Raw genomic sequence first — 72,089 nt, forward strand, 5'->3', positions numbered from 1 at the left:
CTGAGTCTTGAAGCCATTACACTCAGAATATGGCATTTTTATTAAATATATTGACTGTGGAAAAGGGACCATTTCAGGGGCCTCAACTTGTTTTTTTCCTGATATCATAGCTCTTATTCCACTAGTCCTGGAAGCAATGTGAAGGAACTGCCTACTACTAAGGTTATCCATCCCAATTATGTTAATAAGGCCCTGAGAAAATGATCACTGGACCAACCATAAGGTACGGGTGGGCCAAGACTCTATACTTAGGTCGAGGCTCCCTTCCACACACCACGTCTTAACAGAAGGCCATGATGGGACCCATCCACCGCTACGTACTCAGTGTAGGGGAGAAGATGACATATGTTCTTAAAATATATTTTTATCTATTTAGATGTCTGTATTTTTATTTAATAATTTAGAATTTAATTTTTTTATTTGTATTTAGAGCTCAAGGAGCCACAACTGAACCTGATAAAAAGATAAGAAGATGATGTATCACCTTGACTTTGAACTGGGTGTAGTGAATGGATGGAATTCGAGATTATCCTCCTTAAGGAATAGATATATTCTTTCTGAGGGAAGAAGATTGAAACATATATTGTGATGAGAAGAGAAGATTCTGGGATCTAGTCCTATTGCTAGATGAGCATCAATTCCATTTTGTCTTCTTGAGCACACAGGAAGATTATGTCTACCAACATCCCTTTGTGTTAGGTTGAGGCCACCAGGTTAGGTTCTAACTAATGAGATATACATCATTTCCTGGCCTTGGCATTAAACATCACATGATCCTCTCCCCTCTCTTTTTTAGTCAGTGTTACAGCATGGAAGGAGCTGAAGTTCTTGTCACAATGTGGACAATGATATCAGGAGTAAATAAACTTTTATATGTTAAGCCATTGACATTTGGGGGAGTATATTTGTTGTAACAGTTAACATTATGTGAATATAAGATCTTTTTTGGAGTATCTCTATTCATTACTTGGTTGGCCAAAGTCACTTGTCTAATACTTTTTTCAAGGAAATTTAACTGAAAGTATATTACTTGTTTACTGTCATATTTTTAAATGTTTATCTGTGCTTATGTTTAAATAATAGTTTTGTTAGATATGGTTTGCATAAATAAGCAAAAACATAGTTTTGTTTATTTACACTTTCTTTCCCCGAGAACTTCACAGGCAATACTAAACTCCATTCCGGCATTTAATGTCACTCTGGAGAAGTCTGGGGCTGATTTGAATTTTTACGCTTCTGGGTGAGTTGATCTTTCTTTTAGCTATAGGCAGAGACAATGTTTTTCTCATTCTTTATCATTCTGTGTCTATTTTTAAAGACAATGTGCTCTTTCAAACTATAGATTTAATTCTTCTTCCTTTATCTTGGAAGAATTTTAAAATTTATTTTATTTTTAATTTTGTATTTGACATATAATAATTGTACATATTTATGGGGTATATAGTGATATTTCATATAATATATAGTGATCAGATCAGGGTAATTATTCTATCATCTCAGACATTTATCATTTCTTTGAGAACATTCAGTATCATCTCAAACATTTATCATTTCTTTGTTTTGAGAACATTCAGTATTCAGGAGGAATTTTTTTATAGTTATATTCTTTCAGTAGGCAGGATTCTAAAAATAATTCCAAATATTCCACACTTTAAGCTCTGTAATATGTGATAATGATAAATTATCTTTCCTGTGATTATGTTTTATTGTAAGGCACAGTTGATCTTACAATAAGTAGCTTATATGGGTGGACCAAATCCAATCTCTCGAGCCCTTTTAAAAGCAGAGAGTCTTCTCCAATCGATGGCTGAACACAAAGTCAGGGAGAATAGAAGCATAAGAATTTGGTAGATGGTTGCTGGCTTTGGGGGCAGACAGGCCACATGGCAAGGAACAGAATGCAGGCAACCTCTGAACATTATCAGTGGCCTACAGCTAGCAGCAGAAAACAAGGACAGCAGACCTACAACTCAACAAATGGAATTTAACCAACAATCTGAATCAGCTTAGAAGGTGATTCTTCTCCAAATCCTTCAGATGAGAGCACAGTTGGTCAACTCTCATTTCAGACTGCTGAAACCCTAATCAGAGAGCCCAGCTGAACCACACTGGATTTCTTTCTTCTTCTCCTTCTCCTTCTCTTTCTCCTTCTCCTTCTCCTTTCCCTTCTCCTTCTCCTTCCCCTTCTCCTTCTCCTTCCCCTTCCCCTTCTCCTTCCCCTTCTTCCCCTTCTTGCTGCTGCTGCTTCTCCTTCTGCTCCTCCTCCTCCTCCTCCTCCTCCTTCTTCTTCTTCTCCTTCTCCTTCTTCGCTTTTATTTTAGATACAGGGGTACGTGTGCATAGTACACAACAGGTAGTTTTTCAATCCATGTTCTCTTCCTTCTCTCCCTTCTCTAGTGCCACAGAATCCATTGTTCCCATGTTTATGTCCATGTGTGCTCAGTGTTTAGCTCCCACTTATAAGTGAGAACATACAGTATTTGGTTTTCTGTCCTGTGTTAGTTCGCTGAGGATTACGGCCTCTATCTCCATCCATGTTGCTGCGAAGCCTGGATTTCTAAACTGCAGAAACTGTAAGATAATAGATGAGTCTTGTTTTGAGTTGCTAAATTTGTGGAGTTTGTTATTATATAGCAATAGAAAATAAATACAATATTAAAATATTTCTTCTATTTTTTATTCTCTTCTTCAAAGCCACCTATTTTCTTCATGTCCTGAATTTTCTTTGTGCTCAGTATATTTCTATTTTTAATCCTTTTTTCATTACCACTTCATCTTGAATAATTTTCTCCATCCCATCCTCCACATACTTTACTGCGTTTTCAGCAGTGCCTAGTTTCAGCAGTGCTACTTACAAAATGGTCTTTATAACTAGAATGGTATGTTTTGTTCTCCTCCTTCAAATATGAATTATAGTTCTTTCTATTTATCTCCTTTGGTCATCATTATATCTTTTCTATGGGCCCAGATTTCTACTCTGAAATCACACTTGTAAAAGATTTATATTTGTTTTTTTAAGTCAAGGCAATATGTTTGGTCTCAATTTTTATACACTCCTTAGTAACATTTTTCAAGTGAATGTTCTTTGACTGTTATTTGTTTTCCCTGTTCCTTTCTTTATTTTTACTTGTAGTATTTTTGTATAGATCCTGTGCTTTTATCTTGTTTATATCATTTTTGAAAGATAATACTTCTCCATGGACCAGCAATTTGGAAGTGATCTGTACAGTGGGAGAGATCGAGTTACGGTTCCAGGCCAGCAAAACTTCTCCCTGGTACAACATGAGCTTTCTTAGAATAAAGGCTTGTGCATGTAAGTGAATTGTTTTCATTTTTAAATCTCCTTATCAAATATAGTTTGTCTATAAGGGCTCCTACTAACTCAGATTCCCTCTTTCACTCTACCTTAACTAAAAATTTCTTGCAAAGATAGAATGAGGTTTCCTCACCAAGTCCACTGCATCATCTCTCCCAAAGAGGATGGAAGCGCTGACCAACAGCCTATATACACTGTTTTTATTTTTCCAAATAAGCGACTTTTTCTTTTTTCTTTAAAGTTGTACCTCCTGCTTTGTAGAGCTATTCTCAACTGGTTTGTTTTAGATCTGTATATTTCTGCATGTTTTATAGACATTTTTCTAAGCCCTCTTCAATCTTAACTTTATTAGACACATATTATAAGCCAAGCCTAGAAATTGTGTGCATGAGTGGAAGGAAGTTTTGACCAGATGTGCAAATGTAAGGTTATTGGAGTTTTGTGGGATTTGGTTTGTTGTTTGCTTGTTTGCATTTTTTTTCAGGCCAGAGATGCAGGGGATGGTCAAAGAAAACAATATTTTTAAGATACTAAAATGCAAGATGGCCGAATAGGAACAGCTCCAGTCTACAGCTCCCAGTGTGAGCGACGCAGAAGACGGGTGATTTCTGCATTTCCAATAGAGGTACCAGGTTCAGCTCACTGGGGCTTGTCAGACTGTGGGCACAGGACAGTGGGTGCAGCCCACTGAGCATGAGCCGAAGAAGGGCAAGGCATTGCCTCACCCAGGAAGTGCAAGGGGTCAGGGAATTCCCTTTCCTAGCCAAGGGAAGCTGTGACAGACAGCACCTGGAAAATCAGTTCACTCTCACCCTAATACTGCACTTTTCCAATGGTCTTAGCAAATGGCACACCAGGAGATTATATCCCATGCATGGCTTGGAGGTTCTCATGCCCATGGACCCTCGCTCGTTGCTAGCACAGCAGTTGGAGAGCCAACTGCAGGGTGGCAGCGAGGCTGGGGGAGGGGTGCCCACAATTGCTGAGGCTTGAGTAGGTAAACAAAGCTGCCGGGAAGCTCGAACTGGGTGGAACCCACCACAGCTCAAGGAGGCCTGCCTGCCTCTGTAGACTCCACCTCTGGAAGCAGGGCATAGCTGAACAAAAGGCAGCAGAAACCTCTGCAGACTTAAATGTCCCTGTCTGACAGCTTTGAAGAGAGTAGTGGTTTTCCCAGCATGGAGTTTGAGATCTGAAAACGATCAGACTGCCTCCTCAAGTGGGTCCCTGACCCCTGGGTAGCCTAACTGGGAGGCACCCCCCAGTAGGGGCAGACTGACACCTCACATGGTTGGGTACCCCTCTGAGACGAAGCTTCCAGAGGAATGATCAGGCAGCAACATTTGCTATTCGGCAATATTTGCTGTTCTGCAGCCTCCGCTGCTGATACCCAGGGAAACAGGGTCTGCAGTGGACCTATAGCAAACTCCAACAGGCCTGCAGCTAAGGGTCCTGACTGTTAGAAGGAAAACTAACAAACAGAAAGGACATCCACACCAAAACCCCATCTGTATGTCACCATCATCAAAGACCAAAGGTAGATAAAACCACAAAGATGAGGAAAAAACAGAGCAGAAAAGCGAAAATTCTAAAAATCAGAGCACCTCTCCCCCTCCAAAGGAACACAGCTCATCTCCAGCAACGAAACAAAGATGGACGGAGAATGACTTTGACAAGTTGAGAGAAGAAGGCTTCAGACAATCAAACTTCTTCGAGCTAAAGGAGGAAGTTCAAACCCATTGCAAAGAAGCTAAAAACCTTGAAAAAAGATTAGATGAATGGCTAACTAGAATAACCAGTTTAGAGAAGTCCTTAAATGACCTGATGGAGCTGAAAACCATAGCACGAGAACTACATGACAACTGCACAAGCCATTCGATCAACTGGAACAAAGAGTATCAGTGATTGAAGATCAAATGAATAAAATGAAGTGAGAAGAGAAGTTTAGAGAAAAAAGAGTAAAAAGAAATGAACAAAGCATCCAACAAATATGGGACCACGTGAAAAGACCAAATCTATGTCTGATTGGTATAGCTGAAAGTCATGGGGAGAATGGAACCAAGTTGGAAAACACTCTGCAGGATATTATCCAGGAGAACTTCCCCAAGGCAGGCCAACATTCAAATACAGGAAATACAGAGAACATCACAAGATACTCCTCAAGAAGAGCAACTCCAAGACACATAATTGTCACATTCACCAAAGTTGAAATGAAGGAAAAAATGTTAAGGGCAGCCAGAGAGAAAGTTCGGGTTACCCACAAAGGGAAGCCCATCAGACTAACAGTGGATCTCTTGGCAGAAACTCTACAAGCCAGAAGAGAGTGGGGGCCAATATTCAACATTCTTAAAGAAAAGAATTTTCAACACAGAATTTCATATCCAGCCAAACTAAGCTTCATAAGTGAAGGAGAAATAAATTCCTTTACAGACAAGCAAATGCTGAGAGATTTTATCACCACCAGACCTGCCTTACAAGAGCTCCTGAAGGAAGCACTAAACATGGAAAGGAAAAACTGGTACCAGCCACTGCAAAACCATGCCAAATTGTAAAGACACTTGATGCTAGGAAGAAACTGCATCAACTAATGAGCAAAATAACCACCTAACATCATAATGACAGGCTCAAATTCACACATAACAATATTGACATTAAATGTAAATGGGCTAAATGCTCCAATTAAAAGACACACTCTGGCAAATTGGATAAAGAGTCAAGACCCATCAGTGTGCTGTATTCAGGAAACCCATCTCACGTGCAGAGACACACATAGACTCAGAATAAAGGGATGGAGGAAGCTCTACCAAGCAAATGGAAAACAAAAAAAGGCAGGCATTGCAATCCTAGTCTCTGATAAAACAGACTTTAAACCAAGAAAGATTAAAAGAGACAAAGAAGGCCATTGCATAACGGTAAAGGGATCAATTCAACATGAAGAGCTAACTATTCTAAATGTATATGTACCCAATACAGGAGCACCTAGATTCACAAAGCAAGTTCTTAGAGACCTACAAAGAGACTTAGACTCCCACACAATAATAATGGGAGACTTTAACACCCCACTGTCAACATTAGACTGATCAATGAGACAGAAAGTTAACAAGGATATGCAGGAATAGAACTCAGCTCTACACCAAGCAGACCTAACAGATATCTATGGAAATCTCCACCCCAAATCAATAGAATATACCTTCTTCTCAGCATCACATTACACTTATTCCAAAATTGACCACGTAGTTGGAAGTAAAGCACTCCTCACCAAGTGTAAAACAACAGAAATTATAACAAAATGTCTCTCCGACCATAGTGCAATCAAACTAGAACTCAGGATTAAGAAACTAAATCAAAACTGCTCAACTACATGGAAACCGAACAACCTGCTCCTGAGTGACAACTGGATACATAACGAAATGAAGGCAAAAATAAAGATGTTCTTCGAAACCAATGAGAACAAACACACAACATACCAGAATCTCTGGGACACATTTAAAGCAGTGTATAGGGGGAAATTTATAGAACTAAATGCCCATAAGAGAAAGCAGGAAAGATCTAAAATAGACATCCTAACATCACAATTAAAAGAACTAGAGAAGCAAGAGCAAACACATTCAAAAGCTAGCAGAAGGCAAGAAATAACTAAGGTCAGAGCAGAACTGAAAGAGATAGAGACACAAAAAACCCTTCAAAAACCAATGAATCTAGGAGCTGGTTTTTTGAAAAGACCACCAAAATTGATAGACCGCTAGCAAGACTAATAAAGAAGAAAAGAGAGAAGACTCAAATAGACCCAATAAAAAATGATAAAGGGGATATCACCACTGATCCCACAGAAATAGAAACTACCATCAGAGAATACTATAAACACCTTTATGCAAATAAACTAGAAAATCTAGAAGAAATGGATAAATTCCTGGACACATAAACCCTCCCAAGACTAAAACAGGAAGAAGTTGAATCCCTGAATAGACCAATAACAGGCTCTGAAATTGAGGCAATAATTAATAGCTTACCAACCAAAAAGAGTCCAGGACCAGATGGATTCACAGCCGAATTCTACCAGAGGAACAAGCAGGAGCTGGTACCATTCCTTCTGAAACTATTCCAATCAATAGAAAAAGAGGGAATCCTCCCTAACTCAATTTATGAGGCCAGCATCATCCTGATACCAAAGCCTGGCAGAGACACAACCAAAAAAGACAATTTTAGACCAATGTCCCTGATGAAAATCAATGCAAAAATCCTCAATAAAATACTGGCAAACCAAATCCAGCAGCACATCAAAAAGCTTATCCACCATAATCAAGTGGGCTTCGTCCCTGGGATGCAAGGCTGGTTCAACATACACAAATCAATAAACGTAATCCAGCATATAAACAGAAGCAAACACAAAAACCACATGATTATCTCAATAGATGCAGAAAAGGCCTTTGAATAAATTCAGCAGCCCTTCATGCTACAAACTCTCAATAAATTAGGTATTGATGGGACATATCTCAAAATAAAAACAGCTATTTATGACAGACCCACAGCCAATATCATACTGAATGGGCAAAAACTGGAAGCATTCCCTTTGAAAACTGGCACAAGACAGGGATGCCCTCTCTCGCCACTCCTATTCAACAGTGTTGGAAGTTCTGGCAAGGGCAATGAGGCAGGAGAAAGAAAGAAATGGTATTCAATTAGGAAAAGAGGAAGTCAAATTTTCCCTGTTTGCAGATGACGTGATCGTATATTTAGAAAACCCCATTGTCTCAGCCCAAAATCTCCTTAAGCTGATAAGCAACTTCAGCAAAGTCTCAGGATACAAAATCAATATACAAAAATCACAAGCATTCTTATACACCAATAACAGACAAACAGAGAGCCAAATAATGAGTGAACTCCCATTCACAATTGCTTCAAAGAGAATAAAATACCTAGGAATCCAACTTACAAGGGACGTGAAGGACCTATTCAAGGAGAACTACAAAACACTGCTCACTGAAATAAAAGAGGACACAAACAAATGGAAGAACATTCCATGCTCATGTGTAGGAAGAATCAGTATCATGAAAATGGCCATACTGTCCAAGGTAACTTATAGATTCAATGCCATCCCCATCAAGCTACCAATGACTTTCCTCACAGAAAAAAACTACTTCAAAGTTCATACGGAACCAAAAAAGAGCCCACATTGCCAAGTCAATCCTAAGCCAAAAGAATAAAGCTGGAGGCATCATGCTACTGACTTCAAACTATACTACAAGGCTACAGTTAACAAAACAGCATGGTACTGGTATCAAAACAGAGATATAGACCAATGGAACAGAACAGAGCCCTCAGAAATAATACCACACATCTACAACCATCTGATCTTTGAAAAACCTGACAAAAACAAGAAATGGGGGAAGGATTCCCTATTTAATAAATGGTACTGGGAAAACTGGCTAGCCATATGTAGAAAGCTGAAACTGGATCCCTTCCTTACACCTCATACAAAAATTAATTTATGATGGATTAAAGACTTAAATGTTAGATCTAAAACCATAAACACCCTAGAAGAGAACCTAGGCAATACCATTCAGGACATAGGCATGGGCAAGGACTTCATGTCTAAAACACAAAAAGCAATGGCAACAAAAGCCAAAATTGACAAATGGGATCTAACTAAACTAAAGAGCTTCTGCACAGCAAAAGAAACTACCATCAGAGTGAACAGGCAACCTACAGAATGGGAGAAAATTTTTGCGATCTATTCATATGACAAAGGGCTTATATGCAGAATCTACAAATAACTCAAACAAATTTACAAGAAAACAAACAAACACCCCATCAGAAAGTGAACGAAGGATATGAACAGACAAGTGTCAAAAGAAGATATTTATGCAGCCAACAGACACATGAAAAAATGCTCATCATCACTGGCCATCAGAGAAATGCAAATCAAAACCACAATGAAATAGCATCTCATACCAGTTAGAATGGTGATCATTAAAAAGTCAGGAAACAACAGGTGCTGGAAAGGATGTGGAGAAATAGGAACGCTTTTACACTGTTGGTGGGAGTGTAAGTTAGTTCAACCATTGTGGAAGACAGTGTGGCGATTCCTCAAGGATCTAGAACTTGAAATACCATTTGACCCAGCCATCTCATTACTGGGTATATACCCAAAAGATTATAAATCATGCTGCTATAAAGACACATGCACATGTATGTTTACTGCGGCACTATTCACAATACCAAAGACTTGGAAACAACCCAAATGTCCATCAGTGATAAACTGGATTAAGAAAATGTGGCAGAGGGAGGAGCCAAGATGGCCAAAAAGGAAAAGCTCCAGTCTACAGCTCCCAGCATGAGCGATGCAGAAGACGGGTGATTTCTGCATTTCCATCTGAAGTACCGGGTTCATCTCACTAGGGAGTGCCAGACAGTGAGCACAGGTCAGTGGGTGCGCGCACCATGTGCAAGGGGAAGCAGGGCGAGGCACTGCCTCACTTGGGAAGCGCAAGGGGTCAGGGAGTTCCCTTTCTGAGTCAAAGAAAGGGGTGACGGACGGCACCTGGAAAATCAGGTCACTCCCACCCGAATACTGCGCTTTTCCGACGGGCTTAAAAAACAGTGCACCATGAGATTATATCCCGCACGTGGCTCGGACGGTCCTACGCCCACGGAGTCTCGCTGATTGCTAGCACAGCAGTCTGAGATCAAACTGCAAGGCGGCAGCGAGGCTGGGGGAGGGGTGCCCGCCATTGCCCAGGCTTGATTAGGTAAACAAAGCAGCTGGGAAGCTCGAACTGGGTGGAGCCCACCACAGCTCAAGGAGGCCTGCCTGCCTCTGTAGGCTCCACCTCTGGGGGCAGGGCACAGACAAACAAAAAGACAGCAGTAACCTCTGCAGACTTAAATGTCCCTGTCTGACAGCTTTGAAGAGAGTAGTGGTTCTCCCAGCACGCAGCTGGAGGTCTGAGAACGGGCAGACTGCCTCCTCAAGTGGGTCCCTGACCCCTGACCCCCCAGCAGCCTAACTGGAAGGCACCCCCCAGCAGGGGCACACTGACACCTCACACGGCAGGGTACTCCAACAGACCTGCAGCTGAGGGTCCTCTCTGTTAGAAGGAAAACGAACAAACTCAAAGGACATCCACACCAAAAACCCATCTGTACATCACCATCATCAAAGACCAAAAGTAGATAAAACCACAAAGATGTGGAAAAAACAGAACAGAAAAACTGGAAACTCTAAAAAGCAGAGTGCCTCTCCTCCTCCAAAGGAACGCAGTTCCTCACCAGCAACGGAACAAAGCTGGATGGAGAATGACTTTGACGAGCTGAGAGAAGAAGGCTTCAGACGATCAAATTACTCTGAGCTACAGGAGGACATTCAAACCAAAGGCAAAGAAGTTGAAAACTTTGAAAAAAATTTAGAAGAATGTACAACTAGAATAACCAATACAGAGAAGTGCTTAAAGGAGCTGATGGAGCTGAAAACCAAGGCTCGAGAACTACGTGAAGAATGCAGAAGCCTCAGGAGCCGATGCTATCAACTGGAAGAAAGGGTATCAGCGATGGAAGATGAAATGAATGAAATGAAGGGAGAAGGGAAGTTTAGAGAAAAAAGAATAAAAAGAAATGAGCAAAGCCTCCAAGAAATATGGGACTATGTGAAAAGACCAAATCTACATCTGATTGGTGTACCTGAAAGTGATGGGGAGAATGGAACCAAGTTGGAAAACACTCTGCAGGATATTATCCAGGAGAACTTCCCCATCTGGCAAGGCAGGCCAACGTTCAGATTCAGGAAATACAGAGAACACCACCAAGATACTCCTCAAGAAGAGCAACTCCAAGACACATAATTGTCACATTCACCAAAGTTGAAATGAAGGAAAAAATGTTAAGGGCAGCCAGAGAGAAAGTTCGGGTTACCCTCAAAGGGAAGCCCATCAGACTAACAGTGGATCTCTTGGCAGAAACCCTACAAGCCAGAAGAGAGTGGGGGCCAATATTCAACATTCTTAAAGAATTTTCAACCCAGAATTTCATATCCAGCCAAACTAAGCTTCATAAGTGAAGGAGAAATAAAATACTTTACAGACAAGCAAATGCTGAGAGATTTTGTCACCACCAGGCCTGCCTTACAAGAGCTCCTGAAGGAAGCGCTAAACATGCAAAGGAACAACCGGTACCAGCTGCTGCAAAATCATGCCAAAATGTAAAGACCATCGAGACTAGGAAGAAACTGCATCAACTAACGAGCAAAATAACCAGCTAACATCATAATGACAGGATCAAATTCAAAAATAACTATATTAACTTTAAATGTAAATGGACTAAATGCTCCAATTAAAAGACACAGACTGGCAAATTGGATAAAGAGTCAAGACCCATCAGTGTGCTGTATTCAGGAAACCCATCTCATGTGCAGAGACACACATAGGCTCAAAATAAAAGGATGGAGGAAGATCTACCAAGCCAATGGAAAACAAAAAAAGGCAGGGGTTGCAATCCTAGTCTCTGATAAAACAGACTTGAAACCAACCAAGATCAAAAGAGACAAAGAAGGCCATTACATAATGGTAAAGGGATCAATTCAACAAGAAGAGCTAACTATCCTAAATATATATACACCCAATACAGGAGCAACAAGATTCATAAAGCAAGTCCTGAGTGACCTACAAAGAGACTTAGACTCCCACACATTAATAATGGGAGACTTTAACACCCCACTGTCAACATTAGACAGATCAACGAGACAGAAATTTAACAAGGATACCCAGGAATTGAACTCAGCTCTGCACCAAGTGGACCTAATACATATCTACAGAACTCTCCACCCAAAATCAACAGAATATACATTTTTTTCAGCACCACACCACACCTATTCCAAAATTGACCACACAGTTGGAAGTAAAGCTCTCCTCAGCAAATGTAAAAGAACAGAAATTGTAACAAACTATCTCTCAGACCACAGTGCAATCAAACTAGAACTCAGGATTAAGAATCTCACTCAATACCACTCAACTACATGGAAACTGAACAACCTGCTCCTGAATGACTACTGGGTACATAACGAAATGAAGGCAGAAATAAGGATGTTCTTTGAAACCAACGAGAACAAAGACACAACATACCAGAATCTCTGGGACGCATTCAAAGCAGTGTGTAGAGGGAAATTTATAGCACTAAATGCCCACAAGAGAAAGCAGGAAAGATCCAAAATTGACACCCTAACATCACAATTAAAAGAACTAGAAAAGCAAGAGCAAACACATTCAAAAGCTAGCAGAAGGCAAGAAATAACTAAAATCAGAGCAGAACTGAAGGAAATAGAGACACAAAAAACCCTTCAAAAAATTAATGAATCCAGGAGCTGGTTTTTTGAAAGGATCAACAAAATTGATAGACCGCTAGCAAGACTAATAAAGAAAAAAAGAGAGAAGAATCAAATAGATGCGATAAAAAATGATAAAGGGGATATGACCACCGATCCCACAGAAATACAAACTACCATCAGAGAATACTACAAACACCTCTACGCAAATAAACTAGAAAATCTAGAAGAAATGGATAAATTCCTCGACACATACACTCTCCCAAGACTAAACCAGGAAGAAGTTGAATCTCTGAATAGACCAATAACAGGATCTGAAATTGTGGCAATAATCAACAGCTTACCAACCAAAAAGAGTCCAGGACCAGATGGATTCACAGCCGAATTCTACCAGAGGTACAAGCAGGAGCTGGTACCATTCCTTCTGAAACTATTCCAATCAATAGAAAAAGAGGGAATCCTCCCTAACTCATTTTATGAGGCCAGCATCATCCTGATACCAAAGCCAGGCAGAGACACAACCAAAAAAGAGAATTTTAGACCAATATCCTTGATGAACATTGATGCAAAACTCCTCAGTAAAATACTGGCAAACCAAATCCAGCAGCACATCAAAAAGCTTATCCACCATGATCAAGTGGGCTTCATCCCTGGGATGCAAGGCTGGTTCAATATATGCAAATCAATAAATGTAATCCAGCATATAAACAGAACCAAAGACAAAAACCACATGATTATCTCAATAGATGCAGAAAAGGCCTTTGACAAAATTCAACAACCCTTCATGCTAAAAACTCTCAATAAATTAGGTATTGATGGGACGTATCTCAAAATAATAAGAGCTATCTATGACAAACCCACAGCCAATATCATACTGAATGGGAAAAAACTGGAAGCATTCCCTTGGAAAACTGGCACAAGACAGGGATGCCCTCTCTCACCACTCCTATTCAACATAGTGTTGGAAGTTCTGGCCAGGGCAATCAGGCAGGAGAAGGAAATAAAGGGTATTCAACTAGGAAAAGAGGAAGTCAAATTGTCCTTGTTTGTGGACGACATGATTGCCTATCTAGAAAACCCCATTGTCTCAGCCCAAAATCTCCATCAGCTGATAAGCAACTTCAGCAAAGTCTCAGGATACAAAATCAATGTGCAAAAATCACAAGCATTCTTATGCACCAACAACAGACAGAGAGCCAAATCATGAGTGAACTCCCATTCACAATTGCTTCAAAGAGAATAAAATACTTAGGAATCCAGCTTACAAGGGATGTGAAGGACCTCTTCAAGGAGAACTACAAACCACTGCTCAATGAAATAAAAGAGGATACAAACAAATGGAAGAACATTCCATGCTCATGGGTAGGAAGAATCAATATCGTGAAAATGGCCATCCTGCCCAAGGTAATTTATAGATTCAATGCCATCCCCATCAAGCTACCAATGACTTTCTTCACAGAACTGGAAAAAACTATTGTAAGGTTCATATGGAACCAAAAAAGAGCCCACCTCGCCAAGTCAATCCTAAGCCAAAAGAACAAAGCTGGAGGCATCATGCTACCTGACTTCAAACTATACTACAATGCTACAGTAACCAAAACAGCATGGTACTGGTACCAAAACAGAGATATAGATCAATGGAACAGAACAGAGCCCTCAGAAATAACGCCGCATATCTACAACTATCTGATCTTTGACAAACCTGAGAAAAACAAGCAATGGGGCAGGGATTCCCTATTTAATAAATGGTGCTGGGAAAACTGGCTAGCCATATGTAGAAAGCTGAAACTGGATCCCTTCCTTACACCTTATACAAAAATCAATTCAAGATGGATTAAAGACTTAAACGTTAGACCTAAAACCATAAAATCCCTAGAAGAAAACCTAGACATTACCATTCAGGACATAGGCATGGGCAAGGACTTCATGTCTAAAACACCAAAAGCAATGGCAACAGAAGCCAAAATTGACAAATGGGATCTAATTAAACTAAAGAGCTTCTGCACAGCAAAAGAAACTACCATCAGAGTGAACAGGCAACCTAGAAAATGGGAGAAAATTTTCGCAACCTACTCATCTGACAAATGGCTAATATCCAGAATCTACAATGAACTCAAACAAATTTACAAGAAAAAAACAAACAACCCCATAAAAAGTAGGCAAAGGATATGAACAGACACTTCTCAAAAGAAGACATTTATGCAGCCAACAGACACATGAAAAAATGCTCATCATCACTGGCCATCAGAGAAATGCAAATCAAAACCACAATGAGATACCATCTCACACCAGTTAGAATGGCAATCATTAAAAAGTCAGGAAACAACAGGTGCTGGAGAGGATGTGGAGAAATAGGAACACTTTTACACTGTTGGTGGGACTGTAAACTAGTTCAACCATTGTGGAAGTCAGTGTGGCGATTCCTCAGGGATCTAGAACTAGAAATACCATTTGACCCAGCCATCCCATTCCTGGGTATATACCCAAAGGACTATAAATCATGCTGCTATAAAGACACATGCACACGTATGTTTATTGTGGCACTATTCACAATAGCAAAGACTTGGAACCAACCCAAATGTCCAACAATGATAGACTGGATTAAGAAAATGTGGCACATATACACCATGGAATACTATGCAGCCATAAAAAATGATGAGTTCATGTCCTTTGTAGGGACATGGATGAAATAGGAAATCGTCATTCTCAGTAAACTATTGCAAGAACAAAAAACCAAACACCGAATGTTCGCACTCATAGATGGGAATTGAACAATGGGAACACATGGACACTGGAAGGGGAACATCACACTCTGAGGACAGTTGTGGGGTGAGGGGAGGGGGAAGGGATAGCATTAGGAGATATACTTAATGCTAAATGACCAATTAATGGGTGCAGCACACCAGCATGGCACATGTATACATATGTAACTAACCTGTACATTGTGCACATGTACCCTAAAACTTAAAGTATAATAATAATAATAATAAATAAAATAAAAATTAAAAAAATAAAAAAAGAATATAAATGAGAATTTAAAAGAATTTCAAGAATGTACATAAAACCATCAGGATAATTATTCCAAATAACTTTATTATAGTCAGAATTTGTTGGCAAAAACTGCAGATGTTGTCTATTCTCATGACTGTTAGAATAATTGCCCTTGAATGTTAAAAATTCAGAAATACCAATAAAAAGAGATGGTAGAATTTTTATTACTTATTGAAATCACAAATAAACTCCAAATATTTTAGCCGATATTTCTTATCTCAACCAAACAATTGTTACTCTAAGAAAGAACCAAATAACTGGTTTCTTTCCCTCCCTGAATAAAGGTTTAAAAAAATCAATAGAAAGGGAAAATACCAAAACATGCAAAACTATATATATCCAAAAGTTGTATCATGTGTTTTATCATGTAAATGTGTTGTATCATTTGGCTAGAAGAAGAACCCAGAAACAAATTGGCCACAAGCAGAATTGCTATTAAAAACCTAAAGGTTTTGTATATCTTCACTATTTACTAAGTAAGATCTTCCCTTGGAAACTTTAGGAACAAAACAATTTTAACACCTCCAGTATTTGTCTTATTTACACAAAAGCAACCTCTGCACATTTTCTTCTAGTGGTCTTATTGATCCACTCACCAACAGTCACTATTTGAAAAGTCATTTTTATCTTTCCATCTTTTTTCATTTTGCTTTTTTTTAAATAACAGTTTAACTGTTTACTACAGGCTACCCAGATGTTCTTTAAACTCTATCAGCTCATTTTAGAATTATATCTTAAAATTCTTTTCTTTTTGTTGTTTTTTTTTCTCTAACCAAATAATCTTCTCTTTTTTTCCTCCTCTTGTTAGCTTTTTGTTTTGAATGAATACATCAGTAATAATCTCGTTCTCGTTTCATGAGCAGCAGAATTTATTGAATAATTCTTTGGGATACTTCCAATGTCTTCCAACAGCCTTAGAAATACTATTCGTTCTGCCACATCTGCTACAGTATGTTTTAATCACATTTTTAAATACCATGAGTGCAATGCAATGTACCTTATTAAGTTAGGGATAGTAAGAATTAGAGTAATGTGATGATTTATTTGAGCAGGATGAAGAGAGCTAAGGAAAAGGGAGTGAAGGGAAGAGAATAAGCAAGTGTGTATCAAATATGCAGATGAAGATTAACTCACTCTCTGTCCTCTAAGTGGTTCCTTTTAGATTATTTAAGAACTGAAATCAAAGGAGCCAGAAAAGCATAAACTCAGACCTGAATGAAAAGATACAGAAATTTCCAAAATAAGCCTATTCCTTGTTTAGGGAAGTGGCTCAATGACCTCACTCCTTCCTAGATGCCCTTTTAAATGTAACAGCAACAGAGTAATGGTAATAGAAAGACCATAAATGCTCTCTACTAGAGTGCTTTCCCTAAATAAATGCTGCTTCTCAAGGCTTGAGGCTGATTCTTGCCCCAGGAGAAGCATGCTCAGCAGCGGATGAGAGCTGCACAGAGCCTACTGGAACACTGAGCCTGTGGTGACTGCTGCCTTTAACCATGCACCAGGCACACCAGAGGTCCAGTCATATGCCAGAGCTGTGCCTCATTCTGCTATAAACATTCTCTGCAACCAACCCCTTGAAATTTCACCTCTCTCAGGACAACAGAAGTCACAGAATTTTTTTTCATGGATAAATTCATTAGAAACTTTTGGTTCACACTACACCATTAATTCCTGACTTACGTCGCCTTTTGCATTTTTCAAGCTTTTCATGTGCCTTTGTTGTCTTTATACAGGTTGGAAACTCCTCCAGATAAAGAACATGATTCATCTCTCATGGTGTTCTTGCACAGCTGTGCATATCATAGAACTCATTTGCTCAATATAGAGCTAAATCTGTTTTGGAATTTCAGTATCCTACCTTTGTCTCTAAATGCAGATTTTATTCACAAGATAGAACCAAGAAGTTGTCAGTAAAATGTCTTCTTCCTCGGATGAACTTTTTATGAAGGCAAGTCACGGTGCATCCCTTCCCTTTAAACTTTCTCTTTCCTTTCCTCCACCTCTTAAAAATGAGTTAAGAAATATGAGTAATACCTGTATTAATAGTTGAAGGCTTATATGCCCTCAGAACTCATTGAACTCTGCATAAAAATAGAAATTATTGATTTAGACCATTAATCACTGATCTGATAAATCAGTACAACTTTTCACAGGGTCCAGTAACTTCTGCAGTAGTGTAAGAAATAGAACATATTATTGGTTATGCTAGTAGAAAGAAAGAAATGAAAATTTTACCATTCTTGCATTAAATTTAAAAGACTTTCCATGGATTCTTGCTTTGTGCCATTTGACAGACTATCTGGTAATAATCAGATATTAACTGTGGTCTTTAAATCAACAGTCATTTATTGAGTGCCTTCTATGTTCCAAGCACTATGCTAAGTATGATAGGGAAAACAATTAGACATGGTTTTTCTCCCAAAGTGGACAAAAAGTGGAAAAACATAATAATGGAATTATTATAATTGAATGTGATCATCATTATATTGTAAATTAGGACGTACTAAGGAAAGACAAAGAAAGGGCATCCTTATCAAGGTGCAAAGTCATGGGAGTCTTCTTAGAAGAAGAGACTCTTGGCTTATAAATTTAGTAACAGGTGGATATCAGATACTGCCTTCGGAAGTCTTACTTTAAGTTAGAGGTTAAATGAAATGATCTCTATGGACCTCTTCTGATTTTTTGTCCTAGAAGATTCAAATACTTTTCAGACTAATGAAATTATTTAATTTTTAGGACAGATACAGCATAGATTAATAAATTATAACAAAATACATGAGTCTGCCTTGGTCACATAAATGTTATCTTTATCAGCCACCTGTAGTAAGAATTTAAAGAAAATTTGAAGTGAGAATCATGACAGTGAAGTTATCAACTATTTAAAAGGGCAGAATGGAACTAAACTCACATTAAAATGAGAAAACGATGCAGCCACTGGTACAACACAGGTTTCATCAGATGTCATCAGCTTACATATTTTAATGAGTCATGATAACAGTAACAAATCAGGTTTGACTGGGCTTTGTCATAAGTTGTTGCTATAGGTACTTTGAGTTTCTGAAAATTCCCACCACCCCGCTGCAAGTCCTCAGATTATTATATATGCTTATTGATCATAAAGTCCTTTCCTTTCAGATGTTGCTGCTGTTCCAACAGGCATTCCAACATCTGTCTTTAGACTGACTTCCCGTGGAGTCATTGTCCTTTTGGACAATGTATGTACGTATGACTTGTACCAAAGTTCTTTGTGGAGCACTGCAGCCACTCATATGAGCACCATGGTCTCTCACTCATTACTGATATGGCTCCCAGTATCTTACAGAGGATTCTGGCTATCCCTCCCAGGTTGAGTAACTAACAGAACAAACAAAAAATTTCAACGTTCTCCAAATAATGATAATAGGTTCCGTAGGCTATATAAGAATTACAATGTTATTTATGCTAGCATTGACATACAAAAAGAGAGAGAAGGAGAAAGAAGGAGAAAAAAAAGGTGTGCTCAACATCATTGATCATTAGATGAATGCAAATCAAAACTACAATGAGATATCGTCTTATCCAAAAGACAGGCAGTAACAAATGCTGGCAAGGATGTGGAGAAAAGGGAACCATTTGCACACTGTTGGTAGGAATATAAATTGGTACAACCATTATGAAGAACAGTTAGGAGGTTCCTCAAAAAATGAGAAATAGAGCTGCCATACAATCCTGAAATCCTACTGCTGGGTATATACCCCAAAGAAAGAAAATCAGGATGTCAAAGAGAAATCTGCACCCACATTTTTATTGCAGCACTACACACAATAGCCAAGATTTCAAAGCAACCTAAGTGCCCATCAACAGATGAGTGGATAAAGAAAATGTGGTACTTTTACGTAATAGAGTACTATCCAGCCATAAAAGAGAACAAGATTCTGTCATTTGCAATGACATGGATGAAGCTGGAGATCATTACATCAAGTGAAATAAGCCAGGCACAGAAAGACAAACATCACATGTTTTCATTTATTCGTGGGATCTAAAAATCAAAACAATTGAACTCATGAAGCTAGAGAATAGAAGTATGGTACCAGAGGCTGTGAAGGGTATTGTGGGGTGGAGGTGGGGTGGTTAATAGATACAAAAAAAATAATAGAAAGAATGAATAAGACCTTGTATCTGATAGCACAACAGGGTAACTATAATCAATAATAATTTAATTGTATATTTTAAAATAACTAAAAGACTATAACTGGATTTTTTGTAACACAAAGGATAAGTGCTTGAAGTGATAGATAAGCCATTTTCCATGATGTGATTATTATGCATTCCATGCCTGTATCAAAATATCTCAAGTATCCCATAAATATATACACTCACTATGTGCCCACAAAATTAAAATTTAAAACATTAAAAAAAGAAAAAAAAACTTTAAGAGAGAAAGAAAAAAAAGAATATGATGGATTTTCAAGAGAAAAATCAAACCTTGAGATGATCCCAATGTTAGAGCTATAAGACAAGCAGCTGTTACAACTATACTCAGTGAGGTAATGGAAAACTAATTAAAATCAATGAAAAGATAGGAACACAGCTGATAAATGGAGACTGAAAAACAGATAGGTGGAAATTATAAAACAAAAAAACTCATTAAAAAAGACTGACTGTATAGGCTCAACAACAGAAAGAAAATGACAGTGGGAAGAGTGAGTAAAATTGAAAATAAATAGAAATTATCCAATCTGAAGAATAGAGAAAAAGATTGAAAAAATAGACAAAGCCTATGGAATCTGTGGGAAAATATCAAAAGGCATAATTTAAATGTAAGTGGGATTTCATGTGAAAAGGAAAAAAAAATTGGGACAAGAAATGTACTTGAAAAAATCATGGTGAAATTGTCCCAGATATACTAAAAGGTATAGATGTACAGATTTAAGAAACTCAACAAATCCCAGATAGGATAGGCTGAAAGAAAATCACACATAAATACACTAGTCAAACTGCTAAAAACAAAAATAAAGAAAGGAATTTTGAAAAACTTAAAAGCAGGTAGAGAAAAATGAAACAATCCAAATGCCCCAGGATTTATTAATAGAAAACATGAGACCATAAGATAGTAAAACGTCTTTAAATTATAGAAAAAAAATGGTCAATTCATATTTCTGCATCTGTAAAATTATCTTTAAAATTAAATACATTTGCAGATTAAGTGAAATTAAAAGAACTTCTTACCAGTATAGTTACTATACAAAATATGCTAGAAGGTTTTCAGGATGAAAGAAAATGTTATCAGAGAAAAACTGGATTTCTAGGAATTGGAGGAAGAGCAACAGAAATGGTAAATAGTAGAGTGTTTTGCATTGAATTGTGCCCCCCAAAAGACATGTTGAAGTTCTTACCCCGGTACCTGTGAATGTGACATTATTTGGAAATAGAGTCTTTGCAGATGTATTTAAGATATAACTTAAGATGGGGCAGTGCTGAACTAGGGGAGAGAGGTCTTAATCTAATATTACTGGTGTCCTTTTAAGGAGAGAAAGGACACAGAGACAACATACGGAGAAGGGAGAATGCCATGGGAAGACACAGACACAACATGAAAGATGACCATGTGACAAAGGAGGCATTAAATGGTCTAGAAACTCAAATTAAAATGCAGAGAATGACAGAATAGATTTTTTTAAAGCAAGACACTACTATATAATACCTATGAGTGAAACAGTTTAAATGTAAAAACCCAGATAGTTGAAAGTAAATTTACAAAGTATAACATATTACTCAATCAGTAAGCATAAGAAGGCTGGAGTTACTATTTTAATATCATTAAAAAGTGACTTTGAGACAAAAAAGTTATCAAATATAAAAAGGGAATTTTTAATGGAAAGGGGACAATCAGAAAAAAATTATCAATATGTATGTAATTACAAATAATAGCTCAAATATATAAGGCATAAATTGATATAGTTTAAAAGGATACAGTACAATTCCAAGAACATAGTAGAAGATTTTAACAGCCCCTCTCAGAAATTAAAACAACAACAAAAACTCAAAAAAAGATTTAGAAGAACAATATTATCAAACACTTGATGTGATTGACATGTACAGAGAGATAAGCATTATTTTTATCAGCTTCCTTGAGAAGTTATATGACTTGTCCAAATTCACACAGCTTTTAAATAGCAGAGCTGGGAATCAAACCCAGAAATCCCAGCTTCAGAGTTTATATCCTAACTGCCTTATGTGGTGGTCCAGCTGTTAAACTGTCATGAATTCTAAAAATTCCCTGAAGAAAACGTTAGGCTTCAAAAAATATGTCAGAACGTTTTATACATATTTAGCATCATTAGTTGAATTCATTGAGGTATAATATAAAGGACACTGAAAAGATTATTCCTATCCTCAAAATATCAATAGATTCATTTCCTGATTCCTAGAAGCCATAATTAGAGAATAATTGTTTTGTCATAAAGTTTGATTATAGGGTAAGTGTTCTTGGGAGTGAGAAAACATTGATTTTATACTTTATTATAAAGAGTTCTATAAAACACCTCTTGAGTTCTGGTTCAATTAAGAATGTGAACAGCTATACACAGCCTTGATAGTAGGGTAGGTAACTGAAGTGGGTTAGGAAAGAGTGAGAATACCATTGTGTCGGAGAAAGGAAGAAAAAATTAGTTGAGATTGTCAGAGGACTTTTCTGACTCAAGATTTTATCCTAGAGCAAACTCTAAAGAAAATATTTTTTCTATTAAACATGACAAATTAAAATATAAACATTTTCTTCATCATATAAATTACAGTTTCATTGCTTGATGAAAACACTGGAAGCTAGATCTCAGCTACAGAAGCACCTCCATGGCAGGAGCCGCAAAGGTGCTTGGAATTATGACTAGAGTGGAAGCGCAAGTTGGTTTTGAACAATATTGCACCCCAGGTCCTGCCTTCAGCAAGTGATTTGTCCTCCGTAAATTTTAAAGAAGTGTTCAAGATGCAGGGAGCATTCACACAGCATTCACACATTAGCCAATCACAGTTTATCTAAGCTAACGTTTATTCAAATATTCAAAGCTCTTCCCAAGAATTAACTCACTCAGCATGCTCCACAATAACAGGAGGTGGCTAATCTTCCCACCCTACAAATAGAAAGATGGGGACTCTGACAGGCTACATGCTCCTGGCCAAAAACATGATGGGAAAAGTTTTCTGAAAATAAATACTACTTTTAAGAAACAAGTGGAAAGGTAGTTTAAAAAATTTGAAATAAGTTTGGGCTATTTAATAAGCCCCCTACAGCTCAATTCCCCATCTTTGCATTTTTTAACTTACTAAAAATTTAAAACAACTGAAAAAGCAGGTATGACAAAGTAAATAGAAGCAAGAGGCAACAGTGCAAAGTGAAAAGGAAGATGAGATTCAAACCTTTCTAGCATCCAGTGAAACAATCAGGTTAAAAACAAAAGCATATAAGAGAAAAATCTCAAAAATGTGCATGCCAATAGTGTAGTGTAATAGAAGAATAACAATAATAGGCATTTTTAACATTTTAAAAACTGATATATTGTAAGAACATTGTTCTGTCACAGAGCAGAAAAACTAAAAATAAAACTCTTCTCTATGCACACAAATATGTAAGGAGACTAAGAGCTAACAAATGAAAAATATCAGTGTTTCTATTTTAAAAAGAGAAAAGAAGGAAGGAAAAAATATATTTAAAAAGAAGAAAGATGTCATATTGGACCTCTGCCACCATCCCTCCTGAATTTACTTTCTAAAGCAAGAGTAGCAGATTGGTGAACTGGTAAGCCTCCTTTGATTCAAACCCCAACATCTTTGCCATTCCAATCATTTTTATTAAAATAAGTATTCTAGTGCTGCAAAGATCAACCATGTTTACTGCTTGCTAATAAAGCAATCAAGTTTACTAATTTTGATTGATATTCAAAGCTACCCTTTAACAAACCACAATTTTACAGCCATCTGTCTTATAATGTGACATCCCCCAAAGAGAGTGTTTCATTTCTAGCTGCAAGGGGGTATGCAGGACTGGTCACATGCTCCCAGGGTGTCCATCTATACACCATAAAGTAACAATTTTGTTCATGCATTTATCAAATATTTACTGAATGTACAGAATATGTCCAGGTTTGTATTTAAAACAATGAATAAGAAGCTATTCCTGTCTTTGAGGTGCTTACAGTCTAGTTTTTACAAGATCCCTAAGCAGACACTTCTAATTCTGTGATTGGTGCTATGAATACAGGTAAAGAGGAGGCTCAGGAGCTTGCAAGAGAGGCTTATAGAAATGACATCTGAGTAGAGACTTTGTGGATGAAGAGGTTTTAGCCAGGCAAGTTAGGGGGAAGACTGTCCCAGGCTTAACGAATGGCTTGTGTAATCCTAAGGGGAACAAGTGTAGTGCATAAAATGTAGACTTTTCTTTACTTGGCCAGTTAATTACAAACTCCAGCAACTATTTATATGGGAGCTGTATTAACAGGAGGGGGAAAGAAAAGACTGAAAAGTCAGAAAGGAAAAAAAGGCCTCAAGTTTAAAGCAATTCAAGTAATAAACAATGTGTATTAATTTGCATCTGTTTATGTTTGTTAAGCACACAGCCTAACTGACTGAATGCTCAATTTGTTGAATGAATGAAAGATCAATGCATAATTGCTTTGAGGCTGTTACCTTCACAACATTTTTTTTGGTTTTTAATTTTTTCAAATAAATGACATGAAAGCCCAATTTTTACCAATAGCACAAAGCAAGATGTTCAAAACTACTCCCAAAATATGTAGGAAAATAAGAAAGGCATATTTTCTCCCCAGTGACTTATAACCTGAAGGAGGAGGAGTTAAATTTAAGTCAGTTCCATTCAATATGCATTTGAGCATCCTGTATGCCTAGTAGCATACTGTTAGGCTCTTTGCAAATGCTTTATGATTAGTGTTTTCACTTGCAAATACTTATGTATATGAAATAACCCAAGGGAAATACATGAAACACGAAATAGTACAGACGGCAATGAAGTGCCGCAAATACAGATTCAGAAAATTCAGTACAGTGACATTGAAAAAGGAAGAAGTTGTTTTGGGCTGGTACCCTCAGGGCTGGCTATGCAGAGGACACAAGGTATCTTCCAGGTTCCAAAGGATGCATGAGATTGCTCCAAGCCTGAAGGAGGACTATACCCAAATATCAGATAAAGAACATGAGACTGAAAAGCCATGTTTAACTTTTCTTGGGATGCAGGTTGTGAAAGAAATCATGGAATAAAAGAACAAAACCAAAGAGATGTCAGTGCAATTATGGAAAGGGAGCTGAACTGAGTGAGATTGGGAAAATCTAGGTTTTACCTTCTGCATTGTCACTAATGCACTGCATGACCCTAGTCCCAGGACTTAACCACTGGGAGGGTCACAGTCTCCTCATCTGTAAGATAAAGACATAGGGCTAGATGAATGCGAAGGATTCCTTCCCATTTGAAAGACTGTGATTCTCTTATTCTCAGAACTAAATTTAATGCTCATCTGTGATAATCAATTTATACTAGGTTCCTCTGATTTACACTGATGCCTCAATGCCAAATTTATGCAGACTTGGCTGAAAAATATTTGGTAATCTTCTGAGCAGATTTCAGATAAATTTGAATATCCATCTCAATGGTTCTACAAAATGTAAGAAACTGCTGCTTCTTCAGACAACTGCTGCTGCTTCTAGCATCACCTTGTGCAAATCATGAAACAATCTACACTATCTTATTACTATCTGGTTATGTGTCTGCTTGTAGGTAGATTGTGAACTCTTTCATGGCAGTAACTGCGTTTTATGCATTTTTATGTCTTTACTATGTAAGCTTAGAGCTTGGCTTATGGTGATAATTAATCATCATATGATAATAATTAAAACATACCAAATATTTTGAGTTATCAATATGTTCCAAGTACTCTTTAAAGTATTGTTTCATTTAATCTTCCCTCAAATTCTGTAAGATAGATATTATAATTATTCCCACTTTACAGATGAGGAAAGTGGAGCATATACAGAGGTTAAGCAAACTTCCCAAGTTCACACAACTAATAAATCTGGCAAAGAGTACTCACACCCAAGGCCTCTGGCTCCAGAGCTTATGCTTTTAAGTACCTGGAGATGCTTGAGAGATCCTCATTGAATAAATAATGCAGCATATTTATTACAACTAAAGCACAGAGGGAAGGCATCAGGGATGGAAGAAGAAGTGGTAATGGGAGCAGGGAGGAAGAGTATGTCAGTGAGAGGAGAGTACTACAGATGAAGGTGTGGAGGAAAGGAACTACTCTGTTAGGGAAGAAGTAACAAGCAGTTCAGTATTGTTGGAGAAGATAGGAAGAAGGTTGTTGCTGGAGACAGTGGAAAAAATCATAACACAGAGAACCTATGCCTTGTGAGTACTCTGGGAAACCAGGAGCACTGACGGATCTGACAAGTGTAAGTAATCTCACGGAACAATGAGACAAAAACAGTTCAGAACAGTGCCCTTCTGAAAAATCCTGGCTATGCTGAAGTAGTAGCCCATGAAACTCCTTAAAGTCCCTCTATTGACTTTTTGTCTTTGCTATTTCTTTTGCTTGTAATATCCTTTTTCTTCCAGTGTTCCTTCCTCATTACTCCTGGGTTTTTCAAATGCAGCGGAAATGTCATTTTCTCTAAGAAATGTTCTTTCTCTCACTTTCCCCAGCATCTACCCTGCATGGCACCATGTTGTAACACTCATGACACTTCATTGTAGTCAACTCTTCACTTGCATTTTCAGTCTTTTCTCCCAGGCTGTGGATACTTTGAAAGTCCACATCACCCTTCATACTCTTCATCCTCTGTCTACCAGTTTCTGGAACAAGATAAAACTAAGTAATTTCTGTTTAATCAATCAGTTTTTAATTGGAATTATATTACAGTCATTTCATTCTGGTATTTGTATATATTCTTGGTATAATGCATTGAAAATAACCTAACTACATTATGTCTACCTCTTATAATACCAAAATGTCCACATAGTACAAAATTAAGTGCAAAGGTTAGCAACAATATAGCAAATGTATGCAACATCCTAATTCAATTTTACCAACTTAGCATAAAAGAAAATAGCCAATACTGCCCAATCTCTTCTTTCTCCTTTTCTAATAAAGGCTTATTTCCTGTCAATACACTGCAGCTTGTAAACCACCCTAATAAATAATAGAGCTTCCTTATTTTGTTAGTTCCCCATTGTACCAGTTTCTGGTCTTTCACCCAGTTCTCTCCACTCAGTCCGTGAGAAAAGTTTCTGAGGGCCTGAACGATCTCAGTGCATTTCCTACAGTCCTAGTGATATTCCTGTGCTTGTTCCAACCATTGATCCCAGTCACTGTTCGTTTGCTGTCCATCTCATTCTTCAAATGTTCAACAAATATTCACTGCTCAGAATGCCAGGCACTATGATGAGATATTAAGTGAACAAGATAGCCACAGACCCTACACTCCCAGGATGCACACCCCTCAGGGAAATCTTAGGTACTAAGACTGGCAAACCCAAGGTGCTACGAGAGCAGAGACAAGGGTACCAGCCCCATACTTAGTTGTCAGGGGAAGTTCTAGCATCTGGATGTTAAATTCAACTCAGCCAGGAAAAAGAAAGGAATGAGATGATGGGTGTGGAAAGAGAATGGAAACTAAGGCAACCAACACTTGAAGGTTCAAAGGTAGATAAGGGTTCCAAACTAAGAAACTGAGGTAGTTCCAGTAATTACATCCCAGATGCAGAGAATGGTGGAAACAGTGACCAGAGAGGGCACTCAAGAAGTAGCAGGGCCAAAACACACTGAGCTTTGGAACCAGATTAAAATGTTTGGCCTTCATCTTAAATGCAATCATAAGGAAAAGTTTAAACTGGGGAATGACAGTTCAATGTTTGTTTTAGAAAGATCACTCTTGCCCCCTTCTAGAGAAGGGTTTGGAGAGGAATGCAGTTGAGGCAGAGATGCCAGTGAAGAGGCTAGGTGGGGATGCAAATCAGAGATTATGATTCTCTATAGTTATGTGAATAAGGAAGGAACAAAGCAGATCAAAATGACAGATATCTAAGTGTAGAACACTGTGCTTAGTGAATGACTGGTAGCAAAGAGGGAGAGAGAGAGGCTGGGGATGATGTCATAGACCTCAAAACCTCTCCTGCCTGGTAACCTAAGTCCAGCATAAACATCACTCTGGGCCTCTAGAAACACCTCATATACTCCTCTCAATTATCATGTGACCTGAATTCCGTGGTTAACTAAAAGTATCTGCTTCTGTGTATATTGCTATTTCTAGCCTAACGAAATATGATGAAAATCATAAGTGGGTCTATTGGTTGGGTTTATTTCCTCTGTACTAGGTTGTCAAAACAAGTTCTCTGTGTGCTGGTCACTTCCTCTGAGAAGCCAGTCATGACTGCCGTAGCAGACCTAGGGCTTCCTCCAAGACTGTATAGCATCATACAAACCTCCATCATTATAATATTCCATAGCGTTATAACATGCAATTGTCCAAGTCTCCACTACATTGTGAGGTTTTAAGGAAGCATATTCTTTTTATCTTTACCTCTCCAGTGCTTACCAGTGCCAGAGAATATGGTACAAATTTCATATGTTGACTTAATGTATTATTTTAATTGTTTCACTATTACCCTTGCAATTTAGAAAGTCTCTTTTCCTGACATGATTAGGAACTCTGCCAAAGCAAATAGGTGTTCTGTGTTTTTTAAATCTATTAAGAATTTGCATTAATTTAAAATGAGAACAACAATCATGGGAAATAATTCTAAAATGTTTCCCCAGCTATTTATTCTGCATGTTGATGGGACAAATAACGTGAAGGGCAATAGGTATGAGCAGGTTATGGTTTCTTAATGTACCACACACCAATCAGATAGCTCCACAATGCAAGCCATTTATAATGTCCTTCGCTTTATATTCAGGCATTGACAATCAGAAACTGAAGCGAAACGCAATGATTCATTCAAAGTAGACCTGACATACAAACCTTTCTGAGGTGTGGATAATACATATTATGTGGATATACATAAATATCATAATTGTATGAGTTATTCGTTTTCTCTGTTGCTCAGTCATTCCTTGCTCTCTGCCATGAAAATGCCACTACAGTGTATTTGCCACAGTGGCCCCCAAAGCTTGAAAAAGTTAGGGGAGGGGGAAAGAGAACAACGAATAAAAACACGGTGGTGGCAGAATTCACATCTTCATGTCCTTTCCTGCCAGCCTGGCCTTCCATTTACGTCTGGGTGCTGGTTCTATCAAACTTCTGTCTTGTATCAATTTTTAGCAGCATGGATAATTTATTGCATCTAGGGTGATAGAAAACCAGCTTTATTCATCATTCAGCTTGCAAAAGATGTGTAGCTTCAGTCCCTTAATGGTGTCATTTTGGCTGAATGCTATTAACAGATTACCCGTGCCTAGGGCAGTGGAGCATGTGCAGCAGAAAGATAACCTTGTGTTCGTAATTTAATATTAACTGTTTTCTCCATAGTACCTCTTTCCAGTACATTAACAACAAACCAATATGGCCTTGTCCCCTGTGGTCATATTCTTCAGCAAAAAAAATGGATTACATGATAGCAAGTTCCTGAAGATTTACAATGAAGTATTACAAATCGCTCAACACTCGCTCTGCAGAAATGAAAAATAAACAGGCTTAGATTCAATCAGATTTAATTCCTCCAATGTAGCTTTACCGCACTTCAAAGGGTGCTCTTATTAATGTCTTGGTCAACAAATTTAACAGACATTTTTTTCTCCTTCTTATACGAAAGCCTCCAGTTGTGTTCAACATATAGTGAGATCAAGAAACTGTTTTATTTTATTTTATTTTTTTAGTGACTACTCTGTCACAGTTTGATATAAAAGTGTAAGCCATTTACAGAAAACTCTTTATGGAATTTTTATCCTATTCCATTCCCGGGAGCTAAATTTATATCCTGCATTAGCTATCATAGCACTAGAGTATTAGTCTTCTCCCTTTGCAAGCAGTTCAGGGCAGTCGGAGGCCCTATCACTCTCCACCACTCACATACACAGGCATTATGAGTTTATCTCATCTTCTGCAGCAAGTACCGGGCCCAATTCATTCCTTTAGGCTGCTTTACTAATAACCTATTCCTTATCAGGGCCTCTCCACCTCAGCTTGTGATCAAAGACCCAATTAATGGAATGGAGAAAGGTGAAGCATTCAAATAATGGAGACAGCTGTTTTTCTCTGTTAGAGAAAATCCATTTGTATTGTTATCGCACTCGCAAGTTCTGCAGCTCCTGTTTAATTCAGTCTTCCTCTATTTCTGCTGATGATAAAAAAAAAAGTCACAATGAACTCCGAAGAGAATGGCAGAAACATCACCGTGTTTCAACTCACTCTAGGAGTTATCAACTTGAAAGTGAAAACACAAGCAGATAAGAGGAGGAAATGTCCAACAAAGACCATATCAAAAAATTTTAAAATTTTTTCAAGCAGCATTCTCTATTCATCATTCTGAATTTTTTTGTTCAAGCTCTGTCTTATCCTGTATTGATCAGCTGTCTAACTCAGCAAAGCAGAAGCTGATAATATCTTGAGTTCCACATCAGTTGAAAAATAATTAAAGGCACAGAGTAATCATAATTGGTTGGTGGGGACATTTTTATGAACTTCATGCACTTATGGGTCCAGGAAACCTTATTAGAGCTCCAACTTTAAGTAGGATATTTCTCCACAAGTCACAACATTTTCCCCTAAACTGGTTATTAAACTATTTATTTCTTTTCCCCTTTAAACATTTTAAGAATGTCCTGCCCTCGATGCCATGCTTGCTTTACATACCTGAGCCCTAACATGAGAGGATTGTATGAGTGATTCTCAGACACAAAGTCTGATCATGTTAAGGCATCATTCCTCTGTAAAGAAATGTCACTTGTCTGTAAATGCTCTGTCCTTTCTGCCTGGTAATGGAGCAGGAAAGACCTCTTGGTTTTAGAATTAAGGCTATGCTGTCTATCTTCTCTCTTAATAAAAGCAGGTTAGATTCAAAGCTGGAAGAGAAACAAAGACAGTCTTTTGCTTTTACTTTGTGTAGAACATATTTCCTTGTAAGGGTCTAAATCCAGGATTGTTTTTGGTTTTGTCAAATAAAAAGAGAAACACGTACATTGTTTTTCTCCCCTCAGGAGAATTCCCTTGGAAAGCAAGAATGAAAATCACATATTTGAATTCCTGCCTGAACACATATAACTAGCAAAATAAACACGTACAGAGCTACAGTATATGCAATGAATAGAGACAGCAGAATCTTAAAGGGTTGTTCTCCCAGGCTGATCGCTCACAGGGGATTCCAAGATGTGTGTGAGAATGAGTGGAAAAAAAAAGCATTATGCATTTGCATGCAAAATGAACATTTAAAAGATTTTATGGAAATAAAGAATAATATGTATCAAACATGGTCTGGTAAACAGGTCGGGTTTTCCTATCATTTTTTCGTGACTTCAATCTTTAAAAACAACAACAACAAAAAAAATAGATAGGCTTTTTCCTTCTGTATTGGAATAAAACAACTCTTCCTCTCTTTGCATGTCATGGATCTTCATATTCTTTTCTTAATATTGAAACTAGAGCAAATAAATATGAAATAAAATAAATCACCTTTCTCAAGATATAAAATAGTAAAAGCAGAACTATCAATAATTTCCCTTAGGCATACTAAAAATACAGAGACACAGTTGGTATCAGTGGAGTAGAAAAAACAAAACAAATTATGAAATGCAGCTTTAATCCTTCAGCTGTGAAAGGAAAGATCTATAAACCTTTTAGTTTTTAGTATTTTTTAACTTTGTCTATATCAAGGCAATAGCATAAATATATAGTAACTTTTCTCTGGCAATGTTAGAATTACAGGAAAAAAAAACTTTCTTTTTTTAATAGAGGGACTTTGTCAGTCAGGATAGGCCAGTTATATTGGGGTAACAACCAACCACAGAAACCACAGTGGTTGAAAGCATTTATTTCTTATTCACACTATGTCCAGTGGGGATCAGCAGGGTATGCTGCTATCATATGTGCTCAGGGACAGAGAATGATAAAGGCCCCATCATCTTAGGGTGCTGCTTTCTCAATGCAATGCTTCAGGATGTATCAGGGCATAGATGAGAGCATGCAGAACATGTTCCCAACCATTAAATACTCAGGTCTAGAAGTCATCTTCATCAATTTCACTTACATGTCATTGGCCAAAGCAAGTCCCATGGCCACACCTAATTTTAAGAGTACATGCACCCAAAAGGAGATCCAGGAATCTTGGTGCATACTAAGGAACGATTTGTATTTGCTCCACTGTTTAAGAAAGGAAAGTATGCTGAAGATAATGTTCTTTGTTCAATCTTCCATTATAAATGATGCTATGATAACATGACACTAGGGGAGCCACATTCCACATTTAAGTTTAGCTTCTTTTTTTTTAGATGGAGCCTTGCTCTGTCACCCAGGCTGCAGTTCAGGGGCTCAATTTCAGGCTCACTGAAACTTTGGCCTCCCGGTGAGAGGTGACAGCGTGCTGGCAGTCCTCACAGCCCTCCCTCGCTCTCGGCGCCTCCTCTGCCTGGTTTCCCACTTTGGCGGCACTTGAGGAGCCCTTCAGCCCGCAGCTGCACTGTGGGAGCCCCTTTCTGGGCTGGCCAAGGCGGAGCCAGCTCCCTCAGCTTGCGGGGAGGTGTGGAGGGAGAGGCGTGGGTGGGAACCAGGGCTGCCCACGGTGCTTGCCGGCCAGCGCCAGTTCTGGGTGGGCGTGGGCTCGGCGGACCCCGCACTCGGAGTGGCCGGCTGGCCCCACCAGCCCTGGGCAGTGAGGGGCTTAGCACCTGGACCAGTAGCTGCTGTGCTCAATTTCTCGCCTGGCCTTAGCTGCCTTCCCACGGGGCAGGGCTCAGGACCTGCAGCCCGCCATGCCTGAGCCTCCCCTCCCACTCCGTGGTCTCCTGTGCCACCGGAGCCTCCCCGACGAGCGCCGCCCCCTGCTCCAAGGTGCCCAGTCCCATCGACCACCCAAGGGCTGAGGAGTGCGGGCCCACGGCACAGGACTGGCAAGCAGCTCCACCTGCAGCCCAGGTGCGGGATCCACTGGGTGAAGCCAGCTGGGCTCCTGAGTCTGGTGGGGACGTGGAGAACCTTTATGTCTAGCTAAGGGATTGTAAATAGACCAATCCGCACTTTGTATCTAGCTCAAGGTTTGTAAACACACCAATCAGCACCCTGTGTCTAGCTCAGGGTTTGTGAATGCACCAATGGACACTCTGTATCTAGCTACTCTGGTGGGGAGGTGGAGAACCTTTGTGTCTAGCTCAGGGATTGTAAATACACCAATTGGCACTCTGTATCTAGCTCAAGGTTTGTAAACACACCAATCAGCACCCTGTGTCTAGCTCAGGGTTTGTGAATGCACCAATCACCACTCTGTATCTAGCTACTCTGGTGGGGACTTGGAGAACCTTTGTATCCACACTGTGTATCTAGCTAATCTGGTGGGGAGGTGGAGAACCTTTGTGTCTAGCTCAGGGATTGTAAACGCAGCAATCAGCGCGCTGTCAAAACAGACCACTTGGCTCTACCAATCAGCAGGATGTGGGTGGGGCCAGATAAGAAAATAAAAGCAGGCTGCCGGAGCCAGCAGTGGCAACCCACTTGGGTCCCCTTCCACACTGTGGAAGCTTTGTTATTTCGCTCTTTGCAATAAATCTTGCTGCTGCTCACTCTTTGGGTCCACACCGCCTTTATGAGCTGTAACACTCACTGCGAAGGTCTGCAGCTTCACTCCTGAAGCCAGCGAGACCACGAACCCACCAGGAGGAATGAGCAACTCCAGATGCGCCGCCTTAAGAGCTGTAACACTCACTGCGAAGGTCTGCAGCTTCACTCCTGAGCCGGCAAGACCACAAACCCCACCAGAAGGAAGAAACTCCGAACACATCCGAACATCAGAAGGAACAAACTCCGGACACGCTGCCTTTAAGAACTGTAACACTCACCGCGAGGGTCCATGGCTTCATTCTTGAAGTCAGTGAGACCAAGAACCCACCAATTCCGGACACACCGGGTTTAAGCAATTCTCCTGCCCTAGCCTCCAGAGTGGCCAGGATTACAGGCACACACCACCACACTGGCTAATTTTTTTGTATTTTTAGTAGAGATGGCATTTCACCATGTTGCCTAGGCTGGTCTCAAACTCCCGGGCTCAAGCGATCCACCTGCCTTGGCCTCCCAAAGTGCTGGGATTACAGGCTTGAGCCACCACGCCTGGCCTAGCTTCTTTTTTCTTAGAAGTAGATGTTATATACACTTTGTATAAGAGGCAGGATCCTACTCAGACCACAATTTAATCTTTGATAAAGAGGTCTTATGCTGGAGCTTTAACTAATTTTACAATATAAAGTCTTTGAGAGCACATATACAGAATTTTCCTGATTCAAATCTACTAGGTTTACTGAATGAAAGTGTTTTTATGCTTTCAATGATTTACAATTAGATTATGTCATCTGGCTAAATAGTTTCTTAAATGGAGTATTCTGACCTAGAATACTTACTTATTTCCTTCCTTCCTTCCTTTCTTCCTGCATCTTTATTTATATTTATTCTATAGGTAAGATTGATGGTCTGCTATAGCCAAGCATGTATTTAGTTTTCATTTCAAGGATCAGGAAGAAGGCAGGTTCCTAGGTTTCAAGAGACTCAGTTTAGGGAAGGACTCAGACTAGAAACTGAAACTACACCAGATGAGGAAAAAGGATAACAATTACATTTTTAAAAGTAACATTGGGGGGAGGGGCTAAGATGGCCAAATAGGAATAGCTCTGGTCTGCAGCTCCCAGCGAGACCAATGCAGAAGGTGGGTGACTTCTGCGTTTCCAACTGAGGTATCTGGTTCATCTCACTGGGAATGGTTAAGCAGTGGGTGCAGCCCATGGAGGCAAGCAGAAGCAGGATGGGGCATCGCTTCACCTGGGAAGCGCAAGGAGCCAGGGCCCTACCTCCCCCTACCCAAGGGAAGCCATGAGGGACTGGGCTACTCCGCCGGGTTACTACACTTTTCTGACAGTTTTTGCAGTCTGCAGATCAGGAGATTCCCTTGTGTGCCTATACCATCAGGGCCCTGGGTTTAAAGCACAAAACTGGGTGGCTGTTTTGGCAGACATCGAGCTAGCTGCAGGAGCATTTCTTCATACCCCAGTGGCACCTGGAATACCAGTGAGAAAGAACCATTCACTCCTCTGGAAAGGGGGCTGAAGCCAGGGAGCCAAGTGGTCTCGCTGAGCGGTTCCTACTCCCACGGAACCCAGCAAGCTAAGAGCCACTGGCTTGAAATTCTCACTGCCAACACAGCAGTCTGAAGTGACCTGGGACTATCAAGTTTAGTGGGGGAAGGATGTCTGCCATTACTGAGGCTTTAGTAGGCGGTTTTCCCCTGACAGTGCTAAGGAGGTCTGGACTGGGTGCATCAAAGCAACTGTGGCCAGACTGTTTCTCTAGATTCCTCCTCACTAGGCAGGCATCTCTGAAGGAAAGGTAACAGCCCCAGTCAGGGGCTTACAGACAAAACCCCCATCTTCCTGGGACAGAGCACCTTGGGGAAGGGGTGGCTGTGGGTGCAGCTTCAGCAGATTTAATCGTTCCTTCCTGCTAGCTCTGCAGAGAGCAGCTGATCCTGACAAGAGAGATTCTCCCAGCACAGCACACCAGCTCTGCTAAGGGACAGACTGCCTCTTCAAGTGGGTCCCTCACCCCTGTGCCTCCTGACTGGGAAAAACTTCCCAACAGGGGTTGACAGACACCTCATACAGGAGACCTCCAGCTTGCATCAGGCCAGTGCCCCTCTAGGACGAAGCTTCCAGAGGAAGAAGCAGGCTGCAATCTTTGCTGTACTGCAGCCTCCACTGGTGATATCCAAGTAAACAGGGTCTGGAGTGGAACTCCAACAAAATGAAGCAGACCTGCAGAAGAGGAGCCTGACTGTTAGGAGGAAAAACTAACAAACAGAAAGCAACAACATCGACATCAACATAAAGGACCCCCATACAAAAAGCCCATCCAAAGGTCATCAGCCTCAAAGATCAAAGGTAGATAAATACATGAAGATGAGGAAAAAAAGTGAAAAGTGCTGAAAATTCCAAAAACCAGAATGTATCTTCTCCTCCAAATTATCGCAATTCCTCTCCAGCAAGGGCACAAAACTGGACAGAGAACGAGATTGACAAATTTGACAGAAGTAGGCTTCAGAAAGTGGGTAATAACAAACTCCCCTGAGCTAAAAGAGCATGTTCTAACACAATGCAAGGAAGCTAAAAACCTTGATAAAAGGTTATAGGAACTGCTAACTAGAATAACCAGTTTAGAGAGGAACATAAATGACCTAATGGAGCTGAAAAACACAGCACTAGAACTTCGTGAAGTATACACAAGTATCAATAGCTGAATAGATCAAGCGGAAGAAAAGATATCTGAGATTGAAGATCAACTTACTGAAATAAGGCATGAAGACAAGATTAGAGAAAAAAGAATGAAAAGGAAAAAAAAGCCTCCAATAAATATGGGACTAGGTGGAAAGACAAAACCTACATTGATTGGTGTACCTGAAAGTGATGAGGACAATGGAATCAAGTTGGAAAACACACTTCAGTTTATTATCCAGGAGAATTTCCCCAACCTAGCAACACAGGCCAACACTCAAATTCAGGAAATACAGAGAACACCACTAAGATACTCCTTGAGAAGAGCAACCAAAAGACACATAATCATCAGATTCTCCAAGGTTGAAATGAAGGAAAAAATGTTAAGGGCAGCCAGAAAGAAAGGTCAGACTACCTATAAAAGGAAGCCCATTAGACTAAGAGTGGATCTCTCTGCAGAAGCCCTACAAGCCACAGGAGAGTGGGGGCTAATATTCAACACTCTTAAAGAAAAGAAATTTCAACCCAGAATTTCATATCTACCAAACTAAACTTCTTAAGCAAAGGAGAAATAAAATCCTTTACAGGGAAGCAAATGATGAGGGATTTTGTCACCACCAGGCCTGTCTTACAAGAGATCCTGAAGGAAGCACTAAATATGGAAGGGAAAAACTGGTACCACCCACTGCAAAAACACACCAAAATATAAAGACCAATGACACTATGAAGAAACTGCCTCAACTAATGTACAAAATAACCAGCTAGCAACATGATGATGGGATCGAATTCACACAAAACAACATTAACCTTAAATGTAAATGGGTTAATGCCCTAATTAAAAGACATAGATAGGCAAATTGGAAAAAGAGTCAAGACCCAATTCAAGAGCACCCAGATTCATAAAACAAGTTCTCAGAGACCTACAAAGAGACTTAGACTCCCACACAATAATAGTGGGAGACTTTAACACCCCACTGTCAATATTAGACAGATCAACAAGACAGAAAATTAACAAGGATATTCAGGACTTGAACTCAGCTCTAGACCAAGTGGGCCTAATGGACATCTACAGAACTCTCCACCACAAATCAACAGAATATACATTCTTCTCAGTGCCACATAGCACATATTCTAAAATCGACCACATAATTGAGAGTAAAACACTCCTCGGCAAATGCAAAAGAATGGAAATTATAACAAACAGTCTCTCAGACCACAGTGCAATCAAATTAGAACTTAGGATTAAGAAACTCACTCAAAACCACACAACTACATGAATATTGAACAACCTGCTTCTGAATGACTACTGGGTAAATAACAAAATTAAGGCAGAAATAAATAAGTTATTTGAAACCAATGAGAACAAGGAGACAATGTACCAGAATCTCTGGGACACAGCTAAAGCAATGTTGAGAGGGAAATCTATAGCACTAAATGGCTACAACAAAAAGCTGGAAAGATCTAAAATCAACATCCTAACATCACAATGAAAAGAACTAAAGAAGCAAGGCAAACAAATTTAAAAACTGGTAGAAGACCAGAAATAACTAAAATTAGAGTAGAACTGAAGGAGATAGAGACACAAAATGCTTCCAAAAAAAATCAATCAATCCAGGAGCTGTTTTTTTTGAAAAGATTAACAAAATAGATGAACCACTAGTTAGACTAATAAAGAAGAAAAGAGAGAAGAATCAGACACAATAAAAAACAAGATCAAGGGGATGTCACCACTGATCCCACAGAAAAACAAACTACCATCAGAGAATACTATAAACACTTCTATGCAGATAAACTAGAAAATCTAGAAGTAGTGGGTAAATTCCTGGACAAATATACCCTCCCAAGACTAAACCAGGAAGAAGTCGAATCCCTGAATAGACCAATAACAAGTTTTGAAATTGAGGCAGCAATTAATAGCCTACCAATCAAAAAAAGCCCAGGACCAGACGGATTCACAGTAATTTCTACCAGAGGTACAAAAAGGAGCAGGTACCATTCCTCCTCCCTATTCCAAACAATAGAAAAAGAGGACCTCCTTCTTAACTCGTTTTGTGAACCAGCATAATCCTGATACTAAAACCTGGCAGACACACAGCAAAAAAAGAAAATTTCAGGCCAATATCCCTGATAAACATTGACATGAAAATCCTAAATGAAATACTAGCAAACTGAATCCAGCAGCACATCAAAAAGCTTATCCACCACAGTGAAGTCGGCTTCATCCCTGGAATGCAAGGCTGGCTCAACATATGCAAATCAATAAATGTAATCCAACACATAAACAGAACCAATGGCAAAAACCACATGATTATCTCAATAGTAGCAGAAAAAGCCTTTGATAAAATTCATCATCCCTTCATACTGAAAACTCTCAATAAACTAGGTATTGATGAAACATATCTCAAAATAATAAGAACTAATGATGACAAACCAACAGCCTATATCATATGGAATGGGCTAAAGCTGGAAGCATTCCCTTTGAAAACAGGCACAAGACAAGGATGCCCTCTCTTACCACTCCTATTCAACACAGTATTGGAAGTTCTGGTTAGGGCAATCAGGCAAGAGAAAGAAATAAAGCGTATTCAAATGGGAACGGAGAAAGTCAAATTGTTTCTGTTTGCAGGGGACATGATTTTATATTCAGAAAACCCTATCGTCTTGGTCCAAAAACTTCTTAAGCTAATAAGCAACTTCAGCAAATTCTCAGGATACAAAATCAATGTGCAAAAATCACAAGCATTCCTACACATCAACAATAGATAGGCAGAGAGCCAAATATGAATGAACTCCCATTCACAATTGCTGCAAAGAGAATAAAATACCTAGGAATACAACTTACAAGGGACGTGAAGGACCTGTTTAAGCAGAACTACAAACCACTATTCAAGGAAATAAGAGACGACACAAACAAATGGAAAAGAATTCCATGCTTATGGATAGGAAGAATCAATATTGTGAAAATGGTGAAACTGCCAGGAGTAATTTATAGATTCAGTGCTATTCCCATCAAGCTGTCAGTGACTTTCCTTGCAGACATAGGAAAAAAACTACTTTAAATTTCATATGGAACAAAAAAAGAGCTTGCATTGCCAAGACAATCCTAAGCAAAAAGAACAAAGCTGGAGGCATCACGCTACCTGACTTCAAACTATATGACAAGGCTCCTGTCACCAAAACAGCATGGCACTGGTATTGAAACAGATATATAGACCGATGATGGAACAGGATAGTGACCTCAGAAACAACACCACACATCTACAACCATCTGATTTTCAACAAACCTGACAAAAACAAGAAATGGGGAAAAGATTCCCTATTTAATACATGGTGCTGGGAAAACTGGCTAGTCATATGCAGAAAACTGAAACTGGACCCCTTCCTTACACCTTATAAGAAAATTAACTCAAGATGGATTAACGACTTAAATGAAAAACCCAAAGCCATAAAAACCCTAGAAGAAAATCTAGGCAATACCATTCAGGACATAGGCATGGGCAAAGACTCCACAACTAAAACACCAAAAGGAAATGCAGCAAAAGCCAGAATTTACAAATGGGATCTAATCAAACTAAAGAGCTTCTGCACAGCAAAAGAAACTATCATCAGAATGAATGGGCAACCTACAGAATGGGAGAAAATTTTTGCAAGCTACCCATCTAACAAAGGTCTAATACCCAGAATCTACAGGGAACTAGAATAAATTTACAAGAAAAAAAACAAACAACCCCATCAAAAAGTAGCTGAAGGATATGAACAGACACTTCTCAAAAGAAGACATTTATGTGGCTCATCATCACTGGTCATCAGAGAAATGCAAAATAAAAACCACAATGAGATACCATCTCATTCCAGTTAGAATGGCGATTATTAAAAAGTCAGGAAACAACAGATGTTGGCGAGGCTGTGGAGAAATAGGAACGCTTTTACACTGTTGGTGGGAGTGTAAGTTAGTTCAACCATTGTGGAAGACAGTGTGGTGATTCCTCAAGGATCTAGAACTAGAAAATCATTTGACTCAGCAACCCCATTACTAGGTATATGCCCAAAGGATTATAAATCATTCTGCTATAAAGACACATGCACACGTATGTTTATTGCAGCACTATTTATAATAGCAAACACTTGGAACCAACACAAATGCCTATCAATGATAGATTGGATAAAGAAAATGTGGCACATATACACCATGGAATACTATGCAGCCATAAAAAAGAATGAGTTCATTTCCTTTGCAGGAACATGAGTGAAGCTGGAAACCATCATCCTCAGCAAACTAACCACAGGAACAGAAAACCAAACATCATATGTTCTCACTCATAAGTGGGAGTGAACAATTAGAACACATGGGCACAAGGAGGGGAAAATCACACACTGGGGCCTGTCAGGGGGTGGGGGGAAAGGGGAGGGAGAGCATTAGGACAAATACCTAATGCATTCAGGGCTTAAAACCTAAATGATGGGTTAACTGGTGTAGCAAACAACCATGGCACATGTATACCTATGTAACAAACCTGAACATCCTGCACATGTATCCCAGAACTTAAAGTACAATAAAATAAAATAAAATAAAATAAAATAAAATAAAATAAAATAAAATAAAATAAAATAAAGTAAACTTACTACTACTAATAATAATAGCTAAGAATTATAAACACTTAACATCAGATGGTATATTGTATTACTTAATTTTCATTATGAAAGTGGTCAGCAACTTGATTACCTTCAAAAAACTATGTTTTTCCAGCCGCCTCTTTCAACTCAGGTCTATTTGTTCTTCTTACTGCTCTCCCTGCTCCTCCCGGTTGTTCTACTTCGAATTCCTATCAGAGGTCCCTGACCTACCACCACCGCCACCTCCAGCAAGGTTTGCCTTAGGAGCTATCTTTCCTTTGACCCTCTATCATCTTCTGTTTCTCCATTTTTACTTCTTGGATGCTCTGTTTTATGATCCTTTCTCCTTGGTTCCACTATGCTCTGAGAACTATAGGCTCTAAAGTGTATTAAAACTTTACGTATTTGACTACTATATACATAAAAATGCCTCTAGCCACTGATCAGACTTTATATAATTTTGGGTCATCTGGGAGGCCAAAGGACCTTTACCTCTTGTGCTCACCATGGCATAACACTCAGTGACGACTTCAGACCCAAGCTCTACATCTCCAGTTGCCTAAATCTGGACTTGAATATGAGAAATTTAGTGTGCAAAATCGATCCAAATCATCTTCCTCTGAAACCAGGTTTTTCCCTCAAAAAAATTCTCATTTTTGCTAATGCTTCATCCAGGCATAAAACGTTGGCTTCACCTCTTCATTTCCAAGTCAAACACCGAATGCTTTGAGATTCATGTTTCTAGGAAAGATTGACATTTGAATTGGTAGACTGAGTAAAGCAGAGGGCCCTCTGCAATGCAGGTTAACCTCATCCAATCTGTTGAGGACCTGAATAGAGCAAAAAGGCAGAGAAAGTTTGAATTAGCCCCCTCTACCCTACTGCTTGAGCTGAGACATTGGTCTTCTCCTCCCTTTAGATTAAAACTTAAACCATTAGTGCTTCTGGTTCTTTGGTCTTTGGATTTGGATTGGAATGTATATCACCAGCTTTCCCGGGTCTCCACTGTCCAGATGGCAATTTAATCCAATTCCTTATAATAAATTTCATGTATGTATATACAGTTGCACATCCTTTAATGATAAGGATATGTTCTGACAAATGTGTTGTTAGGTGATTTTGTCATTGTGCAAACACCATAGAATGTACTTATGCAAACCTAGATGGTATAGGCCCTACTACAAATCTAGGTTATATAGTTATAGCCTATTTCTCCCAGTCTAAAAACCTGTACAGCATGTTACTGTACTGAATATTGTAGGCAACTGTAACATGGGATAAATGTTTTTATGTATCTAAATGTAGAAAAGGTACAGTAAAGATATAATATTATAACTTTATGGGACCAAGTTTGTATGTGTGGTTCATCATTGACCAAAACATCATTATGCAGTATATGACTGTGTGTGTGTGTGTGTGTGTGTGTATCTCCTATGGGTTTTGTTTCTCTAGAGAAGCCTGACTAATACAACTGGCAATAATTTCCCATTGTGTGCAGAGTTAAGACATGTGTCTATGGCCAGATTTTAAGTCACCCCATAATCTGGCACCTCCAATACTCCCTCCATCCTCTCCCTCCTAACTATCCAAACTTTTTGAACAACATGAATCATCTGTTTCATTTGAGTTGGTTGTTTTGGAAATGGAGTTCCTGCTTATTTTCACTCTGAAAGTCACTGCTTATGTTGCTTAATGAATTGAAAGAATACTGCCTAGCCTAAAATATAGCTCGAATTCTGCTCCTTCCAAGAAATCTTTTCTACATTTCCATTGACTTTGAATTATTTTGTAACATGGCAGGCTGTGCTTGCAGACTCACTGTGGCACAGGCAACCTGTTGGTGCTTTGTTATTTAACCCCTGACTCCCTTGTTATTTGCATGCAAGCAAGTCTCATCTCCTTATTGAACAATAAGCTTCTCATCAACTTTGGGCCATTTCTTGTCTACCTTTTATAATATCTCACAAAATTCTTAATATATGTGGTACCTAATAAATACTTGTTAAATGGAGAGTAAAAAAAAAATCTAAGACCTTTTTTAGCACTTGACTCGTACTCTCTCAGGTCATAACTTCTTTTATTTTCAATTTCAGTTCAAGATTATGCCTTTAAATCATTTTGTCATCCTTTTACATATTTTTCTAAATGCATTTAAAAATAAAATGCTTTCTAATGTTACATGAAAGCATTAAATGGGAATAGCAAATAAATAATATAAATATGATGTGGTTTTAAAAGGCTCTTATAGACAGGGCTAGTATCACTTACAATATTTTTAGGTGGAGAAATGCATGCTAAAGCACAGATTAAATAAGGGAATTGGTCTGTTCTGGGAACAACCAAAAATTGAGACAGATTTTTTTTTCCATGTGGCATTGGGCCCATGTATCTGGAAATTCAGAGCTCCAGAGATGCCTCTCCTTCCCCGTGGTGACAACTTGCCCCAGTATAGTACCAATCAGTCATTTGTTGTACAGATAGTTGATAAGCAAGAGAGACTTGGAGATGTGGACAATAATGGCCATTTTGGTTTAAAAATAGGGAATTCGTGTGTTGAATTATGTTCATCTTCATTCCAATCTGACCCAATTTTCATTTCTATTATTCTGGTCATCAGTTTCTTCTATTTCTAAAATCTTTCTTTTCTTTTGAAGAAACTGGATTCATTGTAGAGAATTCTATTCCTGGATACCATGTATTTATAATTCCTTGAATTTATCAAACAATATTATGACACAGGTATATATACATATGACTATCTGTCTCACCTGGAAATAAGTCCTGGGAAGTTTTCTTCCCATACCACCATCTTTCAAGTCAGGAATCCCACCCTCTAAAGAGGCTTGAGTAAGCTCTGGGTAGGCAAAGTCATAGGTCTCAAGAAATCTCAGAGGTTGGGCAGGCCTCGCTTCTGCCAGATAATCTTTAGCTGTCAATTGACAAACAACTGTCAATGGATGATCCTCACCAGACTACAATGAGGAAACTGATCTTGGGGCACATCAGTCCAGGCCACATACAGCGCTCACCCAGTGACAACAGGTGGTCAGTTTCTAGCTTGGATCCACTTAGCTCCTGATAAAATTGATGGCCTGAGCCAGGCCATGTTTGATGCTGTCTTTTAGAGCCAAAACTTGCCCATTTTCTACTTTTGAGAAGATTAGGGAAAGGCATTCTTCCTCAAGACAGTTTCCTTTCATCCCTCACAAACCTGACATAATATCCTGATTTTCTAAGAACAATATGGTTTCCCACTATCACCAAAAAAAAAATTCATATAAAATACACAAATCTGTGATGTTTATTATGTGAATGTATTCTCTTATATGTGTACCCTTGTGCAGTATACAACTGCACATCTGTATCTGTGATGTTTATCATGTGAATGTATTCTCTTATATGTGTACCCTTGTGCAGTATACAACTGCACATCTGTATCTGAAATGCCCTGTTGACCCTGATTACCCAACTCATCATCTCATGCCTCATCCATCAACCTTCTCCAAAGTCTTGAAATATCCAACACTTTTGTCTTTGGTGAGCATCTTTGTCTTGTTCTTAATATAGACATAAATTCTTCTTGTCTTTCTTCATCAAGCCTGAGGCTGGCTTTTGGTTTGAAATATCTATATTACCTATATTTTTCAAGAATTTTAAATATCTATCCAGCCCTGTTTGTAAACCAATTTTCTTTCAAAAATCAGAAATAGGATTTTATAAAAGTTTTTTGTAGTCAGTTAAAGAATACAAATCCACTTAACTCTTTTTTTAATTTTTATTTTCATGCTCCTGTAAGGTAACAGGGCCATATGTCTCTTTCTGAGGGCAATTTGGAAATATCTACTGATATTTTAAGTATATATTGTTTAACCCAGAAATTCTAGCTCTAGGTATTTAGCCTATAGATATGCAGGTGTATAAAGATGTACATACAAGGATATTTAATACAAGAGGGAACACTTAAAATGACCTAAATATCTTTTAATAGAGGATTGATTAAATAAGTTGTGGTACATACTTACAAGAAAATAGTAAGCAGATTCTAAGAAAAAAAAGTAATGGAAATATTTGTAAATAAAAGATTTTTGAGATTCATTCGTGTACTTATTCATTCATTTCTTGTTTCAACAAATATTTATTGAGTGCCTACTGCATGATAGCCACTGTTCTAGGGATGGCAATTCCACAGTAAAAGAGATAAACATGATCCCTGCCTTGTGGAGCCTATATAGTAGGAGGAGACAGAAAAAAAAACAAAACAACAATTAAAAAAATACAAAGTAAAGTAATAAGTACTACAAGGAAAACTACTTCAGAGCAAAAGAATACAGCATGATAGAGGCAGTACTGTTTTAGGCAGAGGTATCTGTCTAAACGATAATATTTGATAAGACCTGAATTAAACGAGGAAGTTGGCCATGCAACTGCCATGCAGGAACAAAGGGCAGGAGAGAAAATGGAAAGTGCAAAGTAGGGAAGGTTCTTGTCTATGTTTGAAAAATGCTAGAAGGGAAGTATGGTTGGAGTGTATATGAAAGGGAAGAGGAAGAGGGTGAAGTTGGGGAGACAGTTAGAAGGGACTTAAGTACCTTAAAGAGCTTGATATCTTTTTTTAACAAAAAAAAATTAGAAGTATCATAACAAAAAATTACAACATAAAAGAACATAAAGTTTGTCAAGCTTCTTGTAAAAGTTAATTATTTTCATTAAGTTTATATCAATTTAAACATCCACCAGCCATGTGTAAGTATAACCCATGTCATGTATCTTCACCAACATTGAAGATTATAAGTTTTGAAATAGCTGACAATTTTACATATGCTATCATTTTGTTGATTTAATTAGCTTTTTTTTTTTTTTTTTTTTTTTTAAAGATGGAGTCTTGCTCTGTCAACCAGGCTGGAGTGCAGTGGTATGATCTCGGCTTGCTGCAACCTCTGCCTCCGGGGTTCAAGCGATTATCCTGCCTCAGCCTCCTGAGTAGCTGGGATTACAGGTGCATGCCACCACTCCCGGCTAATTTTTGTATTTTTCTTAGAGATGGGGTTTCACCATTTTGGTCAGGCTGGTCTCAAACTCCTGACCTCGTGATCCGCCCGCCTTGGCCTCCCAAAGTGCTGGGATTACGGGCGTGAGCCACTGTGCCCGGCTGATTTAATTAGCTTTTAACAAATAAAAATTACTTAACGTTTTTGTGATAGTGAATGCTTCCTTTTACATATGTTCCAGATTCCAAACCATAATGTGACCATATTCCCGTCTATACTTTCCATGTCATTGCAGGCTCTTCTGAATTGTCATGCAGCAAATTGATGAACTGATTCAGTCGAGTGCTGGAACCAACTCACACTGGTTCTAAAGATCTAGTTGACAATTTTCAGTGGTTTTTCAAGCCAGTTGTTAAACCATTGGTATCATGAGATTGACCATGGTGGGAATATTTATTCATACCATGTGAATTGATAAATGCTATAAATCAGAGCTTTTTTAAGAAAATAGACCCAGCTTACCAGCACATCACTGATTTAAGCAATCTTTTATTTTAAGTTACAAAATAATTAAGACAAAATTATTGCCTCTGAGGAATATTTGAGGCATTCAACCTCTACAGAGAGCTCATTTCTTTCATCTAATCAGCTGATAAATATCCAACTTTTAATTAGCCACAGTGGAAGTGGAACTTTCAGCAGGGAAAGCATAGGCACTGAAAGATCTTGGTTTGATATGCAGTTCTTTTGAGGAATTCATTCCCTTTATCTTTCTGTCTCTACCATTGCCATTTGGGGAATATGTTGCCTCTTTGGATTTTAACTCTTAGTCTCTTTTAGAATGAGGTTGGAACTCAATTAATATTAAAGTAAAAATAGACAGGTTGCAGAGCTTGCCTCTAATCTAGGCCTCGCTGGGTCACAAGAGTTGGAGCGCAAACAGGAGTTGGCAACCACGGTGTATATCATCCTCTTGGTATATTTTCAGTGAAATGGCTGGCTAAAGATTCAGAGGCTTGGGAACTTGGCTGTAGGAAGTGGAATCGTATCCTCCCCAAAATATATGTTTAACTTCTTCTAACCCCTGGTACCTGTGAATGTGACCTTATTTGTAAATAGGGTCTTCGCAGATGTAACCAACTTTAGATGAGGGCATACTGGGTATGGTGATTCCTAAATCTAACGACTGGTTTCGTTATAAGAGAAAGGGGAAGGGTGTTTAGATAGACACAGAGGAGAGACAGGGAGAACACCATGCAATGGCAGAGGCAGAGATTGGGGTGATGCAGCTGCAAGGCAAGGAGTGTCAAGAATTGCTGCCAAGTATCAGAAAATAGGAAGAGGCAAGGAAGGATTCTCTCTTACAGGTTTCAGAGGGAGCATAGCCCTGCTAACACTTTGATTTTTAATATAGGGCTTCCAGAATGATGAAAGAGTGTCTATTGTTTTAAGTCACCAAGTGTGTGGTTCTTTGTTACAGCAGATGAAAAAACTAATACTCTGTCCTTTCTTCATGATTAAACTAATAAATTTCCAAATCTAAAACCATGGTTCACTTTATAGGACAGAGTATTATCTTCTAAGGGCCTGCCTATGTAATATTGTATTTTTAGGAATAAAATTATTTGGGAAACTTTCTACTTTATAAGTAATTAATAGTGTAAATATGCATACATCTGTCAGGAAAACACCTTATACATTTCACATTAATTGTCATTTTTAAAACAAAAAAAATGAGACAGAACAAAGAAATATGAAAAAATCAAGCCTTTTACTGATTTCCTGAAAAAAAACAAACAAAGAGTGTGATCAGGGTTTAGTAATCAAAATAGTGGAAGGACACTGAAAAACATTTCTGTAAAATCCAAAGGAACACAGAATAAGCAATCAACAGCATGAGTTTATAACAACTAACTCATGCCAGAGAAACCTGATTGATTTCCTTTCAGTTTCATTACAAAATTAGAGCACAAGGAGAATCCTGTAGTGGACACTGTATATTTGAGCATTAGAAAAATACTTAATTGGATCTCATGAAATCCTACTTTAAAGTTGAAGTAAAATTGGCCTGCATACACATTCACAGAAATGGAAAACGGGTGAGCTGAATATAAACAAGAAATAATGACAAACAGCAACAGATTGGGTGTGTGAAAGAGGTATCCAGTGAGTCAAAAGAAACAGGCTTAGATTGAGTTCCATTTAACATCGACTCTCACAATCTGAAAGAATGGCTTGCATTCGACTCTCACAATCTGAAAGAATGGCTTGCATTCCATGTGGTCATTAAAGTAGTACAAGATACTGATTATTGGAGTCCTTGAACCCCATGAAAACTAGCAATCCAGTGCATTCACCAAAGTACAAAAATTAGGCAAGATAAACATGACTTTTGTCATGAAAAGAATGAAAGATGAAGTACTGGGAAGTAGAAATGGTGACTGAAGGGTTATAGCATCTGGAGGATAACCACACAATAATGAATAAAACATACCACAATAGTGTTAAAACCTAAACGAAAGGCTTCATATTGAATTAGAGACTGGAGTGGGCTGTGTTGTTAGAAAAGCTCACTAGGGTCTAAGACTTTATAAATAAATGAAGTAGACTAAAAAATAAAGAAGTAGTATTGCCTAGTGATTTGCCTCATGAAATTAAAAATTAGTGAGAACTTTTATCATCTCCCTGGTAGAGATTCTTCAGCAGATTACAAAAGTATGTGATATGGTTAGGCTTTTTGTCCTGATCCAAATCTCATATTGAACTGTAATCCCCACATGTCCCGGGAGGGAAGTGATTGGATCGTGGGAGTGGTTTCCCCCATGCAGTTCCCATGGTAGTGAGTGAATTCTCACGAGAGCTGATTGTTTTATAAATCATAGTTTTTCCTGCGCTCACAAACGCTGTCTCTCACCTACCTCCATGTAAGACATGCCTCTCCTGTCATGATTGTAAGTTGCCTGAGGCCTCCCCACCCATGTGGAAATGAGTCAATTAAACTTATTTTCTTTATAAATTCCCAGTCTCAGGTATGTCTTTATAGTTGTGTGAAAATGAACTAATACAGTAAATCTTTCCAGCACATGTCTTAAAGTAATAGATCTCCCTCCTTACATATAAGGGCACTATTTTCAATCGGAGAGATTGTGTGGATTGATTAAAACACAAGTATTTATTCATTCAGCAAATATTTACCGAGCACTTACAATGTGATAGACATTTATCTAGGTGTAGGCCATTTATTAGAGAATAAAAGTAAGGTCCTCCTTTCATAAAGCTTACATTCTAGTGAAAATACAGAAAATAGAAAACCACAATGCAGAGCAATCAAGGAGAGTGGAAAGGAACAGAGAATATGAGCTACTTTGAACAGAATAGTCAGGGACGGCAACTCTAATAAGGGCACTTTTAAAGTAGAAAATGAAATTGAGGGAGCAAAACATACAGATATCTATGGTAAGAATTTTTCAGGTAGATGAAATGATCATTGGAAAGGCCATGAGGCAGGAGCAAACTTGGTGTGTTGAGAATGCAGCAAGAAGGCCAGCATGGAAGCAGGACTGGTGATGTAGCATGGAAGGAAGCAGAGACTAGATCTTATCGGGTTTTCCTAGAGCTGCAGTGGTTGTTGAAAGAACACCACTCAGATCTCCTGCTGCCTACAGCATGGGTGATGCATCCAGTTGTTGCCCCACTAGATTCACCAGCAAAGTTGTGCCAAAACCGCACTTCCCCCAGGCTGCTCTAAGGCTATGTCTGAGTATAGCGGGGACACTCATGCCCTATTCAGGATTTTTCCAAAAGGTGCCTTTGACTTGGAGATTTGTGAACCTGCCACTACACTGTCCATAGCTGCACTCTATCGGTGACCACCATCACCACTGCTGTCATCCAGGCCTCCAGGGAGAGGACAGCACTCACCTCTTGTCCACTTCTTTCCAAATGTAGTTTGGGTTGCTACCCTGCAATCATCAAAACCTCTCATAAAATAAAGTGGAAAGTTGAATCATATATGCCTTTAACTTACATGAATCATGAATCAAGTACAATTACTCAGTGAAAAGAAAAGAAAAGAAAAGAAAAGAGGGGAGGTAGGGAGGAGAAAGAGAAATAATTTAAATAGTGAAATGTGGGACACTCTGCCCACAATTTCTTTCAGTGTGACTATTCACCAGAGGTTGGTCTCAGGTCATCATGCCACTTACAGCGAGAGCACTTTGCAGCTTAGAGTATGATTTAAAGATATATATTTTTGCTATGTGTCATGAAAAGGGGTCATGGATACAGAGCAGTAGTGCCACATGGTGCAAACATAGTATAGAATTTATTGGAGAAAAATTTAAAAATATAGAGGGAGAGAAGCAAAAGAACGTATGCCTTGCACTGTCATTATTCTGCAGCATAGGGCAGGCATAGGTCGTCATCACACAATGGCCAAGATTCCAAGAGAGCGGGGTTGGCCCAGATCAGCAGGCTAGACACATGGCAGCAGGTACCCCAAGAGAGAACAAGTCCAGCTTCCACATCAGAGTACATAGTTATAGTATAGTATAGTATAGTACTTACTGGTCCTGTAACTAGTTAGAACTAGATATTTGAATATTTAGTTTATCTGAGTACATATATATTATATATATTCCATATATATTATATATATATTCCATATATATTATATATTATATATATATTATATATATATATTCCATATATATATATTATATATATTCCATATATATAATATATATACTCCATATATATATTATATATACTCCATATATATATTATATATATATACTCCATATATATATATTATATATATATACTCCATATATATATATTATATATATATACTCCATATATATATATTATATATATATACTCCATATATATATTATATATATATACTCCATATATATATATATTATATATATACTCCATATATATATTATATATATATACTCCATATATATATTATATATATACTCCATATAGACATTATATATATATACTCCATATATACATTATATATATACTCCATATATACATTATATATATATACTCCATATATACATTATATATATATACTCCATATATATACATTATATATATATACTCCATATATATACATTATATATATATACTCCATATATATACATTATATATATATACTCCATATATATACATTATATATATACTCCATATATATATATTATATATATATACTCCATATATATATATTATATATATATACTCCATATATATATTATATATATATACTCCATATATATATTATATATATATACTCCATATATATATATATTATATATATTCCAAGGGATCTCTGGGTCCAGGAACAATACTAGTGGTTATGCATACTTAAAACCAAGGTCTTAAAACACAGGTGCCCTAGAAAGAGCCTTGCCAGCCTGGAATGCTGACACTAGGCAAGGGTCTTGCTATCTTTTAGCAAACTAGGTCAATCCAGCTGAGCCAGCTTTCTGCTAAGCTGCCAAAAAGAGGAATAAAATTCACCTCTAGAGCAGTTCAAATTTGTTTTTCATCAGTGTAAATGATCCCTGAACATAAGTCAACTACTACATCTGATAAACAAAGAAACAGCTATTTAATGGGCTGTCATTTCTATCCACGCATTTCTTTGTCTTTCCCTGCATCAAAACCACACTGTCTTAGCTACTTTAATACTATTTACAAAAATACTACAACTACTATAATAAGTCTTGATATATAGTAGCAAAGTGAAGCTGGGAAATAAATCAGCTTTTTCTAAATTGCTTGGCAAATAAGCTGTAATATTTGTAACAGCTAACGTTTTAGTCTCTACTCTGTCAAGCTCTGTCATTTTAAAACATTGATTTAACTATAGGAGTTGTTATTTTTCTCATTTCACCAATAAGGGAATTGAAAATAAAGTTATTAAATGATCTGTCCAAGACCCAAGAGGCAGAGGCAGGATTTGAATCCAGGAATGTCTGAACCCAAATCCTAGGCTCTTTTCATAAAACCCAATAACTAGACTTTAACCATTTCATTTTAATGCCTTCCTCCCTACTAGCCACCATAACCTTCATGTTCCACTAGTGATGAAAAAAGTTTTGGAGCAAGGAGGCATTCTTAAGCAAAGTCATTTGTTATTAATTACCCCAAAGAAGAATCTCTATAGCTATTTTATGTGTTGTAACCTTTGCAAATGTATTTACTAGGTATGTACTGTGTGTTATGTGTAAATATCTTACAGAAATAAGCTCATTTAATTCAACACTGCTAATAAACCTATGATGTAGAAATCTTTGGCTCTATTTTACAGACTCTTGCCTCAGGTGGCATAGCCTCCAAGTAGGGAGTGAATGTTTACCTAAGCAATCTAGATTAGTGTCAGTGTTCTTCACCACCAGACTGTGCAGTCTCTCATGAGAAGCCCAACAGAGATTTTTCTTTTGGACCTCCCTTGCTGAAAAAAATTACAGATGAATCCTAATGGAAGACAAAAGACTAAGGAGTCACTAGCAAATCATTTTCTCAAAGAAGCATTCCTTGACACTCACCTTCCCTGTCAAGGCCACGTTAGGGCACCGAACTCTGTGTTCCTTCCCTTCCTTTCCCTCCCACAGGTAGTGTAACAGAGAGGCTAAAGCACAGCTTCTGAAGCCATACAAAGTTGGCTTTGAATGTCCACTCTTCTACTTACCAGCTGAGTAAGCTTAGGGACATACTCAGACTGTTTGGGCCTCAGTTTCCTCATCGGTACAATGGGACAACAATCATAATTGTAATAGACATGGTAATAGAAATAGTAAACTTCACAAAACACTCTAGGTTTTTGTAACATTTAAGATAGAAAATAATTTAACATAGTAATTAGCACTCAGTAAATCTTGGCATCTTCTATTGTTGCTATCAAATAACCTTGTAATTACCTATTTACTCTCTATATTCAATGTACAGTAAGCTTCTTTGTAACCCCAGTGTGGGACACACGGTAAGTACTCAGAAAACATTCATTAAAGGAATGATGTCCTCATTTCTCTTTCTGAAAAATTCTCATACACTCTTCTTTCACAAGTTTATCTCTCGCTGGGCGTGGTAGCTCATGCTCATGGTTCCAACATTTTGGGAGGCCAAGGTGGAAAGATGACTTGAGCCAAGGAGTTCGAGACCAGTCTGGGCAACATAGTGAGATCTCGTCTCTACAACAAATAATTTAAAATAAAATTAGGTGTGGTAGCAAGTGCCTGTAGTCCCAGCTACTTGGGAGGCTGAGGTGGGAGGATCACTTGAGCCCAGGGAGGTTGAGGCTGCAGTGAGCCATGATCACGCCACTGCACTCCAGCCTGGGTGACAGAGTGAGACCCTGTCTCAAAAAAAAATTACAATGCCATTCTCAATTATTCCAGTGGAAGCATTAACACAAAGATATCCCCAGTATGCATTGTGCCATTACTGATCACATAGCATGCTCTGTGTCTGCACATATGTGAACTCCAGGCTTGCTTTCTCCACAATTTCCCTCTAACTGCTGATGTTTCCTGTATAATGTGCCTGTTGAATACAGCCTGAAAATGGAGAGTGAATGGAGATAATTTGGTATATTATTTTGTGGAATATAAAAGATAATTCCTGCATTCCATTCCAGATGTCTACACAAAGTAAAGTTCTTTATTTTTTTTTCATGATATGCTTGTAAATAAATGTAATTTTAGGGAGAAAATGGCATTTTTCTCTGCATATATATTTAAATGTTTTCAGAGTTGTTTTTCAAAGAGAAGTGATATTGCCCCAGGGAAAATTGTGTGAGCTACTAGGTCTAGAGCTTTTTTATAACAAGTTGAGAACAGCTAAAGTCACTATATTAATATTACTTTTAAACCAAGCCTCTCTAAAATGGAACAAGAAGATCTAAAAGAGTCTCCTCTCTTTCATGCACTTGCCATTTTCCGTTTCTCTCGGTTGACTCAATGTCCTTTTCTAGGTTCAGTTACTGGCCTGTCTTTGCCGTCTGGTGACCTCTAAAATGTGAAATGAGCTATCCTCCTAAACATTACCAGGGTGCCAATGGGCTTGTTTTCAACGTGAGGACCTCAAACAAGCACTGGAGAAGGAGTTCTTGAGAGAACATAGATTTTTTTTTTCTTTTTTTTTTTGACACAGAGTCTCACTCTGTTGCCCAGGCTGGAGTGCAGTGGCGTGATCTCAGCTCAATGCAACCTCCACTTCCCAGGTTCAAGCTATTCTCCTGCCTCAGCCTCCCTAGTAGCTGGGATTACAGATGTGTGCCACCACCTGTCTAAATTTTGTATTTTTTGCAGAGGTAGGGTTTCATCACATTGGCCAGGTTGGCCTCGAACTCCTGACCTCATGTGATCCACCCTCCTCAGCCTCCCAATGTGTTGGGATTACAGTTGTGAGCCACCGCACCCGGCCTGAGCATAGATTATTAATTTATCAATGCCTTTACCTGATGAAGAGTATAGACATTATCCTATCCCTGTATCATTTTATATTTAATATCTTGGGTGTGTGTGGAACCTTTAATTTGCAGGTCTTTGGAGAGAGTACCGAGCAAGCTTTTAGTCTCCATTACAATTGGCTCACTATTCTTACTGATTCTATCTGTATCCTTAGCTTTATGGAAAAAAAAAAAAACTTTTTAATGAAACCCTTCCATTAATCATCAGAGTATTCCTTTTTAACAATTTCAGCTGCTCGTGTTTACAAGGGCTTCTCTAAAATTGTATTGTTTCTGCCATGCTGTCTTTCTTTACAAAGTTAATATAAACCTTTGGCTTGATGTGATCTAATTTAATTATTTTAAACTTTGGACCTCTTGTATGGCAAATGGACAATTACTGGGTTGTTTGATGTGCCTTTTGATAGGTAACTTGGCCAGAAGACTCTCATCTCTGTTGGGATAAGTTCCAAAAGAAAATTTTATGTTTACAAGACACTAAAATTCAAAGACAGAAATACTTGTGGCAATAATAAACTGGGGTATATGTAGTTTTGAAAATTAGTTTGCAGAAAGGCTTTATAAAAGATATTAAACATTTAGCAGATGAATTTAGAGAGCAACCTAAGAGGCACAAAGAAGTCTGACAAAAACAAACTTGGTGTGCTCTTTGGGAGAAATCCCTAGGTGTCCCCCTTGCTTACGTAACTTACAATGATAGTTCTTTCTACTCTATAATGCTCCTAGTAATTGAAGATGAAGCTGAGACCTCAAGCCACCCCCAGAAAATCTACCAGTATCCTAAGATTTTATTTATCATTCTAAATTTAAAAGTCAATATGAAATTCAGTCAACCTCAGGCAGCGGACCATCCAAAGATGCTCTAGCAAAAACCAAGACAAGAGGGCCAACAATTCTTGAAAGAGTCGGAATGAAAACATAGCTGAAGTGACAGCAATCTGCTTAAGCAACTAGAAATCTGATAAAAAGTGATTAGCTAAAAGATTCCTTGACATCAGTGATTTGAAATCACCTGAGGACATCTATTCATGTAATTTCTTCTTTTTCAGACCACACAATGTCTCTTACATGGTTCCTTATTGCATCTCATCTCAAATTCAGACCTCTTATCTTCCTCTTCAAACTCATGTCATGCACGGTAACTATCTTTCAGTTCCTTGAAAGTGTTTTCCTTCTATATGACTTATATTCTTTTCTCTGCATAGAACATGCTCCTACTCATCCTCAAGCACACACTTGCACCCTTCAGCCGTGCTCTACCTCATCATAGAGCTGATCATTATTGTGATTTGGTTTTTAGCTTAAATGCCACCCCTTTAGGATTTCCCTAGCTACCCTATAAAGCAGCCTCACTGAATTCTTTCTTTCTTTTTTTTTTTTTTTTTTTTCTGAAAGGAGCCTTGTTCTGTTGCCCAGGCTGGAGTTCAGTGGTGCGATCCCAGCTCACTGCAACCTTTGCCTCCCAGGCTCAAGCGATACTCCTGTCTCAGCCTCCCAAATAGCTGGGATTACAGGCGTGCGCTACCACACCTGGCTAATTTTTGTATTATTATTAGAGACGGGGTTTCACCATGTTGGCCAGGCTGGTCTCGAAATCCTGACCTCAAGCAATCCACCAGAATGAATTCCTTTTTACAGTATTTAGCTTATTTCCTTTAAAGAATTTATCACTATTTTTAATTACGTATGTGTTTGCTTACTAATTACTTTTTTATTGTCTGCCCCTTCCCTAAAGACTATCTGTGTTTTCTATTTTTTCTCCAAATCAACTACAGTACATGACATATAATAGGCACTCATAAATAAATGTTGAAAGTATGACTGAGTGAACAAATGGAAAATAGGAATAAAAAAATAAACAGAGGGTGACATAACAACATCTCTGGGAGGAACTGTCTCCTAAACATTTCAAGACCTTATATTCAATGTCATTGTCTCACGCTAGAGTTCCTCAATTCTCTCAGCTCATTGTACCTATATGGGGAATGTTTTAAAGTACCAACTGGATAGGCTCCATCTCAGACCAATTGAATCTGAATCTCTTGGGAGGTGCATCCCACATTTTGGTAGTTTTGAAAGTTCTCCAGCTACTTCTAATGTGTAACTAACACTGGCTTATTCCAGCGGTTCTTAAATGTGAGCTGTATCAGAATTTCCCAGAGAGCTTGTTAAAACATAAATTTCTGAGTCCCACCTCCAAAGTGTCTAGTGGGTCTGCATTTCTAATGAGTTCCCAAATGATGCTGATGCTGCTGGACTGGGAACTACACTTTGAGAGTCACTAGCTTATACTTTCATGTAGATTGCATTGTGCTTAGCTTCTCCACTTTGGGAGGACAGGGAATGCTATCAGGGCTACTTTATAGAAGGAAACAAAAAGACTTGAAATGAAAATAACAAGATGCTTTAGGCATAGTTTCCAAGTTAATCACTTCCATGTTGCTCACAATTGAATAGAGATGCCAGAAATCATAGAATGCCATTCAGCTGAGAGATGGAGGCAACAGGAGAGCCAATACATTGGCAACACACTCTGCACTAATTGTATATAGAGAATCATGAGAAGAAAAAGCCCAAGGCATGCTAATGAAGAAAGATGATGCCATGTGTCTCCAAATAGCCTGTAACTTCTCCACCAATGCAATCATAAACTCAATTCTGGTAATAATGCTATCTTTGAAGAGACTGATTTCTATAAGTGATTTCAAGAATTTCTTTACAGCTGCATACAGTATGCAACCTATTGGTTTTTAGTAAGTTAACATGCAGTTGGAGTAGCAATTAACTGTGCCATTGCTTTAAACTTTTCCTTAATGCTTAATATTTATGCTTCATCCTGAGTATTCCAGCACTTTAAAAGGGTAAGTTTCCTGGGCAAAGGCAAAGGGATGCAATGCACTTTTAAATGCAGTGAGGCTGATCTGCTCACTTAAGAGCTTCAGTACATCATTTTGCAATCACATATCTCAGAATAATTTATACAATCAATTAAAGAGCATTATCAAGGAATGATTTGACAACTGTTGCCATGCCAACCAGTGAAGTAGACAGCGCCTTCATGTTTAAAGGCTGCACCTGGTGATGGATGTAGCAGATTTTGAGGACTCAGACAGAATCACAGATGTCCAAAGGTGTGGAGGGAACATGATTTAAAGCTTTGATGTTGTGCCATTTTTACTGGCAAAAGGGTGTTGATGGCATGTTGTTCACTTTCTCATTAAAATTCTGTCATTTTTCACAGTGTTCTGCATTCAGAGCTGAAAACTGAAGTGAGAATGCACTTTACAGACTGATAAAATATGATAGCAAAATGGATGATGTTCATTTGCAGGCTGAATTAATTTTTTAAAAAAAGTTTGTGTCAGTGAATTTATGAAAAGCCCGTTCATCAGACACAACTTTATCAGCCTTAATGGACATGTTTTAAATATTTTTACATTAATAATTAAAATTTTGGGTGACAAATGAATTCCAGTGCATTGAGCTATAAAATATTTGGAATGGGTCACTGTAGAACACAACAGAAGAAGAAAGTACACTTTTCAATGTTAATATGTTGCCTGATTTCTTGATGTCAGTGGCACGATGAAGTCAATAAACCTTAAAGACTTTGAAGACGGACTGGTCTTTTTTCACTAAGTTATCCCAGAAACCCAGGTGGTCCAAGAGGATTTTCAAGTATAACCCTATATGAGTAAGCAACAGAGATGAGATGAGAGTTTATGGGATTGGCCAGCCTGTTCTCTTCCCAGTGATAGTTTCTTGCCCTATTCCATCACACCTTTTCTTAAACCAAGTGATCGTATGTTAACATATGTGATCAATGCATTGTTCACAATATTTTTAATAGCATGATGGGTTATAAATTCAGATTCTAAATCCACTGTGTTTGAATCTCAACTCCTCCTCTTTCTAGTTATGTGATGTCAGGCAAGTTATCTGATCTCTCTCTGCCTCAATTTCCCCATCTGTGAAATGGGGATAATAGTGTCCACATCTTAAGGTTGTGAACATTATATGAGTTTCTGTACATATTTATGACAGTGCCCGAAGTGTTTACCCTCATGGTCGTCATCATTATAATGATCATCATCATTATTATTTTATCTTAGCCTTTCTATAAATAGTTATTGAGGCATTCCTAATTTTTTTTCTTTCCATTCAAGAACATGAGTTGACATAACCTGGGGAGTAAATTGCGAAGTTCAATCAATGATTTAATGAATGAATTGAAAAAATTACCTTGAGATTTTATTTTTTTTCATAGAAATAAAATAAAATGAAAGGTAATAGATACATGCACAGAAGGCAAAAAAAACTGATGGAATTATCTAATTTTCTATAGCAAACTTTGGTTTATTTCTACTTATTTCTGGAATATGCTACACACCATGCTAGGATAATAGAAGGGAGTCTTTTGTAAGACATAAAATAGCGCAGAGACTCTTTAAAACAAAATAATCACCTTCTCCAAAAGTTATACTCAAAGGCCATTTTAGCAATTTAAAGATGATCTTTTAGAAGCTTTAATTCAAGGCTGGATCCTGAAAGGGCACTGTTCTTTATCCTCTACTCTCAGAGGCAGGAGGACACTCCTCCCTGCTTGAAGGAAAGCAGATGAAACCAAAGGATGGATGCTCTGCTTTGAGGCTCAGAGAAAAAAGAAATGAAGCCATACAGGTTTGGGCAAAAGGAGAGGGCAAATTGCAAGGGATACCGTAGAGCAGATACTCCCTCGCAACTTTCCAAGGACTTGTGTAAACTTCCCAGGTGACTCGGGAGAAAAGCAAAGTGTCTTTGATTCATTCTCTGGATTCCTGGTATGTGCTTGATCTTCTAGCAATAAGATTTATATTTTATAATGGATTATGCTTTCCCATCAACATTAAATGCAAAAAACGGGAAATTTATGTAACCAAGAAACATTAGAAGCTAAATGATTATCTTGGCTGATGTGAGATATGATAATGATAAATTTAAGAATAAACACCAGTTATTTGACAAATTCGGTTTTAGTACTCTCAGCCCTTAGAGTCAAAAACTGGTATCCAAACCAAAAAATAATCTATGTACTGTATGTACAGCAAGAATGATCCAGTTCAGTGTATATGTGATTATACTGCCTGAAGATTTCACTTGGCTTATTAGTTTCTGGCTCTTGCTCTTGTTCACCTTATCCACTGATTAGAGAATTATGAAACTCTCTGTATATACATGCTCACAAACACATACACAGACATACATACACTGTAAAAAAAAATATGTATGTGATAAAACATATGGAAGTCTCTGCTTTAAGGAGCTTACAATCAAGTTAAAGAATAATAAATATATGAAAAGCTAGATAAAAATAGAAGACACCAAAAAGAAAATGATCACAAAGCACTTTATACTTTCATTTCAAAATTAGTGGTGTTAAAAAATACATATATTTCTCTAGAAATTAGAGCTGTTTTCCTCTCTTGGGTTTTCTAATTATTTCATTTCCCTTCTTTCTTCACCTTGATTTTGAGCAATTTCTTTTATTTCCAGTTTTATTGAAGGTATCCAAGATTTATTTTCCCCTTGATATAAACAAAAGAAATATCAACATCTGATTATTTATACATGTTCTTCAGTATCTAGGAATAGTATAAAGTTTCTATGCTTCTGAAAATATTTCTGAGATGAAACTTTTGGAAAGAAAGTTTGCATTCTAGATATTAGTTTCAGGTTTTTCTATGATAATCACCAATATCTTTTCTATGATAATTGCCAATACCTTGATCACCAATTTTGCTTTGGAAAAAAAGTTTATTTATTCATTCATTGAGCAAGCATTTACTGAAAGCCTACTATGTGACAGACATGCATGCTATAAAGAGATATAAGCCAAGGTTCCTATCCTTGAGGAAATACTGTTTTTAAATGAAAATAAAGGATGATGGTTAACCAGTTATTAATCCCTAGGGGCCATTGATCAATGCAAAAGTCTTAAAGGTTTAAAAGTTTCCAGAAATCCGCCAGGCACAGTTGCTCACGACTGTGATCCAGGTACTTTGGGAGGTCAAGGAGGGTGGATCACTTGAGTCCAGGAGTTTGAGACCAGCCTGGCCAAAATGGTGAACCCCATCTCTAGCAAAAATGCAAAAATTAGCTGGGCATGGTGGCAGGGAATCACTTGAACCCAGGAGGCAGAGGTTGTTGTCAGCTGAGATTGTGCCACTGCACTCCAGCCTGGGTAACAGAATGAGGCTCTGTCTCAAAATAAATAAATAAAAATGAAATAATAAAAGTTTTTAGAAATCTCCCAAATTCCTTGATCTCTCTATTGGTCAAACACTGCATTTTTCTTTGGGGGTGGGGTGCAATTTTCCTGGCTGTTGTTTGTTTATTGATATTTCCCCAGATATCTTGGGAATAGCTCAAGATTTGCAACTTCCTGTGAACTGGAGGCAAGGCCCTTTGTGAATGTTTCTGCATTCCTCTCTGCCATCTTTCTGCTTCTTACTGCCTTTCTTTTTGCCCTCTCCTGAAACCATTAAACTCATCTATCAACTTCTAAAAAAAAAAAAAAAGAGGCAGGGAAAGGAGTATTAAAGATACATACAGTAAGAGGTGCAGGCTTCTGAAGTCTATAAAGTGAGAAGGATGAGGGATGTGTTGTTGCAGTGAACTGAATATTTCTGAGATGAATCTTTTAATTTGCATTAATCACCAGTCACTGAGGACATATCCCTGCCTAGAAGACAAGTTAGAGGGTGTGTGTGGGTAGCTCTTTCCAAACAAACGTGAAAGCTTTAGGCAAAAATATTTCAAAACCAGTGGTTAAAGGAAATGAAATGCACATGGAAAGACAGACAGAGATAAAATGTGAACTTACTTCAAAGTTACTTTACGACATACAGATGACTGGACTTAAGAACTGAAACACAGAGTAATTATAAATTTGCTCATAAGACAAAAATATGCTGAAGCAGAGCAAAGATTAGCCTTATGTACATGCCCTTCTCTTCCTATCTCTTGGATTTGTCTCCTTCAAACTTCAGTAGGAACACTTTGAAAAGAAAGAGTGTTTTTGTTGATTTCATGGTCAACCTATGCAACTTTTGTTTGGCTTTTTGCTTCAGATTTTTGAGGCTACAAGGACAAGAAAGATTAATCCCTTCTAAATCCCATAATACTAAATACACTTAGAGGGCACTAGATAATTGTTTTTTATTTTTAAAAAATGGTTCTTAAACATTATGAATAGAAATAAAGACATTAAATTTGCATCTTATTTTTAAAATGCATTTTGTATTCTTTATTTTGCTACTGTAAAACTAGAGTTCCTCAGTCATAGGTCCTAAGCCAGATTTCTTATTGGTAACAGTAATAACAATTTTATTTAATTTATAAAAGTCTTTCATTTTCAAAACTCTGTCTCCTCAATTCTTTTTTTTTTTTGGTTTCTCTAACAAGCCCTCTGAGCTTTACAAGTGGAGGAGATGGTGAGGAACAGAGAAAAGAACTAACATATAGTAAGCATTTATTTACCGTGCACCAGGTGCTATACCTGGTGCTCTGTATATGTTGCCATATTAAGTAAATCCTTTTACTAAATCTGTGAAGGAACTTTGATCAAGTCACTTACTTTCTCCATGACTCTACTTAGTTATCTGAAAAATGAGGATAATAATAATATCTAAGTCACAGGATTTTCATGAGGGTTAAGTAAGTTAGTATACATAAAGTTTTTGGAATAATGAGTGAGGCACTTTAAGCATAAAATAAGTGTTACTATTATTACTACTGCCATTTTATAATGTTTCCATTTTACAGATGAGCAAACTGAGGCTTTTAGGAGTTAAGCAACATACATTTACTAACTAGCTGAATAGCAATTTGAATCCATATCTATCTGACTCACATATCTGAATATTGCAATTGGACCTCCAGTTCCAAAATGGCAGCACAGAAGTATGCTTCAGTCTCCCCGACAGAAATCCAAATACAATTACACAGTGTTGAGATTATTACCAGCAATTCCAAGAACTCAAATATGAAGACAAGACAGTTCCATAGACCATGGAGAAGAGAAAAAGACTCTGAGCAGACAGTAAAGGAATCAGACTTCCACATCTGTAACACCCTTCCCCATACTCTGCCCAGCACCGGGTTTATGGGAAATTTTTATCTGACTTATGGTTTCTACATTGGAAAAAGTGAGATTAATATGGACAAAAAACTTCCCTGTCATCTTGGATTCCCTAGGAGGAGACCTGTCCCTGCCTCAATCCACGGGAAGCATCAAGGGTGCCTAAAGGTAGAAATATCCCTGATGATAGCCAGAGACAAAAAGGGACTACCATCCCCACCCCAAGAAACTACACTCTGTAACTTGGCTAAAGGAGATGCCAAATCAGAGTGGCTATTCAGCAGTATCATGCTATAGGAGGTTTCTTCTACAGGTCCCCTGGACAGGAAACCCTAATCAGCCTTCTGACTCTACCAGGATATCTCCTTTGCAACCTCCTCCTTTAGATATGGGCAATACACTGACCATTTACTAGAACTGGGATAAACTGGGCTTAAGGTACCATCTAGTGCTATAAAGAAGGCAGCACCTACTGGGGAAAAAATATTAAAAAAGAAAATCAGCATGTAAATTTCAAAGAATCTCTCAGCAAATGTATCTAATGAAAACCAAAACAAACCAGACAGAGAAGACTGGAAAAAATAAATAATCCTTCAATACAAAGACATAGACATACATCCACAAGAAGCAACAGAAAATGGGGAAACATGTCCTCCTCAAGTGGACAAAGCAGGGAACCAGTCACTGACCCTAAAATAGATGTTGACATGTGAACTCTTTGACCAATAATTTAAAATAGCACTTTTAAGGAAATTCAGTGATCGCCAAGATAACACAGAAAATCAATTCAGAAATTTATCAGAGAAATTAAAATAAAAATTAAAAAAACAGAAATCTTAGAAATGAAAAATAAGTTCACTGAAATGAACAGTTCATTAGAGATTCTCAACAGCAGGATAGGTCAAACGGAGGAAAGAATCAATGAGCTTCAGGCAGGCTATTTGAAAATACGTAGTCAGAGGAGAAAAAAAAAGAAAAGAATGAAAATGAACAAAGATCACCTGCAAAATAGAAAAAAAAATTACCTCAAAAGACCAAATCTAAGAATTGTTGATATTCAAGAGGGAGCTGAACAAGAACAAGAAATAGATGGCTCACTCAAAGAAATAATATCAGAAAACTTTCCAAAACTTGAGAAAGAGATTAATACACAAGTATGAGAAGGTTGGATAACAACAGACAGAGTCAACCCAAATAAGACTACTTCAAGGCATATAATAATATTTTATCAAAGTTCAAAGCCAAAGCCAATGAAAGGATCCTAAAAGCATCAAAACAAAAGAAACAAATAATATATAAGGGAGTTCTAATTCATCTGGCAACAGACTTCTCAAAACAGACTTCTCAAGGGCAACCACAGAAGCCAGGAAGGATAGCATTTGCAAAGTGCTGGAAGAAAAAAAAAACAACTGCCATCCAAGAATATAGTACCCAGCAAAGCTACCGTTCAAATACAAAGGAGAGAGAAAGTATTACCCGAGAAAGTATTACCCAAACTACAGCTGAGAGAATTCACTAACACTAAACACATCTTACAAGAAATGCTAAAGGGAGTTCTTCAATCTGAAAGAAAAAACCACTAATGTGCGAAAAGAAAACATTTGAAGGTATAAAAGCAACCACTAAAATTAAGTACACAAAATTAAGACAAACCCAGGATACTGTAATACTGAAATTATGGTGTGTAATTCACTCATTACTCTAGTAGGAAACCCAAAAGACAATTCTATTAAAAACAATAATACCTATGGCAATCTGTTAAGAGAGATGAAATATAAATATACATAAATTGAGACAACATAAAGTTAAAATGTTGTGACAGGGAAATGAAGTATAGGGATTTTTTTCCTTTTTTCTTTTATTGTGATATAAAGTAAGTTGTCATCATTTTAAAATAATTCTATACGGAAGTCCTAGAAAGAGCAATCAGACAGCAGAAAGAAAAAGCATCCTCGTTGGAAAGAAAGAAGTCAAATTATCCTTCTTTGTAGATATGATCTTATATTTGGAAAAACCTAAAGACTCCACCAAAAAACTATGACAACTGAAAAACAAATTGAGTCAGGTTGCAGAGTAGAAATCAACATACAAAAATAAGTAGCATTTCCATATGCCAATGGTGAACAATGTAAAAAAGAAATCAAGAAAGTAATCCCAATTTACAATAGCTACAAATAAAATTAAATAATAGGAATTAACTAAACCAAAGAAATGAAAGATCTCTACAATGAAAACTATAAAACACTGATGAAAGAAATTGAAGAAGGCACAAAAAAATGGAAAGATATTTCATGTTCATGAACTGGAAGAATCAATATTGCTAAAATGTCCATACTACCCAAAGCAAACTACAGATTCAATGCAATCTCTGTCAAAATGTCAATGACATTCTTCACAAAAATAGAAAAAAAAATTCTAAAATATATATGGAACCACAAAAGACCCCGAATAGCCAAAGCTATCCTGAGCAAAAAGGGCAAAGCTGCAGGAATCATATTACCTGACTTCAAATTGTACTACAGAGCTATCATAACCACATGCCAGCATGGTACTAGCATAAAAACAGACGCTGACCAATGGAACAGAATAGAGAACCCAGAACCAAATCCATACATCTACAGTGAATTCATTTTTGACAAAAGTTCCAAGAGTATGCACTGGGAAAAAGATAGTCTCTTCAACACATGGTGCTGGGAAAACTAGATATTCATATGTAGAAGAAGAAAACTAGATCCTTGTTTCTCACCACATACAAAAATCAAATCAAAGTGGATTAAAGACTTAAATCTAAGACCTCAAATTATGAAACTACTACAAAAAACTTTGGGTAAACTCTCTAGAACATTGGATTGAGCAAAGATTTCTTGAGTAATACTCAACAAGCACAGACAACCAAAGTAAAAATGGACAAATGGAATCACGTTAAGTTAAAACACTCCTGCACAGCAAAATAAACAATCAATAAAGTGAAGAGACAACCCACAGAATAGGAGAAAATATTTGCAAACTATCGAACTGACAAGAGATTAATAACCAGATATATAAGAAGCTTAAACAACTCTACAGGAGAAAAAATATAGTAATGAGATTTTTTAAATGGGCAAAAGATCTGAATAGATATTTCTCTAAAGAAGACATATAAATGACAAACAAGTATATGAAAAGGTGCTCAACATCATTAATTATTAGAGGAATGCAAATCAAAACTACAATGATATATCATCTCATCCCAGTTAAAATGGCTTTTATCCAAAAGACAGGCAGTAACAAATGTTGGCGAGGATGTGGAGAAAAGGGAACCCTTGTACACTGTTAGTGGGAATGTAAATTTGTAAAACCACTATGCAGAACAGTTTGGAGGTTCTTCAAAACACTGAAAATAGAGATACCATATGATCCAGCAATACCACTGCTAGGTATATACCCAAAACAAAGGAAAGCGGTATATCTAAGAGATATCTGCATTCCCATGTTTATTGCAGCACTGTTCACAATTGCCAACATTCGAAAGCAACCTAAGTGTCCATCAACAGATGAATGGATCAAGCTAATTTGGTACATATAGATAATAGAGTACTATTGAGCCATAAAAAGAATGAGATCCTGTCATTTGCAACAATATAGATAGAACTAGATGTCTTTTTTTTTTTTGAGATGGAGTCTTACTTTGTCACCCAGGCTGGAATGCAGTGGTACAGTCTCAGCTCACTGCAACCTCTGCCTCCTGGATTCCAGCAATTTGGAGGTCATGTTGTTACATGAAGTAAGCCAGGCACAGAAAGAAAAACTTCACATGTTCTCACATATTTGTGGTAGCTAAAAATAAAAACAATTGAACTCATGGAGACAGAGAGTAGAATGATAGTTACCAGAATCTGGAAAGGGTGGTTGGGGTATGAGGGAGAGGTGGGAATGGTTAGTGGGTACAAAAAAGTAGAAAAAATGAATGAGATCCAGTATTTGATAGCACAGCAGGGTGACTATAGTCAATAATAATTTAATTGTACATTTCAAAATAACTAAAAGAGCGTAATTGGATTGCTTGTAACACAAAGGATAAATGCTGGAGGTGATGGATACCCAATTTACCCAGACGGGGTTATTACACATTGTATCCTTGTATCAAAATATCTCATATACCCCATAAATGTACACACCTACTATATGTCCAAAAAAATTAAAAGTTAAAAAATATAATTTGTCATATCTACAAGGTGTTTTGGGTAGGCTTTATGGTAATCACAATGTAAAGACTTATAATAGATTAACTAAAAATAAAAAGCAACAGATTAAAACATGCTACTAGGGAAAAATCACTTAACCACAAAGAAAGACTGTGAGAAAGGGAGAGAGAAGTCGTAAAACAACGAAAAACATCCACCAGAAATAATAGCAAGCAGGAAATCATGAACTTCTCAAATGGAAAAAGCAAGGAACAAGTGCACAAAAATTATACTAGTAAGTTCTTACTTATTAATAATAACACTGAATGTAAATGACTCAGTTCTCCAGGTAAAAGGCATAGAGTTGCTGAATGGATAAAGAAACAAGACCCAACTATATGCTATCTACAGAAAATCCACTTTACATATAAAGAAAAACATAGATTGAAAGTGAAGGGGTGGAAAAAGATATTCCATCCAAGGGAAAACAAACAAAAAAAAAAAGTAGGAATAGCTATACTTCCATAACATAGACTGCGTTATTTCAGCTTCTAAGATCACTGATGAGAATAATATTTATTCATTTATTTGATTAATAGTTAACAAGTTATTCACTTTGTGCCTATTGCCAAACTGATCACTTTGAGTGATAAAAAGAGGTATAAAAATATTTCTTTAGGGAACATACCCACAAAGGTAAATAACAATAATAATATATATATGCTAAGCAGCAGTAAAATGATATGAGATGCATGCCACAGGGCAGGACAAAATTCAGTTCTGAAAGAATAATGGAGACAATATGTTTTGCATTTTGTGTGTAGGAGGCAGCACTCTGGGTGGAGGCATTTGGAGACAGTGCAGGGGAAGATATTGGAATTACCCTGACTGTTAAAAATAAATTTTAAGAGTGAACATAATGACCATGGTTACAGGAGATGTAGCCACAATACAAGCATGTCAATACTACTATAAATTAATATACTGTTTCAGAAATAGAATTCTTATCTAACATATATAACTCAGAAGCATTGATAAAGAAAAAGCAGAGAACACTAGAACAAAGTAAATGGCATAAAATATGAATGGTGAGGAAGTATGAATCTCTTGCAGAAAGCAATGCCATGAAATGTGGGTATTGATGGCACATCTCACCTCTTGCAGCCACAATAGCCTCCTGGTAGAGGAGTCAGTACAAAGTAATGTGGAAACTGTGAAGAGAGCAAGATAATAATGGGCCTTTTGTAGTAGGGGATGCTCATGGCAAGAAATTGATGGGAGGTCATCGGAGGGGGGCTGATGGTTGTGGATGTGAAAGTAGGGCCCACCTTCTCTGCAGCAATTATCTCGAAGTTTTGTCAAAGAAATATATCTGATTAGGATGCCTGCTTATCAGTTCTATTTTATTAACAGCAATGCAGAATGGAGCCTGTAGGATTTAGTGAGACCTACGAACAATTTGTTTACTTGGATGTTCCACAGGTCCTTCAAATTCACTGTTTTAAGCAGAATTCGTCATCCTTCCCCCATTTCCATACTTTCTTGTCCTCCACATAATTCTAGAACATTCACTTCCTCTCATTTCCCTTGGTCCCTCAGATAGGCAACCAATTCTGTCAATTCTACTTCCTTGGCGATTTTCCTCTCTGTTCCTTTCTCTCTGTCTTCATGGATACTGCTTTAATTCAGATACTACTTATCTCTACTCAGATTTTTACATATCTATCCTACATAAGTAAACATTTCTCTAGTCTCATTTCTCACTGTATCTCCCAATCACTCTGCCATAAAGCCACCAAAATATCTGCCAAAAAGGCAAACATGACTATCATCTCCACTGTCTTTGGAACAAAGTCTTGAGTCTTTGCCACAGCCCACAATGTCCCTCATTGGGCCTTTTTAGATCCATCTCACCTATGGCACCAGTCATGCCAAAAGCCTGGCCATGCCCCAGTGGGCCATAAGTTTTCATTTTCATGCCTCTGCTCATGCTCCCTCAGCCTAGACTGACTGGCCCTTTGTATGAAGATTTACTCATTTTCTTTTATTTCAAAAGATCTATTCATTTTTAACACCCAGCTCTCTCAGCTACTCTGAGCAATCTTTCCTCATTGTTCCTGGAGAGTTGAAAACACCCTATTTCAGTCTCTGCTGTACTTCTATTGTTGTGCTTTATCATACTTCTTTATTCATTTATTTTCTTAACTGTTATGCCTTGAACTCCTTGAGGTCAGAATTTTTATCTTTGTTCAAATTTGCATTTTGATATTTTGGATAATTCCTAGGCTATTGTAGGTGTTAATAAAAATTGATTGAAACAACTGGATAAATGAAAACATTACACACAACAAACATTCATATACATACATGTACAAAAACATATTACGTATGTATTCATGTATTTTCTTGTGGCATAGAGAAACCTCCCCTTTCAAAAGTATTCAGGAGAAAAGCAAAAGAAAGTTATTAGAAGATTGAAAAATATAAGTTTGGTAAAGTATATGTTGAGGTGATTGACCACAGGAATGTGCCCATTTTAGAGAACAATTTGAAAAACTTAGTGTATTATTGTTATCAATATTAGCCACAAACAGAAATTTCCTCAGACTAATTGAACTGTAGAAATAGTCTGAATACCGCCTGAGAAACACAAGAGGGTATTAAGACCTTCTCAAAAATAGTGGAAGACAATTTAAGACCCAATGACTTTCTACAGAACAGAACCACTCCTGGTGACTAGGATGGTGTATGTGTACTATCAGCAGGTCTGGAATGATTTTCACAATTTTCTATTAAGACACGTAGCAAAGAGGTCTCCTCTCCTTCAACTGGAACTATATCATGTTTAATGGAAGTAATGCATACTGGGACAGTCTTTCCAGAATAGTACTTGACTTCAGGGAGTTCATCCTCACTTGAAGAAAATTGAGCAGAGTTCATCCCTTCCTGTCAGGGAAAGGCCTGCAGAACTTACTTGCTCTTTTCTAGCTCTGGTTTTTCTGACTCCCTATTTCTAACAAATAAAGATTTTTTAAGACTTATTTTAAAAACTCATGAGGATTTTTAGTCATTGAATATCTTACGAAACAATATCATGATGAGTTAAGTGAAAATTAGAGCCACATGCCTGAAATTTCCCTGAAAAGACACATGTCCTTTAAAATGAAGGAGGAAAGTGCCAGGAAAAAAATATGTTTTTAATTTGTTTGAGTTGAAAACATTAGAAACATATTTTTAGATGTTTGCCAAGGGTTTTCCAAAAACCACTGGATTTCTCATAAACCCTAAAAGATGTCTTTCTTTTTAAGAATGGCAGGGAGCAACTGGCTCATTTACTAATTAAATATCCTATCTTCAATTGCTTTTGACTATTACTATCTTTTCAGACTTATAAGTTTCTTATTTGGGATCAAAAATAAAATATCCATAGTCTTGGCTTTGAGGTAAGAAGGAAAAACATTTCACCTATCTTTTCATTTCTAAGAAAATAAGAATTAATGATCCTAAAGGATTTGGCTTGAGTGTTGGAACTACTGTAGAGAAAGTGGGTGACCATCTTCATAATTTAGAGAATGAAGAGTTAGTGACAGACTCCATTGCTGCCTGATGTCAGAGTTCTCCAAAAGGATCACAGTTAAGTTTTCCATGACTGCCCATATAATTTAAAATTATTATGAGGAGAACCCCTAATGTTCTGAGTAACAAATAAAAAAGAATTTTCTCTAGAAAAATTGCTTATATAATAACTTAATGGGCCCTTATCTTCTCCATTCATTATTGGAGTAGTTTAACTTATCAAACATAATGCTTCATCTGTTGGACAAGAGGAACTTGATAGTCTTTAAGTTGCAAATCAGATGCTCCTACCATGCCAGAGAATGTAGGAGTCTAGGCATGGAACATTTTAAGGTGTGTGTGTTTGAGTGAAAGAAGGAGGGATGGAGAGGGAAGAAAGAGAGTATAAGAGTGTAAGTGTGTGTGTGCATGTATGTATGGGTGGAATGAGAGAGAAATGACTTAGATAACCTAGGGATAACTCTTACGTTTGATCTCAGAGGCAGCGATGATATAATGAAAAGAGTCCTGTGTTTAATCCAGGAGTGTCAGAAGTCAAATCTCATTTCCATCTCTAATTATGAAGCCTTGGAAATGTGCTGAATATGTCTACAGTCACAATTTCTTCTCTACCCACATTGTCCTCAAAGGGAAGCTGCCCCTAACCAAAGTGGCCAAGTGGCAATATTTAGACTTTGCAAATCCCTCTGCCTGAATGCAGCTGCTTGGGCCAAAAGTGAACACCCAATCCAAGGGCAAATAATCACTAGGAGACCCAGTGACTTGTGAGCCTGGATCAAAGAAATAAGATGAGCTGATCAGGTTCTTCCTCTCTGTCTTCAAAATCTGCCAGTTGTGTTGAGAATCTTTGGTAAAGATCAAGACATAGAGCTGGAACAGAAAATAGTGTGATGACCTAAAATTACATAAAAGCAGGTAGTAGCAGAATACAAAGAAAGAAAGAAAGGGTTACTGTATCATGTTAGTGACAAAACGCTAGGGGGTGGTCTATGCCTCTGACATCTCTAGATATCCAGAAGGATGCCTTGGCCCCACCTCCATGATCCCAGGGCATTTTAAATATTAAGTTCTTGACTCTTCTCAAGGTTTTTTTTTTTTTTTCACTCCACATAGATCCCAACAACAACCCCCTTTAGTTGAGCTTTCTTGTGTATGGTGGAGGTGTCTCTTTATCACCCTAACTCAGGTGCCTAAATGTATCTTTTTATGACTGTATACCTTTTAATAGAAACTCCTTTAGGTAACAAAAATCTGGTTAAGATTTTCATAACATCTCTTATAAACAGTCAGATAGGGTTCCCTCTTCTACATCAGTTTTTGTTGAGGGAGGGCTTTCTTCTAGTTATAACATCAAACCAGGCCAACCAAAATAAGCACATCTTGGATGGTGTCCTTACGTTTTAAGCCAAATTTAGATATTCAGCTAGTGGTCACACATTTTGTTTCTTCCGATAGATCTCATCTCTCCTGTTCTTCTCTTTGGGATCTCTTGTGGCCTTATCTTCCTCTGAGGTCACTGTCAAAGAATCTCTGACTTTCCTTTTACATTCATAAGCCCTCTTCAACCAACCCCAAGTAGCCTACCTTTCTGTGTCTGTCTCATTCCTACTCATTCTATGTACTGAGTCCTTTCTAAGAAAACTAAGAAGGAGAAAAGATGGTCACAAAAACTAAGCATATATTCAGAATTTACACAGAAGTACCTTTACAGATGTTGCATAAAAGGAAACACAGCTACCCTTGTTTAAAACTTAGATTTTGATATATAAGATTATTAGTCTTATGCCTCTTTGTGCTAGGCATAGAGTCCATGTCCTAAATCTAGGGGTGAAGATCAGAGAAAATCATGTAATTGTTTTAATACAAGAACTGTAACAACAGCAACAACAACAATCACTTCTTATTATCTCAAAATATGAATATGCATAAGTCACTTTATATTTCATTTAGTGTTCATGACAACCTTATTAGAAAGGTTCCCATACTAATTCTAAAATGAGGATGTGGCAACCCTAGA

General features: G+C 37.8%; 2 annotated features.

The window, feature by feature from the left end:
* Positions 28,576-30,435: an enhancer, noted in NCBI's record as "VISTA enhancer hs669". NCBI's record gives its function as "enhancer in: midbrain (mesencephalon)[6/6]" and the evidence as "EXISTENCE:transgenic organism evidence [ECO:0001131][PMID:17130149]".
* Positions 32,576-33,093: an enhancer, noted in NCBI's record as "H3K27ac-H3K4me1 hESC enhancer chr8:92828759-92829276 (GRCh37/hg19 assembly coordinates)". NCBI's record gives its function as "activates a minimal SCP1, AML or CMV promoter by ChIP-STARR-seq in primed H9 embryonic stem cells {active_cell/tissue: H9 hESC(primed)}" and the evidence as "EXISTENCE:reporter gene assay evidence [ECO:0000049][PMID:30033119]".

This window comes from Homo sapiens, chromosome 8 (genome assembly GCF_000001405.40).
Source record: "Homo sapiens chromosome 8, GRCh38.p14 Primary Assembly".
Taxonomy (NCBI): Eukaryota; Metazoa; Chordata; class Mammalia; order Primates; family Hominidae; genus Homo; species Homo sapiens.